Raw genomic sequence first — 72,089 nt, 5'->3', positions numbered from 1 at the left:
TACCTTGTCAGTGCTTTATGAGGAAGGCACTAATGGACTAGAGAGTGTGTTGTTTTACCTGAACACCATCAAACAATGCTCACACGACCAAAATCTATGAGAAGAGGACAAGTCATTCAATTACAAACAAGCCTTCTGATGTACAATATTGGACTGATCCAATATGTCACTGGGCAAGCCTGGACTTGCCTTGCTAGTTAATGAATAGTCATGAGAGGAAAAAAAATGGGAGGTCCTTACATTTGTTGTTAGATGCAGAACTAGTTGAGAGGGCCGAGACAAGACCAGCAGCAGAGGCAGGTCAAAAGAAGCGAATGAACCGTCATACGTCGTTCCTCCATCACGATCCAACCCGGGTTCTAGTGAGCGGTTCACCTGCCCTGTGGATCTGAAAGATGACTAGTGTGGTTCATAGCAGTGACCGCACCTGATCACACCTGACCTTACCGCTCCCCTTCTCCCAGTTCCATCTATGACCACCCGGTCAGGGGAGCGCCATTCTCCTTACGACCGCCCTCCGCTCTCTACAGGACATCTAAAATGTTGTATGTTAGTGACCCCGGGCAGCACTACACCACGGTAAGGTGTCTGTGACTTTTATTTCTGCTATTATGCAGTATATATCTGTTTTAGCGAGGATAACTTAATTTTGGTTGGATTGTGTCATTGGTTTTATTTGGGAATCAGTCACAGTATTGTTCTGTAGTACGGTTACTCAGAACCATAATTTGTGTTGACTGGTTATTCAAGTAGGGTAGGCGGATGAAGATGTAAGGGGGTCAATGATAGGTCGGATACCTCCTGTTCTTTTGCTTTTTGTGTAAATACTATTTAAGATTTATCACAGAGTAACTAACATGATAGATGACTAGTGTCATTTTACTGTAATATTACAAAAGATGTATCTCATGGATTTAACTATACTTCAAATCCAATCAAATTTTATTTGTCACGTGCGCTGAATACAACACCTTACCGTGAAATGCTTACTTACTGACTGGAGTCCATCCATATTGTTGGTATGTTTCTCAACTGTATTGACATTGGTACACTCTTTTGGCTTTATTGGGTAGATGGGGGATATAGAGTTTGCTATAAAGAATTATAGTCACCATTCCAGTTCTGATATCATGGGACTGGTTGTCACAGGCGTTCACAATAACAGTTTTGAAGATAAATATTTCAATGCACACAATTATTTGTTGTGTGAATTCCATGAATCCCGAGTGGCACAGTGGTCTAAGACACTTCATCTCAGTACAAGAGGTGTCACTGCAGTACCTGGATTGAATCCAGGCTGCATCATGATTGGGCATCCCATAGGGCAGCGCACAATTGTCCCAGCGTCATCTGGGTTTGGCCGGAGTAAGCTGTCATTGTAAATAATAATTCATTTTTAACTGACTTGCCTAGTTAAATTCACAACAACAACAAAAAATCTCACATCGGATGTAAGAAGTTGAATTTTGCAACTTTTTTTCACGAACAGAGAATGAATTAATGAGTAAGAAATCATAAACATAATCATTAGGATGGTCAAAGAAAAACGCTGTTCCTGGACCAGCGGTTAGGGGAAACTCCTAACTACCCCAGTATAACAAACACTCTTTACTGGCGCTGGGGTTAAATCACCCTTAGGTGCAGATCTTGGATCAGCTTACCTTCCCCAAATCTTAACCTTATCCTCTTTACTGCCACTTCCCATTTCCTCCCAATAGGGGGCAGACATTCATGACTTCATGATCAGAGTTTAGACCAAATTGGTGATGTAGCAGTTACCAGGCGCTAATCTACTCCTCCCAAATATTCTGCTTAGTCCAGACATGCAACAAAATGCATGATGCCATGAAATGCATTTTTCATTGCATCCTGATTGGTAGGGATGTTTATTGTATTTGTATTGTGTCTTCTCACTGGGCGACGTGTCAATTCAATGTCTATTCCACATTGGTTCATTGTAATTTAATTGAAATGACTTGAAAACAACGTTGATTTAACCAGTGTGTACCCCGTGTGTTATTTCAACGCAGTAAATTGATAAGAAGATAGATGGAACGTTTTTAGATGCTGTGATTAGTTCAGGATGCAAACAGTAGGTCATAGGGAGTGCACTATTCTAAACACACACACACACACACACACACACACACACACACACACACACACACACTGGCGGCTTTTGCTCTGTTTCAACTTGTTATAGATCAAGCTGAGACATTATGACATAGCACACCTGTGTGTGTGTGTGTGTGTGTGTGTGTGTGTGTGTGTGTGTGTGTGTGTGTGTGTGTGTGTGTGTGTGTGTGTGTGTGTGTGTGTGTGTGTGTGTGTGTGTGTGTGTGTGTGTGTGTGTGTTTGTGTATGTGTGGTTACCTCTGTGACTACAGTATGTTCCTCAGATGAACTTGTCTAAAATGTTTTCTAGAGATGACAATAACAGCTGCACTTGTCTCACTATAGTGGAAACTCCCTTTACGAACCAAGGTCTCTCAAATAGATACATGTTGCATAGTATTAACAGTAAAACAAATATTAAGAACACTTTCTATGAACCGTCTTTGTGTACTACAAATTATGAATGCATTTATAGGCATTCATTCATACAGGCTGTTATAGGAAACCACTGGCTTTTACCAATGTTCAGAGCAAGCCTTGAACTATACATCCAGCCCAAGCCTGGTTTAATCAGGAATGGGTCTTTATAGTTGCATGTCAGGTACACTCTTAGGGGGGAAAAAGGGCTCTCTATAACCTAAAAGGGTTCTTCGGCTGTCCCCAAAGGAAAATAAAAAAAAATGGTTCCTGATTAATAATGTTAGTTCATCCCTTTGGGTTCCATGTAGAACCCTTTCCACAGACGGAACCCAAAAGGGTTCTACCTGAAACCAAAAAGGGTTCTCCTATGGAGACAGCCGAAGAACCCTATTGGAACCCTTGTTTTCTGAGAGTGTAGTGTCTGGTGTAAGTTCCTCAAATGGTGCATGGGTCATGATCCAGTGGTGAACGCCTAGGTTCTGGCTAGAAATAGGCCTACTGTTTGGTTTTTCCTGTACGGGGGGAATCAAAATGACTTTCGATGAGTCATCATTGTTTTAAACACTTAGGGAACCACAACCCGCTGCTTGACAACAACAAACCCCAGTCAAAATGTGTGAATTCACCTCAGTATTGATATGACATGGGCCGCCTGCCCCACAGACAATCCTATGCACTGTCCTTATATGGGCGCACCACTATCTCCCCTCCTGTGACCTTTGAGCCCGACTCCTATACTTTTTTAGTGTTTTCCTCATTCCCCTCTGTCTCTCTTTCTCTCTGGGACAAATGTCAGACAGACTATGTTTATCCTAACTGTGCGGGTCTTCACTATGCATTCTCCAGCGTGTGCATACTTGCGCTGATGTTGTCGTCTGAGTCCAGGCATGCTGTAATTAGAACACTGGCGCAATTTTTTTGGGTCTCTCTCCCTCTTTCTTTCCCTCTCTCTCAGTTCATCCCCTGTCGTTCTTTCTGTCAGTGGTTTTTTTTTCTAACCTTTGCCATTAAAGGGTCTTTGAGAAGGGGTGCTGCTGTGTTTGGGAGAGAGTTGTGTCCATCGATGCACACCCCTCTACCGATCCTACAGGCTATGCTTCCTTTTTCTTCTTGCTTAATTTTGCTCTGAAACTTCTGACTTAGGAGTTTGTGTTGTGAAAGTGAATACAGCCGGTTGGAAGGATGTACTACGTGAAGAAGAAGGTAACTCTTGGTGTTTGATTTTTTGTCTGTGTGTTCAACCTTGTCTTGTATACCTGTGTTTTGCCCAGTTCATTGCAGTAGTAGTGTTTTGATTGTCCAGGGGTCGTGAAGGGAGATCAGGTGGGGAAAGATGTTTTTTTATTTTTGATGTATTTCTCCACAGTATTCCACACTCCATTGCAAAATGATATTGCTTATATTGATGACTGATAATTATCAGTCGTGTGCTAATCTTCAATCAAGTACAGTAGTTACTGCACGAGTTGGTGACTTTGTATAGACTTTATTATGGCCAGAGGCTTTCCCTCTCTGATTATTGATGATTTTGAGGTTGTCTGTAAATTGAGTATTAGAAGATTGTTTTCTTCAAGCTTTTCCCTCCATGTGCAGGTAGTTTGGCTCCTGATCTGAAGTTTCTCACCACAGAGTTACACATTTCCCCATGGAGATGGCACTGGCAGGCAATTAGGCAGATCACAGATTACATTGATGTTTTACAACCTCACCCAGCCCCCCCGGGGGGGATACAGGGTGGGGGTCTACACACACACACGTTTGTTTTACTATCCTTGTGGGGACCAAACAAAAAATTCCAATTCAAAATCCTATTTCTCTAACTTCTAACCCTGTACCTAACCCCTAAGCCTAAAATAGCCTTTTTCCTTGTGGGGACTGGCGAAAGGTCCCCACTTGTTTGAATTTTCCTTGTTTTACACACACCTCAACAATTCCTATCCCTCCCTACCCCTCCAAAAACCCTTCCTTTGAGTGTTGTAACCTGAACCTCCCCGATGAGCCCAAAAATCCCTGTATGTCTCTCCAGGTTGGGCCTTACCTTTTCCTTAACAATTTCCTCCTCCCTCCCTCCTCCTTTCCCTCCCTCCCTCCTTCCCTCTGTGCAGTCCCAGTACAACCTGTTGAGCAGCAGCATGGAGGCGAACCTGGGGAGCCAGCGAGCGGCGTCCACCAGCCCCTACAGCTCGGGGGAGAACACGTCTGCAGTGCCGACGCCGTCCCCCTACTCGCAGCCCAACAGCACATTTGACGGCCTGTCGCCGGCGCCAGCTATCCCGTCAAACACAGACTACCCTGGACCCCACTGCTTCGAGGTCACCTTCCAGCAGTCCAGTACTGCCAAGTCCGCCACCTGGACGGTGAGTTTCAGATCATGTCGACGTACACACACGGCAGACATACATGCACACGCAAACGTTACAAGCTAATGGGATGGCGAGGGGTTGTTTTATCTCTGTCTGACTGTCTCTTTCTCTCTCTTTATTCTGCTCTCCCTAGTTTTTCATTTTATTGTCTGTTTCGGTGTCTCGGTCTTTCCTAGACTAAAAAGGTCATGTAAAAGTCACAAACTAAAAGGTGCTGGCTACGGTGCTACTTTCCCTGAGAACGGACTGACATTACTGCATTAGATCAGTGAAGTTCTCTTGATGAGATGGGTTGTTGGCTGCAACCGAGGATATATTTATGTCTATTGACTGCAACCACTGTGACAGAAGACTGAGTTGCGGGAATCTGTGTGTTTGACAAAGAATAGACACTGACCAAACTATTCTAGTATCAGTATAAGACAATGATCTGTTTTTCAAGTGATTGAGTTAGTTCTGTTGTTACTTTCTTCATCCCAGAACTGATCTGTTATTGATACCATACCACAAGCATGACTAAAAGGTTCATTACATACGACTCAATCCAAAAGGCTTCCATTTAGGTGCATGCAACACGTGTCAAACAAAGTGGGCGTGCAGAGGGGAAGAGATTGTTGTAGGGGGGGACAATTACTTTGTAGCGCCTGACAAATACAGCTCTGACCAACAATGAATGGTTGTACATGTTTAATGATTTTCAATATACTGTAGTAACTGATTAAGAATGTTAGTTCGTCTCTTTAGTTTAAAAGTCAATCCTGGTTTGTTTGTTTTTACCTCTTTTGTGCTATCTGTTGCAAGATAGGATTCCCGTTAAAGAAAGTCACTTTCTCCATTAATATTAATGGAATACCTGGGAATCCTGGGAACATATCAATATTCACATTTGTTTCACCTGAAGAATTATAATGACATTTATGCATTTGGCATACACCCAATCCAAACTAAATCGACAGTCTAGGAATGTATCTAAAGACACTTGAAACGGGAGCTGCTGCGATGTGATTTGTCTGAGCTGAAAAAGAGTTGCCTCCCGAAAGGTGTCGCCCCGGATTGTTACAGAGTTGACCTCTGTTTGAAACGTGAACCTGTGTTTCCTTGCCTGTGGGGGCTTTTTGGCTGTGTCTGTCAAGCGTACTCAAGCGTGGGGGACTTTATTCAGGGCTCGATGGCAGTAAGGATCTGTAAAAGGATCCCCCGGCCACTGAGGCGCTGCCTTCTGACCCACCACCATGTTACGTCTTTCTTCAGCCCTTCTCTTGGCTGTCACCCGCGTCGCTCCGGGGCTCCACTCTGTCCCCACACATAGGCTTCCTCTCCAATGTGTCTGTCAACTGTTCTTTGACACAAGCTTTTCCCCTTACCTGTCTCATGGCGACTGAGGACACACTCGGAAAACACCAGCTCCGTTGTTGTAACTAGACAATTTACAGGGGCCAACGTTTTTTTTTTTACATCAGGATAATCTATGGGCCCTTCCTTTGACAGATTTTAGGAGAGGAGCCTACTGTGATTGCAGAATTGATGTTAGTGTTTGGTTTCTTATATTCTATAGTTTGTATGATTGATAGTTGGAATCCATCACCTTATGTTGAATGAGAACGGATGAACTGTTGTTACAAATCCGAAACACTTCTACCTGAGGACTTGAGGTCGGGCGATATTCAAGTAGAGACAGAAAACGACTTGACTGAGCAGCACACACACAGGGTGATACACACTGAGTAAAACACTACTTACAGGCCCACTGCTTTATTTGAAAAATCACAAAATGGTTGCCCCTCCACTTGATTTGCTATTAAGCTGAGCGATGGGGCTGGAGAAATGTAAACCAACTACTCTCAAACTCCTATTCTTCAAGAATCAATGCGTTTATATAATTAAAGGGGCAATCTGCAGTTCAAACAATAACAAATAGTTTACCCACCACTGTTTTGGTACAGCTGAAGGACTGCTGTGTAACCATTCTCAAATTCATAGACAGATCTATGGATGCAAGGACTGACCATCCGTGATATCAAAATTATAGTTCTAACCATGTTTTGAGGCTATACAGTGTTTGTTCACAATTATATTGTCTACAAACAATGGAGTAAAACAAGCTTATATTTGGGGTTCTGACAGTTGAAGTAAGTTCGTGACGCATTGGTAAGTTATATTCTTCAAGAATCAATGGGTATACATTTCATTATTTCAAAGTACAAAAATTGATTTACAAATCACAGATTGTCCCTTTGATATACATACAAAAAAAAAATGACCGTAAATATCACAGAGTGGGCCTTTAAGGCAGCACAGGGAGAGTCCTTACACCCTGCACTAAACTGCCTTGCCTTGCATGTCTGCCTGACGGAACAATTAAAGCAGTATTGTTACCTGAACGCAGTAGTTAGACAGAGTGGGAGAACAATGTTAAGTATCTCGGTGTGAAAATATACCCTGTTATCACATTAATTCATCATTTTGTATAGCAAATGCTTAGGGGAAAGAAGATGACCTCGCAGAAAAAGTGGATTTGTAAAAGTCTGGGATGATTGTTATAATTGGTCCCCTATTATAAAATATGGAATTAGAATATGAATGGTATCCAACTGAAATATGAATGTTACAAAAAAGTTGTTCTCAATTTGTTCTAGACAGACAAATGAAGAATAGATGTTTGGATTCACGTAAATATACAGTGCCTTCAAAAAACCAGTCACAGCCCTTGAACTTTTCCACATTTCTATTTGTTACATCCTGAATTTTAAATTAATAAAACATTTCGATGTTTTTGTCACTGGCTTACACACATACCCCATAATGTCAAAGTGGAATAATATTTTTCTAAAATGTTCTAAATTAATAAAAAGCGAAAATCTGAAATGTCTCAAGTCAATAAGTAACTCCTTTGTTATGGCAAGCCTCAATACGTTCAGGAGTAAAAATGTGCTTAACAAATCACATAATAGGTTGTCTCGACCGTCTGCAATAATAGTGTTTAACATTATTTTTGAATGACTAACTCATCTCTGTACCCCACATACAATTATCTGTAAGTTCCCTCAGTCGAGCAGTACATTTAAACACAGATTCAACCACAAAGACCAGGGAGGCTTTCCAATGCCTCGCAAAGAAGGGCTCCTATTGGTGGACGGGTAAAACAGCAGACATTGAATATCCCTTTGAGCATGGTGAAGTTATTAATTACACTTTGGATGGTGTATCAATACACCCAGTCACTACAAAGATACAGAGGTCCTTCCCAACTCAGTTGCCGGAGAGGAAGGAAACCACTCAGGGTTTTCACCATGAGGCCAATGGTGACTTTAAAACATTAACAGGTGTTAATCATTTATCATTCACTCTGTCATTAGGTTAATTAAAAACTGAGGATGGATCAACAACATTGTAGTTGCTCCACAATACTAACCTAAATGACAGAGTGAAAATAAGGAAGCCTGTACAGAATAAAAAATATTACAAAAACATGCATCCTGTTAGCAACAAGACACTAAAGTAATATTGCAAAATATTATTTGGGGCAAATCCAATACAACACATTACTGAGTACAACTCTCAATATTTTCAAGTCTAGTGGTGGCAAAATCATGTTATCGGTATTCTAGTAATCATTAAGGACTGTGTAATATTTCAGGATAAAAAAATAAAGGAATGGAGCTTTCCACCAGACACTGGGAGATTAATTCACTTTTCAGCAGGACAATAACCTAAAACTCATGGCCAAATCAACACTGGAGTTGCTTACCAAGAAGACAATGAAAGTTCCTGAGTGGCCAAGTTACAGTTTCGACTTAAATCTACTTGAAAATCTATGGCAAGACCTGAAAATGGTTGTCTAGCAATGATCAACAACCAATTTGACAGAGCTTGAAGAATTCTGAAAAGAGTAATGGGCAGATGTTGCACAATCCAGATGTGGGAAGCTCTTAGAGACTTACCCAGAAAGACTCACAGCTGTAATCGCTGCCAAAGGTGCTTCTACAAAGTATTGACTCAGAGTTGTGTATACTTATGTAAATTAGATATTTATGGATTCAGGATTATATCTCTATACTAAGCACCAAGGTCAGTTTAGCATTTTCTCTCCTCTAATGGTTATGGTTTGTTTTTGGGAGACAGTAAACTGATCCTAGATCTGTGCCCACAGGCAACTCCTACCCAAAGCACTAAACAAAAGGAGCATTTGTACTCGAGTAGGACAACAAATCAAAGAAACCCCCAAGACAGGACATAACAATGTTTGTCAAGTCCATTCGTGGACCATTTGCATCGCAAATGCTTTTTTGGGCTACTAGTAACATGTCAAGCGTGAGTTTCTGAAAAGAAAATAGCTTACCGTCAAGCCGATAGGAATGAAAGAGTTGCTTCTAATGCAGGGGGATTCCCAAAATGGCAGGAGAGTGTGTAACACCTTTAATCCTGCATCGGCCCGTGCTTGAACATGAATCGGCTTGGGGATCAGTGTCTGTGGGGAGTTGAGACACTGTGTGGTGGACTTGAAAGGGTTAAGGTAGGAGAAGAGGCTGGGTGGTTGCAGGCTTGTGGGGGCCCAGGCTATGGGGAATGGCATAGGGGCATATTGACTTCACCTCCTAGTTTTGGCCGTCACCTCTCAGCTACTGTAGGAGGCACTGGGCTTTGGAGAGATTAACTCCTTAAATACTATGGCTGCTGTTCAGACAGACTTGGTTTGTGTTAGCAAGCAGCTCGTTATGTGTTAAAAAATTTATTAAAAAGGTGACTTTGCCACTCCAATGAGTTGCCCTTGCCAATAGGACCTTTTCAATGACACTTAACTTTAAAATGTTCTCTTTTACCTGGAATGATGAGGATTTGGAGTGCTGTTGTGTCTGTGTGGAGAGTCTGTACGGTCTTATGTATTGTAGGCTATGGTTACCATGTTGTTGCCATTTACAGCCCAGCAACAATCTGTCCTTGGGAATGAACATTGAATTGAATACACTAACTACTTGACTGACAGCAGTCATCAGTTTTAGACTGCAGTATTGGCTATTTGAGGGAGTTGACACCTGCTTTGGTTACTGTAGGTGGAATAGAATAGAAGGCACAACACAACACAAAGAATACCTTGTGTTTCATAAAAACCCCCATCATGATTATTCACACTGAACGAATCTACCCAAGATTACTTTAAGCCACTCTATTTACAAGTGATCTCATAGCTGCTGTTATGGGTGTCTTGGGTGTCTGTCTGGTAAACAACACATTATTCTGTATTAGGGATAATTGCTCCCAAGCATGCACCATCCATCCTTCAAATGAGCCCTTTCCCTCCAAAACTTCAAACATTCCTGTAGCTCTCAGAGCAAGAAGTGTCATGATGGGATGAAAATGACATCTAACGCCGCAGCCCTTTTCCAATAACGACCCATCGACGCTCCCGATGCTCCGACAACGCTCCGACAATGCTCCGCCACTCGGCTGGGTGTGGATTGGGATGAGGAAGGGACAGGCCGGAGCATGCTCTGCATCCCAGCGTGTCAGGAGTTGCTCTTCCCAGCTATTAGCCTCTCACAGTCAGGACGCAGGCCCGAACATGCCCATAGAGTCAGACACCGACCGCACATCCTTTCGCTAAGTCTACCCCATCCACACCACTGCCTGTCTGCATGTGTGTGTTGCCACAGCTTGGTAACACGCACACACACTTGATAATGAGGATATTCGAACACACATTCACACACGTAAACACACATAGAATTGGAATCAATTAGCCACCTTTTCTGGTGTTACATCCTCACACTCCTTACTCGCACACATTTCCATAGACACTCTGCATCAGGCTTTGGAGCAGGTAGCTCCTGTTTTGATATGTATCAATCAAAACAGTAATCTGTACATGAAGCATATCAATAGGTAAAGGTGTTGTCACTTTTTGTGCATTATATCAAACTCTTTACATTAATACATGATACAACATTATACTGGACAAAAATATAAACGCAACATGCAACAATCTTGAGTTACAGTTCTTATAAGGAAGTCAGTCATCATTGGAGGCAGTTTATGGTAGAGAAATGAACATTACAGCTCTGGTTGACATTCCTGCAGTCAGCATGCCAATTGCACACTCCCTCAAAACTTCAGACATCTGTGGCATTGTGTTGTGTGACAAAACTGCACATTTTAAAGTGGCCTTTTATTGTCCCAAGCACAAGGTGCACCTGTGTATTGATCATGCTGTTTAATCAACTTCTTGATATGCCACACCTATCAGGTGGATGGATTATATTGGCAAAGTAGAATGCTCACTAACAGGGATGTAAAGAAATTTTAAGTGAAATAAGCTTTTTGTGCGTAGGGAAATTGTATGAGATTTTTAAATTCAGCTCATGAAACAAGGGATCAGCAGTAGATGTTATGTTCATATATTTCTGTTTGTGTATATCAAGTGTACAGAGTTTATCATATAGATTTCAAGCATGGATTAAATCTTGTAGTGGAGATGCTAGGCTATCTGCTGACAAGTCATTACCCTTACACACCTTTCTCAGCCAACTTTAGCCACAACTAGCTAACAATCAATGAAAGTAAATGGGGCGTGTGTGCAATTGTCAAAATTTCCTGGACAAATCAACTCCATATTTAGTTACTTAATTAAAGGTGATTTGGCTGTAAAAAACAACAACATGTAAACATTCCCTATTCACTTCCATTGATTTTTAGCTACCGGTAGCTAAAGTTAGCTGAGGTTTGTGGCTGTGAAAACCAAACCATCGATTACAGTTTCTCCTGGCACATGGACTACTTTCAGGGTGAGGAACCATCTAACATCAATTTGTGAAATCTTGAACAGATTGTGCTCAAAAAGGCAACTTTTACCTGGAGCTGTGGAGCCATGAGCAACATCAATACACTTCCAGTAATATTGATAACTAGTAGATAAACAACACATCTTTTTTAGACTGCAGATATGCATTTCGATTGTTCTGTACTTGTATAGGTAGGCCTGCAGTTATTCTTAGTGAACAATATTCTCAATTAATTTGATCCACATTTGGAGATGTTTGCAAGTGCAACAGTAGCTCATTATTCCCAAAGCAACAACCACTTCAAAAGAGACCAGCTGTTCAGTTTATATATATATATATATGTTACCCCCTGTCTGCGTTATCAGAAAGCACAGCATTGATTTTCACTGCTACGCAAACGATACACAACTCCACAGATAAATTATTAGACTGTATTAGTGATTTAAATACTTGGAAGACTCACAACTTCCTCCAGCTAATTGTTGGAGCCAAAGCACAGAGAGAGTATCTAGCCGCACATTTTAATTCATGGACAATAAAGATAAAACACCAGGTAAAAAACCTAGGTGTTATTTTAGATTCTGAACAAAATGTTAAAATCACACATTAGGAATGTGACCAAAATAGCTTTTTACCACCTGAGGAACATTGCCAAGGTGTGTCCGTCTCTCTCTCAGGCTGATACAGAGAGACTCATCCATGCTTTTATTACAAGCAGGCTTGACTACTTTAATTTTATGCTCTCCCGTCTGGTCTACCCAAAAAAGCTATTGGTCAAGTGCAACACATACAGAATGCTGCAGCACGGGTACTGACCAAGACCAGACGGAGAACACACAATACACCTGTTTTAAGCTCTATGCGTGTGAGTTATATAATTAATTTGTTTTTTAAATATAGGTTTTTAAATCAATCCATGATTGTGCACCCCAATACATGTCAGACATGCTTTAAAGTTATGTACCCAGTAGGTCCCTCAGGTCCTCTGGCACTGGCCTTTTAACCATCCCAAAGCCTAGGACCAAGAGGCATGGAGAGACCGCCTTTAGTTACTATGGCCCCAGCCTCTGAAATAGCCTGCCAGAGAATCTGCGGGGACCGAAACTGTGGGCATATTTAAAAGAGATCTTAAAACACATCTTTTTAACTTTGCTTTTCCTTAGGGTGCTTTTTAGTTGTTCAGTTTGTGTCATTTAGTTTTTTATGTTATGTTTATAGTGTAGTAAATATTTCAGCTTATATTTTCATCTTTTATTAGTTTTTTCCTGTAAAGCACATTGTATTTTCATCTTTTATTTGTTTTTTCCTGTAAAGCACATTGTATTTTCATCTTTTATTTGTTTTTTCCTGTAAAGCACATTGTATTTTCATCTTTTATTTGTTTTTTCCTGTAAAGCACATTGTATTTTCATCTTTTATTTGTTTTTTCCTGTAAAGCACATTGCGTCACATTCCATTTATTAAATGTGCTAAATAAAGCTTGATTTGATGGTCAGTGACTTCTGACAGGATTTCTTTGGGTGGATTTTGGTGAAACAAAAGATGATTATATACTTCATCTCCCAAATGCTCCCAAACAGCAATTAAAGCTCAAATCACCTTGGGGGAATTCACATAGAACGCTATAGAATTTCCACTTCTTATCCAAGAGACTCATTTATTTCGTAGAGAGGGAAAGTGTTGTTGATGCTCATCTATGATTAATGGGATGTGGGATATAGTCGAGGAGGACTGCAGTGTGTTAACATATTTGGACAGTTAACTGACTTTGCGATCGGCAAGCCAGAGCATGTCCACAGGGATGACAGTATGGCAATTATCACTCGTTCCCCACAAGCTTGTCTGGACCTGCACATATGGTCCACTGGACTGGCTGACTGTATAGAGTTCTGTCTGTCTTCTTCTTCTTCCTCTTCACTCATCCATCTCCTAGCATGCACATCCTCCTCTCCCTCTTAATCCCCCCTCAACCTCTTCTTCTTCTTCCTCCAATACACTTCTCCATCTCCTAGACCAATTTTAGCACCGCTTTCTCTTCTCTGCTTTTCTCATTCTATCCCTCTCTTGCACTTTATCTTCCTCTCTCACTCAACACCTTTCTTAACTCATTCCTCCATCCACTTATCCATTCACCGATCCATCCATCCATCTGCCCATCCATCCCAGCATTGGGCTTACTCGTGACTCGGCTTTTCTCGTCTGTGGAACGCCCTTGTCTGTGGAACGCGCTCTCCAGTCGATGTGATATGGGAGTTCCGTACCTTTCAATAAAACAATGATGAATAAGGAGAATAAGTGAAGGGAGATGTGTCAGTGGACAAGTCCAGACGTCTCGCTCTCTCAGCTGCATACAGAGACAGAGAGTGATTTATTGCTCTGCCATGCTCTGAGCTGTGACTGAACCATGTGCCCAGCACATGTAACTCATATGATGCTTATTGATTCATATGGGCTTCATTCTGTTTCAGTGTGGTTCCAATGACTCAGTATTGTAGATAACCTTGGTGCTGGTGGCAACAACCGGGTTGTGGGTTTGATTCCTGCACGGGCCACAAGCATTAGCTAGAGTAGAACGTATCGATTTGTGTGGGTCAAACCGGAACTTGAGACATCCATGCACAGAATATTTGCATGTACCATGCACATCAAGCGGAAATTTGTGGTAACATTTGAAGTACAGTACACTTATCTCAGGCTAAGATTCCATCCTTGTTAAGTGTCACTAATCATCAATATCTGTTAGAATCAGATTTGGGAATGCTGGTTAGCAAGGGTCGTTTTGCGGATTCAGAGAACAGTAACCTTTCGACTGCATCTGAGGGATCTGTTAATGCTACTCAGCTCAATCACTGGGGGAAAAAATCCCTGAATCTGTGAAAACGTTGTCGTGGTTTTGCAGCTTCAAATGATTTATTCAAAGTATGGCTGATCTGTCTGAACTTGCAGGCTAAGGATGGGAAGAGGTGATTTTGTGCCCAAATATTTTGCTTCCGCTTTACGCATACGTCTCAAGTCTATGCTATGGCCGGGGGCGGGCGAGGAGAAGGGATTGGAGTGAGGTGGGTTGAGTGGTGCAAGGTTGCAGGAGGCTTAGTAACGGTATCTCAATATGGAATTCAGAGATTTGTCCTTCTCTGCCCCACCCCCAAAGCTGTCTGTTGGATTCGCCATGGGGGATTTTTGACATTGAACAGCACAGAACAAAAGATGATAGTCTACAAAGATGACGTATTTCCCCCACAGTTTATGATGATGGTGTGTAATTAAAATGGAAAAGTCCACTATTGTCAATCATTTTCACCATGGCCTAAGAATAGAACAAAATGATCAGTGATTAATTCCACTGACTTGAGTATGAACAGCATGTTAATGCTATTGTAGCATCAATGACTAAAGCGTATGGCTCTCTGCATTGAAAACAGTACATGTTTATTTCTACACCAGGGCTTTTGGGAAAAATGTTACATCTGCATTTAGAGTCATTGTAGCAAATCCACAAAAACGGTCTTTCCTGGAAGGTTTGATATCCTCAGGTGGATTTTGGGGTTTTCTTGATAGTGTTGGGGCATGTTAAAGCTTGTCCGCTAAGAAACGCCTCCCATTCCCATAAGTTTGGATGCATTTGAACCTCCTTTTTAGTAGGATGACTGCCAGCATCGGTAATGGCAGACGTGCCTGTCAAAGAGTACAAAGGGCTCTTTTCACTTGCACTTATGTACTTCAGTTAGATATCCAAACATTTGCACTGAATAACTGTTTCAAGTCCTGCTGAATGCAGACTCGCAGTATACATCACTGCCTGGCTATGATAGCATCTTAGCTGAGTATCTCCAATGTAGTTGGTGCTTTCCTCAGTAGACTTGCTTCAATTGAGCAAGCTTGTGATATTGAATATCCGTTTGGAGTTTGAATAGGGCTACAGTTATGATTTGATTGTATTATGTTTGCAGTCCCTACTGAACTCATACTAACTCTTCCATTTAACTTTTTCACACACACGGCTTTTTGAACTGACATGCTTCCCTCCAGGAATTATTACTCACTTTGCTACAACACCTGCAAGTCCAGCCTGGTAGATGGTAATCATGTTCCTTCCAGCAACCGAATAGTCCTTTTATTTATGACATGATGGAGCCAATTTTATAGCCTTCAAAAAGCCTTAATGTATTTTGCCTCTAGAACAAATTGAGTTATTTGAAACATGTCCTACTAATCTGACATGATAACCGTGTTCATAACCTTCCATCTCATACCCTAGTAATACCATCACTCAGCACTTTGGTTTGAGAGTACATTTTTTTAGACATCACATCTCATCACCAATAAATACACTTAACAAGAATAGAAATGCAACAATTTCAATGATTTTACTGAGTTATTGTCACTGAGGATTTGTAGAGGTCTTGATTATGGACCAGGTTGCAGCTGGTGGGGATCTGCTCTGACTCCAGCACACCTGTCTCCGGCCCACACAATCACAGAGAGAGTGAGAGAGAGAGACAGAGAGAGCACTGGGGGAGTGGCGGCAGGTCAAGGAGGCACCGGAGGAGCACTAGAGGGCGTGGCAGGAGCAGATGTGACACATAAGGAAATCAGTCAACTGAATTAAATTCATTAGGCCCTAATCTATGGATTTCACATGACTCGTAATTCCGAGGTAGGGGCGTGGATCAGAAAACCAGTCAGTATCTGGTGTGACCACCATTTTCCTCATGCCGCGTGACATATCTCCTTCGCATAGAGTTGATCAGACTGTCGATTGTGGACTGTGGAATGTTGTCCCTCTCCTCTTCGATCGCTGTGTGAAGTTGCTGGTATTGGTGGGAACTGGAATACGCTGTCGTACACATTGATCCAGAGCATCCCAAACATGCTCAATTGGTGATGTGTCTGGTTAGCATGCAGGACATGGAAGAACTGGTCCATTTCCAGCTTCCAGGAATTGTGTAGAGATCCTTGCAACATGGAGAAGTGCATTATCATGCTGAAACATGCTAAGACATAAAGGCTCATTCCTGCTCATAAATTATAACTTTTTAAAAAAGCATTATACCTGAAGGATTTTAGTAAAGTGTTCCCAAAAAATATTAACAAAGTGGATGAGATTTTTGATGAGTAACAAAACAAATGACACCACAACGGTGACTAGTCAAAAATAACATCCCCCTTATGTTTTGCCCCCCCTCAGTACTCCCCACTGCTGAAGAAGCTCTACTGTCAGATCGCCAAGACCTGTCCAATCCAGATCAAGCTGTCCTCGGCCCCGCCCCACGCCAGTGTCATCCGTGCCATGCCTGTCTACAAGAAAGCGGAGCATGTCACCGAGGTAGTCAAACGCTGCCCCAACCACGAGCTGGGACGGGACTTCAATGACAGTAAGCAACCACGCCACCTTGATAGGCATATCAGTTCGTGTCATCAACCCGTATCCCACAACAGATTTGACTCACAACAGTGCTAGTATGATGTGGTTGTTGGACTACCTTAAATGCACTTATGGTATACCGCCCTCATAAGAGTGTCTGCTATATGACAGAAATATACAACAATTCTACTGAAATGCCATTTCAATAGGACCTCTGGTCCAAAGAGACTGCTTCGGTGTAGTTTTGGTTTAGTATAAAAATTTAAGAAAGTTTAAATGGATGGAGAGATTGATTAGCTGATTGATTGACCTGTAACACCCCCCCTCCCCCTCCTCTCCATCCCCCAGGCCAAGCGGCCCCAGCCAGCCACCTGATCAGGGTGGAGGGAAACAACCTGTCCCAGTATGTGGACGACCCCGTCACATGCAGGCAGAGTGTCATGTTGCCCTACGAGAACCCACAGGTGAGTGGCTCCCCTCAGCTAGGAACGCCCACACTCACACAATACAGTAGAATATTTGTAGCCCACCCTGGTGCTGGACTCTGGAGTGCCGGAGCCACTACTGAATTTTGTCCCAACCAGGCAACACAACCAGTTCTACCAATCACCTCACCAACAGTGATTGCTTAAATTCATCACACCTGGTCTGCCAGGTCTTAAAACACAAATGTTCCATTAAAAACATAATGTGTCTGTATAACATTCCAGGGCCAAGTTTGCCTACCCCAGCAATAGAACATGGTGGTTGGTTAACATTTAAAATCACCTAGAAAACAGTCTTTGTACTAATTAGTTATTTAGATGTAGTATACCTATTTACAACTTTATATTTTAGTTGCCCATGATTTTGATTGATATGTTCAAAATAGGTCCCATGCCTGACTTTTGCTATGTAACATATGGCAACACTGCCATCTAGAGGTAATAAAATATACAGCTTATATTTTGTCCGTTACCATTCAGTCTGATGCTTTAGGGCCTGTTTCACACAAGCGAAGCCCTGGCCTGATAAAGGTTGTGTCTTTCAGTCTATTATCTTTGCTTTATTTTAAATGGGTATCTTCAGTGTGTCATCATGGGGGGTTATGATGTGGTGCTTTGGCTATCACTGTCTGGTGATTGGCAAGCTGGCTAACGATTGACTGGCCAGTAAAGGTCTCTCTCTCTGATAGGTGGGGACAGAGTTCACCACCATCCTCTACAACTTCATGTGCAACAGCAGCTGTGTGGGAGGAATGAACAGGAGACCCATCCTCATCATCATCACCCTAGAGACACGCGAGTAAGTCCATGATATTGTGTGTGTGTGTGTGTGTGTGTGTGTGTGTGTGTGTGTGTGTGTGTGTGCGCTCATGCCTGTGTGCATGTGTGTGTCAACAATTCACAGCTGATTGAACTGCCTTTTTGCACCGGTCTCACAATAAACATGCTGTAAGCATTCATAGTCAATGGCTCCTGATGAGCCTATATAAATCCATAAAAATCAAGAATACATTTCAAGTGCATTACTAAACACACGGCTCATATAAAAAGTGTAATAAAAAACATGAGCTGGTCGCACACCCGGAGAACATTATTTTATGTAGAGGTGCCGACTAACGGTGAATAAACTATAAGCCATAAAAATAAAGAGAGTCGCACACGCTATATATAAACTCCCAGTAATTTATTGGGTCACCCTGAAGAAGGCACAGTGATGCCGAAACGTGGGTGATTTACCCAATAAATTACTGGGAGTTTATATATAGAGTGTGTGACTCTTTATTTTTAAAGCACAAAATATTTTGATAACACTTTAAAAAGGGCATATAATTATAATATATTATTTATTACCTGTTGTAAGCATATGAGGCCTTTCAACGCCTTGTAAATTAACGTATGATATATTATGCCTTTCTTTGTTGCAATTAGTGGTCAGGTGCTGGGACGAAGGTCGTTTGAAGGGCGGATATGCGCCTGTCCGGGGCGAGATCGCAAGGCAGATGAAGACCACTTCAGGGAGCAGCAGACCATGAGCGACAACATGTCCAAGAACGACAACAACGCCAACAAGCGCAGTGAGTCGCCCTTCTCTCTCGCTCTCTACACCATTACAAAATGTTCGGTCATTTTGCTTGGGGTGAGTCTGAAATGGCACATTATTCCCTATATCGCACATCACTTTTGACCAGGGCCCACACATACATACAGTGACACAGATCACAATGCAAACATATACACCAGTATATGCAATAGTTTGTGCATATTGATATTAGGAATGTCTTTGTAAAAATCCTATTGCTAGTTTTCATGATATTAAATCATTGTTTGTACTCCCAACATTTAGCTTTCAAACAGACCCCTCCAAACATTCCTAGTCCAGGCATGAAGAGACGGCGGCATGGTGAAGAGGAGATTTACTATATGCCTGTAAGATATATTTATTTATTTATAAACTGGGTGGTTCGAGCCCTGAATGCTGATTGGATGACAGCCGTGGTATATCAGACCGTATACTGCTGTAACTACGTTGAAAACCAGTTTATAATAGCAATAAGGCACCTCAGGGCTTTGTGGTATATGGCCAATATACCACAGCTAAGGGATGTATCCAGGCGCTCCACGTTGCGTCGTGCATAAGAACAGACCTTAGCCGTGGTATATTGTGCATTTACCACACCCCCTCGATAGATATACATCTAATTACTATTTTCTACATCGTACAATAATAGTGAAGACATCAAAACTGTGAAATAACACATATGGAATCATGTAGTAACTAAAAGAATGTTAAACAAATCGAAATAAAAAATGTATTTCGATTCTTCAAAGTCGCCACCCATACCTTGATGACAGCTTTGCACACTATTGACATTCTCTCAACCAGCTTCACAAGGAATGCTATTCCAACAGTCTTGAAGGAGTTCCCACATATGCTGAGCACTTGTTGGCTGCTTTTCCTTCACTCTGCAGTCCAACTCATCCCAAACCATCTCAATTGGGTTGAGGTCGGGTGATTGTGGAGGCCAGGTCATCTGATGCAGCACTCCATCACTCTCCTTCTTGGTCAAATAGCCCTTACACAGCCTGGAGGAGTGTTGGGTCATTGTCCTGTAGAAAAACTAATGATAGTCCCACTAAGCGCAAACCAGATGGGATGGTGTATCGCTGCAGAATGCTGTGGTAGCCATGCTGGTTAAGTGTGCCTTGAGTTCTAATTAAATCAGACAGCCAAAAGCAAAGCACCCCCACAACATCACAACTCCTCCTCCATGCTTCATGTTGGGAATCACATGTGTAGATCATCCGTTTACCTACTCTACGTCTCACAAAGACACGGCGGTTGGAAACAAAAATCTCAAATTTGGACTAATCAGACCAAAAGGACAGATTTCCACCGGTCTAATGTCCATTGCTCATGTTTCTTGGCCCAAGCAAATTCTCTTCTTCTTCTTCTTAATGATGACCTTTAGTTGTGGTTTCTTTGCAGCAATTCAACCATTCACGCAGTCTCCTCTGAACAGTTGATGTTGAGATGTGTCTGTTACTTGAACTCTGAAGAAATTATTTGGGCTGCAATCCAAGGTGCAGTTAACTAATGAACTTATCCTCTGCAGCAGAGGTAACTCTGGGTCTTCCTTTCCTGTGGCGGTCCTCATGAGAGCCAGTTTCATCATAGCGCTTGATAGTTTTTGCGACTGCACTTGAAGAAACTTTCAAAGTTCTTGAAATGTTCCGTATTGACTGACCTTCATGTCTGAGTAATGATGGACTGTCATTTATCTTTGTTTATTTGAGCTGTTCTTGCCATAATATGGACTTAGCCCTATTTGGTAAAAGACCATCTTCTGTATACCCCCCTACTCTACCTCGTCACAGCACAACTGATTGGCTCAAACACATTAAGAAGGAAAGAAATTCCACAAATGAACTTTTAAGAAGGCACACTTGTTAATTGAAATGCATTCCATGTGACTACCTTATGGAGCTGGTTGAGAGAATGTCAAGTGTGTGCAAAGCTGGCATCAAGCAACAGGTGTCTATTTGAAGAATCTCAAATATATATGTTGATTTGTTTAACACTTTTTTTGGTTACTACACTATTCCATATGTGTTATTTCATAGTTTTGATGTCTTCACTATTATTCTACAATGTAGAGAATAGTAAAAAGAAAAACCCTTGAATGAGTAGGTGTTCTAAAACTTTTGACCGGTAGTATGATATAACTATTATATATACTGTATCATATAACTACTGTATATATATTATATGTGTGTGTGCAGGTGCGCGGCAGAGAGAACTTTGACCTGCTGATGAAGATCAAGGACAGTCTAGAGCTGGTGGAGTTCGTACCACAGCAGCTGGTGGACTCCTACAGACAACAACAGCAACAGCTGCTTCAGAGACAGTAAGTCGACCACACACCAGCTCAAATATGCATACATGCAAATGCACAAACACACACACACATAAATACACATGCACACACAAACACATTCTCTCTCTCACACACATACACATTCACTCACTCACACACACAGACAAGCACACAGACACAGGTGCGCGCACACACTTAAACCCAAAGACACTCATTCCGTCCATCCATACACCTGTGTTGTCTAACACACATACAAATATTACCCTCTTACACACGTCCGTCATCTCCCCCTCTCCAATTCCCAGGAGCCACGTAGCATCACCGTCCTCCTATGGATCTCCCCTGTCCAACATGAACAAGCTGCACGGGGGCCATGGGAGCCACCAGTCTCAGCAAAACCCCCTCCCCAACATGGGGCACGTGGGTGAGTGTTTGTCAGGGGAATTGGGGGGAATGGGTGTGTGTGTGTATTATCACACCTAATGGGTGCCATTAGATAGAGCAGCAGTCAGGATATCTTATTTCCTTTCAGAATGTTATCTTGCGAGATCAGGATGGTGGAACGAGGCTAGTCATTAGAAGCTACTATGGCAAACCTCTGAAAAACCTCTGAATGACATCATTCTGAGAGCATTGTCCTATTGATTGCTCCTATTGATTTGTTCCTGTCCCCTCTCCCACAGGTCCCAACATGCTCAACAGTCACCACATGCAGACCAACAGTGACATGAACGGGGGACATGGGGGCGGCCAGTCCATGTTGTCCACGTCGCACTGCACCCCTCCCCCTCCGTATAACCCTGACCCCAGCCTAGTCAGGTACCTCCCCCTCCAATGACACTGTCTTCCTCTCCCACTGACACAAGCCAACAGTCAGAGCCATCTATGATAAATAGATTATGGGGCCTTTTCAGTTTGAGATCTCTGCAGTCGCCATCTTGGCACCAAAAGTTCCTTATATTCTGGTAAAATGGGAATGGTGCTGTCATGACATGTTTGCCAACATGGAGGGTAGTTTCTCTCATCTTCCTTGGTTTCTCTGCCTATAATATGTCCCAGAGCAGCTTCTCTCACAGAGAACACAGCCATTTTGTGTACCTACTTCAGCCATTTACATTGAACTGTATAAGACTGTAGAGAAATTAAAAGAAACTGGACAAAAATTCCACCAAGCTTTAATGAATCGTTATTCCATTACTTTGGTCTGATAGTAAGACGTTTCTGGGGTTTTGTTGCAATGTTAAGTTAATGCTCTGCTGGTCGGATTTGGAGGAATAGGTTGCTATTTCACTTTACTACAGTTTGGGGAGTTGTATTAGCAATACAGTATGTTTACCCATCAGAGAATTCCAATATTATGTTTTTCAAATCTAAATGAACAACATGTCCATCTTAGCATCTTATTTCCATTAATTCCCTCTAATCATATGAAGAATACAAGGGAAATCGGTATTGGAACATGAGAAACATAGTTTCCTAATCTATTAGTGCCTAGCATTGCATTCAAACTAAGACGTTGTTTTGTCATAATGTTAGGGCTTCCATTTTGCACCGTTTGTACCCAGACAAAAAGCAGCATTAGAATGAACATGGTTATTATCGTATACTGTTTTGTACATTTTGTTTTGTTTAAAGTGTTTGTAGACGAGAATTTTATATCCATGTATTTATAATAAACGTTTTAATTCAACCAAATTGGCTTTTATGAATCTTTAATACAACTGCATGAATTTGATTTGACGGAAATTAATAACCATAGTCATTGAGAAATTGTTCCATTTGTAATTGATCGTAATATTCTTTGTTCCTTATTGGACATGAAACCATCATTTTAGTTTTACGATAGGTACAGATGTAGGATCTTAAATTGAAGCCAGTTTTGCTACAGCAGGAAAATAATCCTGCTGCAACCAAAAATGTGAATTATGTGGATTATAATTCATGGACATTTCTGTAGGGGTTGATATATTTTTCAGAAGGGAAAATCAAGTCTGAACTTTCTAAATGAAAATTACCAACTTAGAAGGCCTTTTTAAACCTCAAATACACTACACGTTAAAAATGTCCTGCATTGCAAGAAGGTTCTCCTGCAACAGGGTGATCAAATTAAGATCCTACATCTGTACAGACAAACACATTTCTGGCATAGTTAACCGTTTAATAAAGTTACAGTTAACTCTGGTAGTGGATTTTAATCACATGAAGTAGACCGAAGTAGACATTGTCTCCCTACATAAATTTGGCTGCGGTGGAGTGGACACTAACTCTGGTCTTAAATCTAAGTGGTACTGCTTCTCTCTCCACACAGCTTTCTAACCAGTCTGGGCTGCCAGAACTGCATCGACTACTTCACATTGCAGGGCCTGCAGAGTCTCTACCAACTCCAGACTCTGTCCATGGAGGTAAAATACCCATTCACTCTCTCTGCAATTTACGCAGTGTAAATCATTCCAGTCCTAGGGGGGGGGGGGTTAGGTTTGGTTGGATCACTGTGGCCTGAGGTCTATTAAGTATCTCTCATTTTCTTTCTCTTTCTACTATTCACTCTCCTCCTTTCCCTCTCTCTTCTCCTTCCTTTCTATCTCCCATTCTGTCACTCCTTTCCCTCTCTCTTCTCCTTCCTTTCTATCTCCCATTCTGTCACTCCTTTCCCTCTCTCTTCTCCTTCCTTTCTATCTCCCATTCTGTCACTCCTTTCCCTCTCTCTTCTCCTTCCTTTCTATCTCCCATTCTGTCACTCCTTTCCCTCTCTCTTCTCCTTCCTTTCTATCTCCCATTCTGTCACTCCTTTCCTTCACTCTCTCGGTCTCTCTCTCTAGGACCTGAGTGCTCTAAAGATCCCAGAGCAGTTCCGCCTGGCCATCTGGCGGGGCCTGCAGGACATGAAGCAGGGCGGCGGGGTGGGACCACCTCCTTCCTCCCACCATCAAGACCACTATGGCCAGCAGCTCCTCCGCTCCAGCAGCAACATGGCAGCCGCCGCCATGGCCATCGTCCCCGGCGGCGAGCTGCAGCGCCAGCGTGTCATGGAGGCCGTACACTTCCGTGTGCGCCACACCATTACCATCCCATCCAACCGCCCGGGAGGTGGGCCGCAGGCAGTCGCTGCCGCCGCTGATGAGTGGGCCGACTTTGGCTTTGACATGCCCGACTGCAAAGTGTCACGCAGCAACAAGAACTCCATCAAGGAGGAGTTCATGGAAAGTGACGTCCACTGAGAGAAAGAGGGAGAGAGGGAGAGAGAGCGATACAGGGGGAGGGGGGAGAGCGAGATGGAGAGAACGGGACTCTATGTTCACAGAGAGAGAGAGGGATAGAGAGGATGCGAGGAAGAGGAGAAGCGAGTGAGATGACTCTTCTATTCTGATGTCCATCAGGGGCCTGGTTTAGTGTCGTTAGATTTTTTTATATTGCTTTACAGATTGGTTGGCTTTGGACAACCAGTATGTAGCACTATTTCTCTATTGTTTTTTTGTAAGTCAGTACAGCTAAGTCAGTACAGCTTACTAATAAGTCCGTTGACTTCGTCATAATTAAGTCAGTACATTTGAGCCTGAAACTGAAATGCTCACGATGTCATCGTATGGCTAGATTCCATTGAACAAGCCATCACATACCTGTACTCAATTAGATCAATAAAATGTTATTTTGGTGTAAATATGTACATGATGTTCTGTAAAATGTATTAGATTTGTGGTCAAATGAAAAAAGGTTAACATGTGTATTTAGATTCCTTAAGGTATAACTGTTCAGACAGACAGATGTATAGAGTTTCCATTTAAATCAAAGTACATACAAGAGTGTATCAGCGTGGTCATGATCTTCGTACCGTGTTAATTCCCCATCACTCCTGTGCTAAAGCATCATAGTTCCAGAACAGAAGCACGCCGTTGTCTTACATTTCAACCCCAAACCCTTTGTTTAGTTCGGTGGAGTACATGTACCCCCTGAGTCTTGTGTCTATAGTAGCAGATGTATTGGAATGATTTTCTCCTGTGTCACGTTGGATAACTACCCTGGTTGTTGATACGATTGTATGGATTGACGAAGCCACCCTGTACAGTCAATTGGCCAGGCTAAATAGATGCAAGTGATGTCTCGGTTGCCTGAAACAAAGAGGGAAAGCTAACCATCAGTATTAGATAGAGCCATGCAGTTGTAGAAAAGTCACGCTCAGGTACTGTATCTAGTGGGCAATGCTACTGGCAGATAATCACAGACGACCCCCTTTTTATGCCTAGTTCATAAGGTAGGCCTTTAAGTCAGATTGATTGAGTTCATTTGAGAATAATCAAGGCAGTGAGTGTATAAGGACAATCAGATAACTGACAATCAGCTTCCCAAATCGCAGACTGTGGCTTTAATCACTTTACAAAATGTGTATTAAAATGAAATGGGTTGTTTTTATAGAATTCTTTATTAGTAGTAACACACTCCCAATATGCTATAAAATCAATTCATTTATATGCAATTCCTGAATTTAGACCCATGATTCCAACCCTGCTATACACCACCACATGAACAATTAATTCAGTTGATGTGTTTCACTATATTTCTTTTACAGCAATATCTTGTGTGGAATTGTATTTCAAACTGCAAAGCAAGTTATTTGTATTGTGTATATATATATACATATATATATATCTCCCTTGAAGATACATAATCACAACATTTGATCTAGACAGTTTTTACATACTAAGCCATGCCACCACTGTATGTGTTCTTGAATTCTCCACTGCATGGCACTTGCTTCGATATTGATTCAAACAGACATGTTTAGTAGTTCACGTTGACACCACACTTAACCATGATGCACCTGTACTTGATGGGTTAGCGTAAAATAGGGTGGCACAAAAAGGAGAATGACTCCAGTTTCAAAATGTTGTGTGGTGTCTTATTTTGACCGCAGCCACTCCTCTCAAGTGTATAGTACATGGGCAAAAGTACTGTGATCATTTTGCTATAATAAAAAAAGGGGTTGTGAATAATGCCATTTCCAATACTCTGTGCAAAAACAGTCCTTGAGTCCACAGGAAGGGATGCATACCTTCCATTAACACCCAACAGTTAAGCAGAATAAAGCGCTTTACTGCTTTGAAAAGAATAGAGGATAGAAATCATTTCATGTTCAGTGTGTTTATAATCAGTATTAGGCCAACGTCATAACTTGTAAATGGTAGATTGTCACTTTGTTTTGATATTTCTGGAGAGGTACTGTCTCAAGTGTTTCTTTTTTTTATAACAATGTGTAACAATGTACCAATATCGCTGTTTATATTGATTTCAATTTCTTATTTGAGGTTGTACGTGTACAGTGTTTTTTCTTGTAAATCATGAATATTAAAAAGTGTGCTTTACAGAAACGTATAGGTGTGGAGCAACTTTCTTTCCTAAATGTAGAAAAACATGGGTTTGCCTAATAAGGTCTATCTACATGTGGATTCTCAATTCTAAAGATCATTGGATATACACTGCCTTCGGAATGTAGTCACACCCCTTGACTTTTTCCACATTTTGTTGTGTTACAGCCTGAATTTAAAATGGATTAAATTGAAATGTGTCACTGATCTAGACAAAATACCCCATAAATTCAAAGTGGAATTCATTTTTTTTATTTTTTTTTTTACAAATGAATAAAATGAAAAGCTAAAGTGTCTTGAGTCAATAAGTATTCAACCCTTTGTTATAAATAAGTTCAGGAGTAAAAATGTGCAAAACAAGTCACATAATAAGTTACATGGACTCACTCTGTGTGCAATAATAGTGTTTCAAATGATTTTTGAATCATCTCTGTACCCCACATACAATTATCTGTAAGTTCCCTCAGTCGAGCAGTGAATTTCAAACACAGATTCAACCACAAAGACCAGGGAGGTTTTCCAATGCTTCGCAAAGAAGGACACCTATTGGTAGATGGGCAACAAAAAAGCAGACATTGAATATCCCTTTGTGCATGGTGAAGTTATTAATTACACTTTGGATCACATATCAATACACCTACTCACTAAAAAGATACAGACATCCTTCCTAACTACCATCCTCCATAACTCAGTTGCCCGGAGAGGAAGGAAACCGCTCAGGGATTTCACCATGAGGCCAATGGTGACTTCAAACAGTTACAGAGTTGAATGGCTGTGATTGGAGGATGGATCAACCTATTTTGCTACCTGACAACTTTACGGTTTTTACTTTTTAATTACCGTTTATATTTTTGTTTTTTTCTCCCTCAACTTTTTCACTCCGGACGCTTTATCTGGACACGATTCGTCAGGACCTCCAACAGCCGAAGCTAAGTAGTAACATTAACATGATGCCTTCTAATTGCAGTCGCTGTACTCGCCTTACGGCGAGGATAGCTGTGCTGCAAGCCCAGCTTCAGACGCAATCGTTAGGCAAGGGTAATTTCAGTGTAGGAAAGGATGAAACAGCATCTGTGCCACCAGTAAGTACAGATAGTAGTATAAATCCCCTGGCACAGTCCCCGCAGCCGGACAACTTTCTCACAGTTTCTGGAAGGAAATGCTGAAGGAACGCTCAACCGGTGTCGCTCATTCAGCCGACAGAAACTTTCAACCGGTTTTCCGCATTAAGCAGCGAGTCGGAGTCAGAGGCCGAGTCTTCTCTGGTCTCTACTCCTCTCGTTACGGGGTCTGAGACGCCGAAGCTTCCCACCATTAGCTCTGACAAATTGAAAACTCTAGTCATTGGCGACTCCATTACCCGCAGTATTAGACTTAAAACGAATCATCCAGCATCATCATACACTGTTTACCGGGGGGCAGGGCTACCGACGTTAAGGCTAATCTGAAGATGGTGCTGGCTAAAGCTAAAACTGGCGAGTGTAGAGAGTATAGAGATATTGTTATCCACGTCGGCACCAACGATGTTAGGATGAAACAGTCAGAGATAAAAAAAAGCGCAACATAGCTTCTGCGTGTAAATCAGCTAGAAAGATGTGTCGGCATCGAGTAATTGTCTCTGGCCCCCTCCCAGTTAGGGGGAGTGATGAGCTCTACAGCAGTCTCTCACAACTCAATCGCTGGTTGAAAACTGTTTTCTGCCCCTCCCAAAAGATAGAATTTGTAGATAATTGGCCCTCTTTCTGGGACTCACCCACAAACAGGACCAAGCCTGACCTGCTGAGGAGTGACGGACTCCATCCTAGCTGGAGGGGTGCTCTCATCTTATCTACCAACATAGACAGGGCTCTAACTCCTCTAGCTCCACAATGAAATAGGGTGCAGGCCAGGCAGCAGGCTGTTAGCCAGCCTGCCAGCATAGCGGAGTCTGCCACTAGCACAGTCAGTGTAGTCAGCTCAGCTATCACCATTGAGACCGTGTCTGTGCCTCGACCTGGGTTGGGCAAAACTAAACATGGCGGTGTTCGCCTTAGCAATCTCACTAGGATAAAGACCACCTCCATTCCTGTCAGTATTGAAAGAGATCATGATACCTCACATCTCAAAATAGGGCTACTTAATGTTCGATCCCTTACTTCAAAGGCAATTATAGTCAATGAACTAATCACTGATCATAATCTTGATGTGATTGGCCTGACTGAAACATGGCTTAAGCCTGATGAATTTACTGTGTTAAATGAGGCCTCACCACCTGGCTACACTAGTGACCATATCCCCCTTGCATCCCGCAAAGGCGGAGGTGTTGCTAACATTTACGATAGGAAATTTCAATTTACAAAAAAAAAGACGTTTTCGTCTTTTGAGCTTCTAGTCATGAAATCTATGCAGCCTACTCAATCACTTTTTATAGCTACTGTTTACAGGCCTCCTGGGCCATATACAGCGTTCCTCACTGAGTTCCCTGAATTACTATCGGACCTTGTAGTCATAGCAGATAATATTCTAATCTTTGGTGACTTTAATATTCACATGGAAAAGTCCACAGACCCACTCCAAAAGGCTTTCGGAGCCATCATCGACTCAGTGGGTTTTGTCCAACATGTCTCTGGACCCACTCACTGTCACAGTCATACGCTGGACCTAGTTTTGTCCCATGGAATAAATGTTGTGGATCTTAATGTTTTTCCTCATAATCCTGGACTATCGGACCACCATTTTATTACATTTGCAATTGCAACAAATAATCTGCCCAGACCCCAACCAAGGAACATCAAAAGTCGTGCTATAAATTCACAGACTACACAAAGATTCCTTGATGTCCTTCCAGATTCCCTCTGTCTACCCAAGGACGCCAGAGGACAAAAATCAGTTAACCACCTAACTGAGGAACTCAATTTAACCTTGCGCAATACCCTAGATGCAGTTGCACCCCTAAAAACTAAAAACATTTCTCATAAGAAACTAGCTCCCTGGTACACAGAAAATACCCGAGCTCTGAAGCAAGCTTCCAGAAAATTGGAACGGAAATGGCGCCATACCAAACTGGAAGTCTTCCGACTAGCTTGGAAAGACAGTACCGTGCAGTACCGAAGAGCCCTTACTGCTGCTCGATCATCCTATTTTTCTAACTTAATTGAGGAAAATAAGAACAATCCGAAATTCCTTTTTGATACTGTCGCAAAGCTAACTAAAAAGCAGCATTCCCCAAGAGAGGATGACTTTCACTTTAGCAGTGATAAATTCATGAACTTCTTTGAGGAAAAGATTATGATTATTAGAAAGCAAATTACAGACTCCTCTTTAAATCTGCGTATTCCTTCAAAGCTCAGTTGTCCTGAGTCTGCACAACTCTCCCAGGACCTAGGATCAAGAGAAACGCTCAAGTGTTTTAGTAATATATCTCTTGACACAATGATGAAAATAATCATGGCCTCTAAACCTTCAAGCTGCATACTGGACCCTATTCCAACTAAACTACTGAAAGAGCTGCTTCCTGTGCTTGGCCCTCCTATGTTGAACATAATAAACGGCTCTCTATCCACCGGATGTGTACCAAACTCACTAAAAGTGGCAGTAATAAAGCCTCTCTTGAAAAAGCCAAACCTTGATCCAGAAAATATAAAAAACTTACTGCCTTCCTGAAGACAAACAATGTATACGAAATGCTTCATTCTGGTTTTAGACCCCATCATAGCACTGAGACGGCACTTGTGAAGGTGGTAAATGACATTTTAATGGCATCGGACCGAGGCTCTGCATCTGTCCTCGTGCTCCTAGACCTTAGTGCTGCTTTTGATACCATCGATCACCACATTCTTTTGGAGAGATTGGAAACCCAAATTGGTCTACACGGACAAGTTCTGGCCTGGTTTAGATCTTATCTGTCGGAAAGATATCAGTTTGTCTCTGTGAATGGTTTGTCTTCTGACAAATCAACTGTACATTTCGGTGTTCCTCAAGGTTCCGTTTTAGGACCACTATTGTTTTCACTATATATTTTACCTCTTGGGGAAGTTATTCGAAAACATAATGTTAACTTTCACTGCTATGCGGATGACACACAGCTGTACATTTCAATGAAACATGGTGAAGCCCCAAAATTGCCCATGCTAGAAGCATGTGTTTCAGACATAAGGAAGTGGATGGCTGCAAACTTTCTACTTTTAAACTCAGACAAAACAGAGATGCTTGTTCTAGGTCCCAAGAAACAAAGAGATCTTCTGTTGAATCTGACAATCTTAATGGTTGTACAGTCATCTCAAATAAAACTGTGAAGGACCTCGGCGTTACTCTGGACCCTGATCTCTCTTTTGAAGAACATATCAAGACCATTTCAAGGACAGCTTTTTTCCATCTACGTAACATTGCAAAAATCTGAAACTTTCTGTCCAAAAATGATGCAGAAAAATTAATCCATGCTTTTGTCACTTCTAGGTTAGACTACTGCAATGCTCTACTTTCCGGCTACCCGGATAAAGCACTAAATAAACTTCAGTTGGTGCTAAATACGGCTGCTAGAATCCTGACTAGAACCAAAAAATGTGATCATATTACTCCAGTGCTAGCCTCTCTACACTGGCTTCCTGTCAAAGCAAGGGCTGATTTCAAGGTTTTACTGCTAACCTACAAAGCATTACATGGGCTTGCTCCTACCTATCTCTCTGATTTGGTCCTGCCGTACATACCTACACGTACGCTACGGTCACAAGACGCAGGCTTCCTAATTGTCCCTAGAATTTCTAAGCAAACAGCTGGAGGCAGGGCTTTCTCCTATAGAGCTCCATTTTTATGGAACGGTCTGCCCACCCATGTCAGAGACGCAAACTCGGTCTCAACCTTTAAGTCTTTACTGAAGACTCATCTCTTCAGTGGGTCATATGATTGAGTGTAGTCTGGCCCAGGAGTGGGAAGGTGAACGGAAAGGCTCTGGAGCAACGAACCGCCCTTGCTGTCTCTGCCTGGCCGGTTACCCTCTTTCCACTGGGATTCTCTGCCTCTAACCCTATTACAGGGGCTGAGTCACTGGCTTACTGGGGCTCTCTCATGCCGTCCCTGGAAGGGGTGCGTCACCTGAGTGGGTTGATTCACTGATGTGGTCATCCTGTCTGGGTTGGCGCACCCCCTTGGGTTGTGCCATGGCGGAGATCTTTGTGGGCTATACTCGGCCCTGTCTCAGGATGGTAAGTTGGTGGTTGAAGATATCCCTCTAGTGGTGTGGGGGCTGTGCTTTGGCAAAGTTGGTGGGGTTATATCCTTCCTGTTTGGCCCTGTCCGAGGGTGTCCTCGGATGGGTCCACAGTGTCTCCTGACCCCTCCTGTCTCCAGCCTCCAGTATTTATGCTGCAGTAATTTATGTGTCTGGGGGCTAGGGTCAGTTTGTTATATCTGGAGTACTTCTCCTGTCCTATTCGGTGTCCTGTGTGAATCTAAGTGTGCGTTCTCTAATTCTCTCCTTCTCTCTTTCTTTCTCTCTCTCGGAGGACCTGAGCCCTAGGACCATGCCCCAGGATTACCTGACATGATGACTCCTTGCTGTCCCCAGTCCACCTGGCCGTGCTGCTGCTCCAGTTTCAACTGTTCTGACTTCTTATTATTCGAACATGCTGGTCATTTATGAACATTTGAACATCTTAGCCATGTTCTGTTATAATCTCCACCCGGCACAGCCAGAAGAGGACTGGCCCCCCCACATATGCTCTCTCTAATTTTCTCTTTTTTTCTCTCTCATGGAGGATGTGAGCCCTAGGACCATGCCCCAGGACTACCTGACATGATGACTCCTTGCTGTCCCCAGTCCATCTGACCGTGCTGCTGCTCCAGTTTCAACTGTTCTGCCTTATTATTATTATACGACCATGCTGGTCATTTATGAACATTTGAACATCTTGGCCATGTTCTGTTATAATCTCCACCCGGCACAGCCAGAAGAGGACTGGCCACCCCACATAGCCTGGTTCCTCTCTAGGTTTCTTCCTAGGTTTTGGCCTTTCTAGGGAGTTTTTCCTAGCCACCGTGCTTATACACCTGCATTGCTTGCTGTTTGGGGTTTTAGGCTGGGTTTCTGTACAGCACTTTGAGATATCAGCTGATGTACGAAGGGCTATATAAATACATTTGATTTGATCAACAACATTGTAGTTACTCCACAATACTAACCCAAATGACAGAGTGAAAATAAAGAAGCCTGTACACAATACAACATATTTCAATATTTCATATTTCAATTTCAATGCATCCTGTTTGCAATAAATAGAAACGGAATAGAGCTAAGCATCTGAGAAAATCCTAGAGGGAAACCTGATTCAGTCTGCTTTCCAACAGACAATGTGAGCCAAATTTACCTTTTAGCAAGACAATAACCTAAAACACAAGGCCAAATATACACCGGAGTTGCTTACCAAGACGAATGTTGCACAATCCAGGTGTAAAAAGATCTTACAATTTACCCAGGAAGACTCACAGCTGTAATCGCTGGCAACAGTGATTCTAACATGTATTTCCGCGACCGGCCGCGACCGGGAGGTCCATGGGGCGACGCACAATTGGTCTAGCGTCGTCCGGGTTAGGGAGGGTTTGGCCGGTAGGGATATCCTTGTCTCGTCGCACACTAGCAACTCCTGTGGCGGGCCGGGCGCAGAGCACGCTGATCAGGTCGCCAGGTGTACGGTGTTTCCTCCGACACATTGGTGCGGCTGGCTTCCGGGTTGGATGTGCGCTGTGTTAAGAAGCAGTGCGGCTTGGTTGGGTTGTGTTTCGGAGGAACCATGGCTTTCGACCTTCGTCTCTCCCGAGCCTGTACGGGAGTTGTAGCGATGAGACAAGATAGTAGCTACTAACAATTGGATACCACGAAATTGGGGTAAAAATTCAAAAATAAATAAAGAGTTTTATTTTTCAGTACTTTTTATTATTTTTGTTCCACTTTGACATTACATGGTATTTTGTGTAGATCGTTGACAAAAAATAACAAAATTATCCCGCTTTGTAACACAACAAAATGTGGAGAATGTCAAGGGGTGTGAATACTTTATGAAGGCACTGTATGTCATATGTGCGACATACATCACTAGACTGAAATAGGGGCCGATACTCCTTTTGAGTGCCGGTACCGTTTTAATATTTAGGTGCTAACTTTGAGCTAATATTCTAGAACATTTGAGGTGCCGGTACTCAGTTCTGGTGAGCTCATGCCAAAGTTAAGCACTGCTGACATATCATATATCTTTGTTGTTTATATAGTAGTCTAGTGTGTTTATCAAAATAACCAGTACTGTCATGTTGAAGTATACTGTGTGTACATTGACCATCTACTGAGAGTCACCACAAGGGTAGCCTAGACACCAGAGTCAATTACCAGTGCGCAAAACTGGTTCAATCTAAATTGATTCCACATCATTTCAACCCCCAAAAATCAATGTGATGACGTTGAATCAACATGGAAAACTGATTGGATGTGCAAAAAGTAATCAACATAAGGGCATTTTGTTTTTTTACCCAACTTTTAACTTAAATCCAGTGACACGGTGACATTTTTGGTTGATTTCACGTTGAATTCGGGTTAGTTGACAACTCAACCAAATATAAATCAAAACTATAAATTTAACTGATGTCTGTGCCCAGTGAGTTGCATGTGGCAGTAGCGGTGTAAATAATAGATTTTTCAGGTCAAATGTGTACACACATGTTCATGTTAAATTTACCTAAATTCACACGAGGATGGGAGAACAACATTAAGAATCCTTCCCCAAAAATGCTTAAAGGGATAGTTTACAAAATTACACATTGGTTTCCTAACATTGTAAGCAGTCTATGGAGAAGGTATGACAGCAATCCATGCTTTGGTTTAGTTTCCCTGGCACTGTTTCCACATGCTAACGTTTTAGCATTTCTGGCACAAATCTCATTCAACTCATGGGACCGATATTAGCATTTTTCGTGCATCATCAAAAGTATCTCAAATTGATTGTGAAGCGCCACAAAGTCACTTTTATAGCCAGAGGTGGGACCAAGTCATTGTTTTACAAGTAAGTCTCAAGTCTTAGCACTCAAATCCAAAAAGTCCCAAGTCAAGACAGGCAAGAGTGAGTCAAGTCTCAAGTCCTAAACTTGCTCTTCATCAAATTTAATAGCATTTCATATTTTTAACAAGAGTAATAGTTAGTATATTACATAGCTATCGAGGATCGCAATCGGGCAATGTAGGCTTGTACACAATCGCCCAACCGTAACACGTGTGGTTACAGTAGCCTAACATATGTCAATGGCTTTAAGAACAGCAGTAACATCAGGCAGGATATAGTCTACCAACTGCCTAGCCAGTTGTAGCTCAATCTTGGGTGCAATGACCACATTCCCGCACTGACTGACTGTGTGGTGGGCCATTGATTTTAACGTCGACTATATTAGCCACGACTTACTATTCTTTGAGCAGCTTCAAATGTCGAACAAAGTTGGAAGTTGTTGCGCCTCTGTCTGTCATTTTCTTCCCACATGTTTTGCAAGTTGCAATCCGTTTTTTGATGATACAGCGTAGTCTTTTAAATCCGAAAATAATAATTTTGGGTATCATCTTTCCAAGCAAGGGCTCCATCTGAATTCACTCGCCAAAGTTCCTCTGCACTGCCACGCGCAATTTTTTCTCAGCTGGCACAATTTGATTGGCTGCTGTCCAATTCAAACTGTAATCCGTTAAATTAAATGAACACTTTTTTAAATAGCCTAATCTTTTATATTTGCGCTTGGGGACGGTATCAAGTCAGTTCGAGTCAAAAGGCTCAAGTCCAAGTTAAATCACGAGTCATTGGTGTTAAAGTCAAAGTCGAGTTGCAAGTCATCATTTGTGTGACTCGAGTCCAAGTCATGTGACTCGAGTCCACACCTCTGCTTATAGTTTATTTGAACATGATTCACAAAAAATGCAAATATCAGTCCTTCAATGACTAGCCTACATTGGGACATGGCCCTCGACCTACTGTAAAGAAGTTCATCTTCAAACTTGTCAAAAGTATATACATGGCCTTCAGAAAGTATTCATACCCCTTGACTTATTCCACATTTTGTTGTGTTACAGCCTGATTTAAAAAATGATTAAATAGTTTTTTTTTCTGACTCATCTACATATTAAACGCCATAATAACAGTGACATTTTTGGAAATGTATTGAAAATTAAATTCAGAAATATCTCTTTCACATAAATATTCACACCCCTGAGTCAATACTTTGTAGAAGCACCTTTGGCAGTGATTACAGCTGTGAGTCTTTCTGGGTAAGTCTCTAAGAGCTTTCCAGACATGGATTGTGCAACATTTGGCCAATTATTTTGGTTGTTGACCATTGCTAGACAACCATTTTCAAGTCTTGCCATAGATTTTCAAGTAGATTTATGTCAAAACTGTAACTCCGCCACAGGAATATTCACTGTCACCTTGGTACGCAACTCCCGTGTAGATTTGGGTCCAGTGATGTTCAGTTTATATATGTTACCCCTTGGCAGCGTTATCAGAAAGCACAGTATTTATTTTCACTGCTACGAAGACGATACACCACTTTACATTTCTGTGTCACCAGAGGATTTTAGCTTCACGGATAAATTATTAGACTGTATTAATGATTTAAATAATTTGATGGCTCACAACTTCCTCCAGTTAAATCAAGACAAGACCGAGGTACTTATTGTTGTAGCCAAAGCACAGAGAGAGAATCTGGCCACACATTTTAATTCAATAAAGATTTAAAAAACTAGGTGTTATTTTAGATTCTGAAATCAATTTAGAATCACACAATAGGAATGTGACCAAAATAGCAAATAGATCGAATAAACCTCCAGTTCCTTCCATTCTGCTAGCAAATGTGCAATCTTTGGAAAATAAAATAGAAGACCTACGCGGATGATTAAACTACTAACGGGACATTCATAACTGCAATATCTTACGCTTCACGGAGTCGTGGCTGAACGACGACATAATCAACATACAGCTGGCTGGTTATACGCTGTATTGGCAGGACAGAATGGGCAACCAGAGGGGGAAAAAACTCTGGACCACCTTTACTCCACACACATAGACGCATACAAAGCTCTCCCTCAACCTTCATTTGGCAAATCTGACCATAATTATATCCTCCTGATTCCTGCTTACAAGCTAAAATTAAAGCAGGAAGCACCAGTGACTCTATCAATAAAAAAGTGGTCAGATGAAACAGATGCTAACCTACAGGACTGTTTTGCTAGCACAGACTGGAATATGTTCCGGGATTCCTCCGATGGCTTTGAAGAGTACAACACATCAGTCATTGGCTTCATCAATAAGTGCATCGATGACGTCGTCCCCACAGTGACTGTTCATACATACCCCAACCAGAGGCCATGGTTACAGGCAACATCCACAATGAGCTAAAGGCTAGAGCTGCCGCTTTCAAGGAGTGGAACACTAACCCGGAAGGTTATAAGAAATCCTGCTATGCCCTCTGACGAATCATCAAACAGGCAAAGCATCAATACAGGACTAAGATCGAATCATACTACACCGGCTCTGACGCTCGTTGGATGTGGCAGGGCTTGCAAACCATTACAGACTACAAAGGGAAGCACAGCCGAGAGCTACCCAGTGACACGAGTCTACCAAACGAGCTAAACTACTTCTATGCTTGCTTTGAGGCAAATAGCACTGAAACATGCATGAGAGCGCCAGCTGTTCCGGAAGACTGTGTGATCACGCTCTCCGCAGCCTATGTGAGTAAGACCTTTAAACAGGTCAACATTCACAAGGCCGCAGGGCCAGATGGATTATCAGGACGTGTACAGCGAGCATGCGAGGACCAACTGGCAAGTGTCTTCACTGACATTTTCAACCTCTCCCTGTCTGAGTCTGTAATACCAACATGTTTTCAGCAGACCACCATAGACCCTGTGCCCAAGAACACCAAGGTAACCTGCCTAAATGACTACCGACCCATAGCACTCACGTCTGTAGCCATTAAGTGCTTTGAAATGCTGGTCATGGCTCGACAAAACCTATTCCCCCTCAGGAGACTGAAAAGATTTGACATGGGTCCTCAGATCCTCAAAAGGTTCTACAGCTGCACCACTAAGAGCATCCTGACTGGTTGCATCACTGGTATGGAAACTGCTCGGCCTCTGACCGCAAGGCACTACAGAGTGTAGTGCGTATGGCCCTGTACATGACTGGAGCCAAGCTTCCTGCCATCCAGGACCTCTACATTAGGCAGAGGAAGGCCCTAAACGTCTCCAGCCACCCTAGTCATAGACCGTTCTCTCTGCTACTGCACGGCAAGCAGTACCGGAGCGTCAAGTCTTGATCCAAGAGGCTTCTAAACAGCTTCTACCTCCAAGCCATAAGACTCCCAAACATCTAATCAAATGGCTACCCAGACTCTTTGCACTGCGCCCCCCTTCAACACTGCTGCTGTTCTCTGTTGTTATCATCCATGAATAGTCACTTTAATAACACCACCTACATGTACATATTACCTCAACTAACCGGTACCCGGTACCCACCCCCGTATAGTCTCGCTATTGTTATATTTTACTGCTACTGTTTAATTACTTGTTTCTTTTTTAAACTACATTTTTGGTTAGGGGCTCGTAAGTAAGCATTTCACTGTAAGGTCTACACCTGATGTATTCGGCGCTTTCCTCTCAGGCAACTGAGTTAGGAAGGATGCCTGTATCTTTGTAGTGACTGGGTGTATTGATACACCATCCAAAGTGTAATAATAACTTCACCATACTCAAAGGGATACTCAATGTCTGTTTTTTTTTTTACACATCTACCAATAGGTGCCCTTCTTTATGAGGCATTGGAAAACTTCTCTGGTCTTTGTGGTTGAATCTGTTTTTGAAATTCACTGCTCGACTGAAGGATCTTACATATAATTGTATGTGTGGAGTACATAGATGAGGTTGTCATTCAAAAATAATGTTAAACACTATTATTGCACACACAGAGAGTCCATGGAATTTATGTGTCTTGTTAAGTAAAGTTTTTCTCCTGAATTTATTTAGGCTTGCCGTAACAAAAGGTTTGACTCAATACATTTCAGTTTTTAATTTTTAATTAATGTTTAAACATTTCAAAAATCATAATTCCACTTTGACATTATGGGGTATGTGTGTAAGCAGGTGACACAATATCTCGAATTAATCTATATTAAATTCAAGATGTAACACAACAAAATGTGGAAAAAGTCAAGGGGTGTGAATACTTTCTGAAGGCTTAATAAGTAGGCTATTTAATTTGGAGCATTATCTTAGGCTACAGACATAAAATAGTACGTGAGTTGAAAGTAAATGTGTAACTGGAAAAAAAGTGAAATTATTATTGTGTCATATATAATTGTAGTTAATATTTTGCCATTGTCTTTTCAATTGTCTTTTCATTGTTTAATTTGCCGGAGGCCTGGCAAAATTCCCCTAAAACCCCAGTGTAACTACCATAGAAATATAATCCATTGATCCATAGATTCTATTTCTATAGAATCTATCACATTGGTCCAGCGTTTTCGAAGCTCTTCTAATCTTGCCTGCCGTACTTTCGAGCGAGTCCTCGCGGAAGTACTGACGTGTTCATACGTCATTAGCCGGCCCAGCACGAGAGGTAGTTAGGTAGTGACACAGCGGCAGAATCAGGTAAGAAAAACCTGTCTTGCAGTATTTTGTCTATCAGTAGGACTGTGAACATATGTTCTCGAGTTTAAGTGGAATCTAGGGGACCAATACCGAAATAATATTTCAATTGAATGAATCTCTAAATATGGTAACGAGAGGCTATATGCCTATGCTAGCTAGCGAGAAAGAGCTCGGTTTCTAACCGGAAGTGAGTTGTCAAACTCACGAAATTACAGCTGGTGGTTGTAGTTCAATTTCCAACTGATTTGTAGCCTTCAAAACGACAAGATTGACACTAAGGACTACACTTTCCATCTTTCTGATAGCAGGGGTTAACAAGTAACTGTTTGATTCCCGCTGCACCTTATGGGAAGTAGAGTGAAAACATAAGTGTTTTACCACACACTGCTAATGAAAGATGGTTGCTTAAACTACACAAACCAGAAATGGGTTGTTTAGGGAAGAACATCACTAATTCGCTAGATATTTTTTTGTAAAGCTAGCTAATTTGCTAGCAACACTCACCCTGCTTGCAAAACAGAAACATAACATTGAATACGAAAATAATAGCTAATAGTAACTAACCAGAACAATGACCTGATATTTTAGCTAGGTATTCAAAATTGCGTTATGAATAATCACACTTCATTGCTAAACATTTAACGTTACTGTAGCTAGCTTTCCAATCCCACACTATAAATGGGTTGTTGGCTAGCTGGCTGGCTAGCTATCTACTGCATTTGCTGGTTGACTAGCTCGCTTGCTATTAGCTAGCCTACCATTACACGATTCAGCGTTGGAGAGCAAATCATAGCTAACATTATCCATAATGGAAGAGACCGTCTGTCTCCGATCTGTCAGCTATTTATCAAGTATATGGTCGTATCAGCCAACGTTAACTTAGTCTCACAATAATTGGATAGCCGTTTGATAGCCAATCAACAACACATGCCATTTGACATGAACTGAAAAATGAAACTCTTCTATCGATTTTGGGTGGGAAGTGTTGGAATAGTGGTAGCTAGCTAGGTCAATTAGCCTAGTGTTTCCCAACCCTGGTCCTCGAGTACCCCAAACAGTACACCGTTTTGTTGTAGCCCTTGACAAAAACCCAACGTTCAACTCATTGAGGGCTTGATGATTAGTTGAATCAGGTATCACTGGTTAAAATAAACAGTTTATGTTGGGTACTCGAGGACCAGGGTTGGGAAACACTGAATTAGCCTACAGTATGTTGATGTAGCCCAACCGACCGCGGACACTATTACTACGTTTGTCTTCTGCGTCCAGCTGGTTATACAATGTCTGTCGCCCAGTGACCGGCTCGTACTTAAACATCCTTAATTCAGGCTGCAAAGGCATCAGTTTCCTCCTTAACTCGGTAAAAAAAAAACAGGGCCATATGTGTACCGTTTTAATAAAACACAATTTTCCACCACCATGCTAGAGTGGCAGGGATTGACGTTAAACTTCACAATGGAGAAATCGCTCCGCCATTTCCTGGTTACTAAAATTCTAATAGTTCACCTAATTTCAGTTTGTGACAACAAGCATGTATAGTGTAGAGAATCATTGTACCATCTAAACCGCTGTGAAATATATTTCCATAACCAAAATTATTGTATTTACAGCTGTTTGAAACTAGTGTACAAAACTGAAAGTAAAAGACACAACTAAACTTAAGAACGGGAAGCATAAAAATAGTGTACATAAGACAGATCTATGGCTTCTTAGACTTGCTTTCAATCAGTGACAGATCTGTAACTTGGTTATGTTGAGCATGCTCAACTTGCCCGACTGCCATACATTTTTTTTATCATCTTCCCAATGTGGAAACCTCAGAGCAGGTTCAACTTGTGCGACTGCTCAGTTCACTTGCCCTAGATGGGCATAAACTGCTTCTAGAAATAGAAATCCCCAATCACCACACATTTTGAGGAAAATGAAAACATGCCAGTTTGTCACTTTCATGAGGTTGGAGTGATGGACACTGGTTTTTCATTGCACTCTAGATCAGAAGGTTGCGTGTTCGAAGCCAGTCATGGACACTGTTTTTTGGGGGGAGGTGAACCCTATCCTATCCTATCCCAAACCATTTGGAATGGGTACCGAAATGTAATCTTTTAACCCTATCCCAAACATGTTAACTTAAAATTTGACATTTGAAGAAATTAAACGATATATAGCAGCAGGAACAACAAACACTTACATTTTGGAGCAACTTCAATGTTTGACTTTTGGAGAACGTCTTCGCTAGATTGGCGTGGTTATGTGATATACTTGTCAGTAGCGTCTCAAGTCAACTTCTGAGCGAGCTTGACTGTCCAGTTGGCTACATTAGTTTTTGTTATCCATAAAGAAATGTATTCTTAAAATAACAATGCTTGGTAGTTGTTCTGTGTTCGGCTGTGGTAATTTCAAGAATCCAAAATTGAAAGGGGTTTCCATCATTTGGAAAGATGCAAGCAGTGGTTGGCGCCTATTCAAAACTCGAAATACTATCGTAAAATTACTACATTATGTTAATCACATTACTTTTATATTAGAATCTAAGCCTATACTAGTGCTCACACTGTCTGTTTTTCTTAGAGGCAACAGAACAGAGTTCTTCAAACTCTCATGTGTCTGTGTGGGGAGAGAGAGAGAAGCCTCTAAGATTTAACATTGACAGTAGATTTACGATGGCTTGGTGATAAGACAACATTCCATGATTAGTGTCTGTGGGTCTCCCTGGCACCGACAGACAGGCACAATCTCCAGTTTATTTAAGGACCTTATGTCTGCTGCATTAGTATTTCTGTATAAGCAAGCAGTAAATTAACTAGAGACAGATATTTGGTGCCATGTAAATCTTGAATTATTTTGCATGAGCGCAAAATGTACCTTTTGTATAAATTCTCTCATCTGTGAATTGTCATGAATATCCAGGAGGATGGACTTTGCTATAAAATGCTGTGGCTTAGTCCTGCTGGTTCCCCTACGTGTGGGTCGTTGACAAGCTACATTACTGCAGTAATTAAATAATAAAGTTGGATTGTTTTGAAGAAATCTAAAAGTCTCTCCTTTTGATTAGAATAATTCTACGACAATACGATGTAAAACCACCGCAGGACAATTACCGGAAGGTCTGTGTATGTAGTAGAGGTCGACCGATTACTCGGAATGGTCGATTAATTAGGGCCGATTTCAAGACTTCATAACAATCAGAAATATTTTTGAACACCGATTTTGGCCGATTTAAAATGTGTATATATATATATATATATATATATATATATATATATATATATTTGTTTTTACACCTTTATTTAATCTTTATTAACTAGGCAATTCAGTTAAGAACATATTCTTATTTTCAATGACAGCCTAGGAACGGTGGGTTAACTGCCTTGTTCAGGGACAGAACGACAGATTTTTACCTTCTCAGCTCGGGGATTCAATCTTGCAACCTTACAGTTAACTAGTCCAACGCTCTAACCACCTGCCTCTCATTGCATTCCACGAGGAGCATGCCTGTAACGCTAATGCAGTAAACCAAGGTAAGTTGCTAGCTAGCATTAAACGTATCTTATAAAAAGCAATCAATCAATCATAATCACTAGTTAACTACACATGGTTGATATTACTAGTTTATCTAGCGTGTCCTGCGTTGCATATAATCGATGCGGTGCGTATTCGCGAAAAAGGACTGTCGTTGCTCCAATGTGTACCTAACCATAAACATCAATGCCTTTCTTAAAATCAATACACAGAAGTATATATCTTTAAACCTGCATATTTAGCTAAAAGAAAGCCAGGTTAGCAGGCAATATTAACCAGGTGAAATTGTGTCACTTCTCTTGCGTTCATTGCACGCAGAGTCAGTGTATATGCAACAGTTTGGGCTGCCTAATTTGCCAGAATTGTACGTAATTATGACATAACATTGAAGGTTGTGCAATGTAACAGGAATATTTAGACTTATGGATGCCACACCTTAGATAAAATACGTAACGGTTCCGTATTTCACTGAAAGAATAAACGTCTTGTTTTCGAGATGATAGTTTCCGGATTCTACCATATTAATGACCTAAGGCTCGTATTTCTGTGTGTTATTATGTTATAACTAAGTCTATGATTTGATAGAGCAGTCTGACTGAGCAGTGGTAGGCACCAGCAGGCTCGTAAACATTCATTCAAACAGCACTTTCGTGCGGTTGACAGCAGCTCTTCGCAATGCTTCAAGCATTGCGCTGTTTATGACTTCAAGTTTATCAACTCCCGAGATTAGGCTGGTGTAAACGATGTGAAATGGCTAGCTAGTTAGCGGGGTGCGCGCTAATAGTGTTTCAAATGTCAGGTAGGAGCGAGGAGAGGGACGGAAGCTATACTGTTACACTGGCAATACTAAAGTGCCTATAAGATACAATACAAATTGTATAGAGAGAAATAGTCCTATAATTCCTATAATAACTACAACCTAAAACTTCTTACCTGGGATTATTGAAGACTCGTGTTAAAAGGAACCACCAGCTTTCATATGTTCTCATGTTCTGAGCAAGGAACTAAAACGTTAGCTTTATTACATGGCACATATTGCACTTTTACTTCTCCAACACTTTGTTTTTGCATTATTTAAACCAAAATGAACTTGTTTCATTATTTATTTGAGGCTAAATTGATTTTATTGATGTATTATATTAAGTTAAAATAAGTGGTCATTCAGTATTGTTGTAATTGTCATTATTACAAATAAATAAATACAAATTGGCCGATTTTTAATTGGTATCGGCTTTTTTTGGTCCGCCAATAATCTGTATCGGCGTTGAAAAATCATAATCGGTCGACCTCTAGTATGTAGCAAGCATTTCACACCAGAGGACAACGAGAGGGTTAGGCAGGCCAAATTGATGGGTGGTGATTTATCAGGACAACGTATTTTGTCCAACTCTAAATTCAACACAGGCATACCCCTGCCATTCCAAAGAACATTGCCCAAGCAACAAAGCCAGCAAAACAGGATGTCATTAAGAAGCACAAGACACGGTTCTCAAATTAAAACATCATTGCCCATGTTATTGTAAATTAAATGTGTATATTATTCTCTATAAACAAATCAATCCAAACAAGATTTAATGGCTGTACTAGGCATATCCGCTGTGTTAATATGAGCTGTATTATTGAACATATATATATAATATGAGCAATAACGATTTAGGGTTGGGCGATATTACAATAGTATCGTCTACCAAGGATGATTGACAGTCATCGTCTAGTGACGACATCGTGATGTGACAGACGATACCTAACCTATTCCAACGTGACTGGCCTCAAGCAGTAAATAGTAGAGTGGAGTCAGGCAGTGCACAGCAGGACAGCGCATGGGTGTCATTCCGAGTCAATTTTTTATATTCCGATTTGCTATAGCCCATTCCAATTAATGTTATATTTACAGAATGCAAGAGCACAATGTAGACGTGGCTAAGTTTCACCAAAGCAGTGCTAAATGTCCGGTCAATTTAATTATTTAAAAAATATATATCTTTCTCCAATAGTGGATGATTTCTCCCACCGTGCTATTTCATGATCAAACAATGAATTTATTTAATGGAGTTCTAGGCTATCTCAAAGTTTTACGTTGTTTTTGAATAACCTACAAATATGGTAGGCCAAAGTTAATCTTGAGAAAGCAAGAACAAACAATAGCAAGATGGGAAAAGTCTCATGAGAAATTTGAACAAACCTTACAGTTAAGCAAAGCATTATATGACAGAAATGCTTAATGCATATGAGGCCAGACAAAAATATTGCCCAACCCTGATACTGATATCTCCACCAACTTCTGGTAAATCAATAGTGTATACACAAAACAAAGGGAGTTTATAGTACAACTAAAGCAAATACGTAGCTAAGTGATTCCTTATTGGGGCTACTCATTTTACTCAAGATGTATTGATCTGATAGTGATACAACCAATCAAATAAAGACAAAGAATTCATGCCGTTTCCAGATTTTATTGCACGCTATTACAATTCCTCCAGCACATCATCAACCTCGACGAAGCCTCTTTACTTCCCATCAGGAGATCACGAATCCTCCCAACCACACAGGCAGGCAAAACCAGTCTGTTGTTTTTCCGTTGTACCCATTCCAGGAAGAAAGAAAAAAAACGGTAGGCATGTGATATTTTCTGAAAGAAAAAAATGAATAATCAGATTTGTTGTTAGGGTAGACTGTACTCCAACATTTGTAAACAGCACTGGTAAATGTAGCCAATACGATGGTAAAGTGATCTAACGTTAATTATAAACTGGGTGGTTCGAGCCCTGAATGCTGATTGGCTGACAGCCGTGGTATCAGACCGTATACCACGGGTATGACAAAATGTTTATTTTTACTGTTCCAATTAGGTTGGTAACCAGTTTATAATAGCAATAAGGCACCTCGGGGGTTTGTGATATATGGCCAATAGGGGTGTATCCAGGTGCGTTGCGTCGTGCATAAGAACAGCCTTTAGCCGTGATATATTGGGTGGGCCATATTGCCCCCCCCATGCCTTATTGCTTAGTCTACTATGACGATGACAATAGAAACAAGATGTCGGGAGATTACCATGGCAAGCTACAGGAGACTCATTCATATAGCTGTTATAGATATTATGGTGAGAGCACATTCAGCAGCCAAATATAAAACAATTCAAATCAGTGTTGCAATGGTTGTACTTTGACAGCCTCGTTTCTAATGTGCTAGCTCTGGATGTATAAACAAACCAGGTAGAACTCGATCTAGTAACGATAGCCAAACTAATGCTACACAACCGCAATGCACACATCAGCACTAATGTTATGAAATTATGCAGATATAAAAACAATAGCTGGCGCAAAACACTTGCTCTGTTATCTGTCCTCTTGGCCCCGCTGGTTCAGGCTTTCTTCTCCAGTTTATTTTCGGGAGTACTGTCTCAAGGCTGTTAAACGTTTTCCGATTCCCAGCATTCGGGAGTGGGACAAGCAGAGATCAGGAAATCAACCTCACTCCCTAAACCTTGTTGTAGTTTTGAAAATACACGATTGCCCCCAAATGCATCAGTAAGGATAAAATCTGGTAACTAACGGTACCTAGCTTTTGATCTACAGAACACATTTGGAAGTAGTTTTCACATTCCTGCATGTTTGTAACGTGATCTGGACAATACTTTTTAGGCCAAAAATGGCCGGAACGTTCCTTTTAAGGAGGAAACCGATGCCGTTGCTGCCTGAATGAAGGACATTTTTTATGTATGAGACAGTCACTGGGGGACACGAGTGTATAGCCGGCTGGGCACATTCAAGTCGGACGCAGATGACAAACTACGTAAAAGGAATAAAAATGCAATCTGGTGGCCGGTTGGGCTAATGTTGATGTCGCTTCGTTGTCGCTCTGTGTATTGTTGCCATGTTATTACCGGTAATGTAGAAGAGGACTGCAACTGAATAAATAAACTAGCTAGCTATATATTAAACGACTACTGAAGCCTACATGTAAGGATGATATTGGTGTTCATTAATATTTGAGACATTTCTTTGAGTTATAGGCATAATATCCCCAGTCTCATCTTCCCACACATTATTTACTTGCAGCAAATGGAACAACTAAACTAGCTTTATCAAGCACCGCCAGGCAAGATCTTTCAAACACAAAGTCTGAGTTAGCAGGGCTCTACGCTGACTTTTTAAAATATTTTTTTTACAAGGAGTACGTACGTGTAAATTGAAGAGCACACTTCAAATATTTTTCATTAAGAAGCCTTTTTTTGTAGTAATGGCGCAGGCATGGTGGTGTATCTGCTCTTGTGTATTCTCCATGGCACTCGGGCTGCGGTACAATTAAGTAATCATTGCAACAATTATCATCTGGGCTAATTTATTTTCTAGGAGCTCTGGTGCTCCTAAATAAAATAAAAAATCTAGGTCGCACAGCAAAATATTTAGGTGCATATTCAAGTAAAATGGTCGCACTGTAGAGCCCTGGGTGGTGAAGTCTGTTCAAGGAATACCTGTTAACAACCATTTTCTCTCCTTCCACAGACATAATGTCAGAAGGGGACAGTGTTGGTGAATCGATCCATGGGAAACCATCCACAATCGGCAGCTTCTTCACACGGGTTGGACAGGTACTGCTGCCGGGGCCTTTAGTTGGTCTCGTCAAGAGGAAAGCGAAATAGGCTAAACCAAATAGAACTCTGCACCACTGTATTGATGAAGATAAACATTGGACCCACTGTCACGATGGTGCCACATAGAAAGACTAGAATTTCCACTTCAGATAAGACGATGTTAAAACAGTGCTTTATCTAATGGTTACAGTTGTTCTCCTGGTAATGGTTGTGCGCTGTGTCTCTGGTTGGTGTCTTTTCCAGATCTATCAGTCATGGCTAGACAAGTCAACGCCGTTCTCCATAGGGCGATGGGGAGTCACTCTTTCTCTAACGGCCATCTACATGATCAGAGTGTACATATTACAGGTAGAGCCACACACCACACTCAGGGCTTATCCTGAGCCGCATTCAGGAGAGTGCAACATACCGAACACTCCACATAGAAATGCCATGAGCAAAGCTGACATAATTCCTTCCTCCACATGTCAAAAAGGCACGTCTGTTCTGCACAATATATTTATATCGGAACGTTCCACAACATTGTGCCCTACTGAATACGCACCTGACGTCTTTAAAGGTGGCCTCGGCAATGTGACACTTCATCAGACACAGTGGGACAACTTTCTCCTTACAGGCGTAAACAGTCAAAGTAAAATCTGCCAAGATGTTGGCATGCCTCTGGCAAGAGAGCAAGTTTGGAAGAGCCTATAAATGGCTTGTCAGATTTGAATTCTGTTTGACTATGATAACGTTATTTGAAGACATTTTGGGGGCATCTAACTGTGTGAAGGTGTACTGTTTTCTTTTAGACTAGTATTGCTCCAGATATTTTCACCTCAGTCAGTGATGCATTTGCAAATTGAATTATGGAATATACATTTTTACGCTTATTTAATTTACAGTTTGTAGGTGGGAATGCATGACATTCAAATCAACACTAATATGAGGTTTTCTCTGCTCCCTCCAGGGTTGGTATATTGTAACATATGCTCTGGGAATCTACCATCTTAACCTGTTCATCGCTTTTCTATCACCAAAAGTGGATCCATCAATGCTTGACGAAGGCAAGTTAGAGTTCACTGAACCATGCCTTTGGCTGCGGTCATGTTCAAGATGTTTACTTTTCCTCCATAAAACCATGTCTAGGAGTGCCTTCTAGTGCTCACTCCTCACTAAGACACAATCAAAAATATCTTTGTGCTCAGGCTCCATGGTGCGGCTAGAGAGTGTTTTTAAAAAAGCTTTTACTAGGGGTGCATCTTTGGCTTTCAAGCCAACTCGATATCTCGTCTTAATACACTGGGGTATACAATTAAAAAAAGATACCTTATAGTTTGGGAAGACTCAATACTATACGGTTTAGTTCAATGCAATTACATTTTTATTTGCAGTCTGGATAATTCATCCTTGTTAATGACTAGACAAAGACTATATAAAACATAATTACCAAATTACCCATTATTTCGAAAAACAGCCTATAGCCCAATGGCAAACTACAAAATTAGATCCCAAAATTCAGAAAGAGGTGCATGTTTAGTACAGTTCGGTGTACTTACATGTAGTATTGTGGATAACGATTGGTTGGTTTACCTTGCCCTTGGGAAAGTGAAAGGGGGACACCAAGTCAGTTGTACAACTGAATGCATTAAACTTAAATGTGTCTTCTGCGTTTAACCCTTTGTCACGCCTACTAATTTAAAATGGGGGATGCACTGGTTAAGTGGGGTCTATTTGATGTGTGTTAATTACTGACATTGCTGCAAGGTGCAAATTTTCTTTACTGAAAGGATTTGGACTGAATTGGGGGGAGGCATCATCTCATACCAGTTTTTAGAAGCACTCTGTACACTAGAGAAACAAGTTATTGGAGAGCTCTTTTGCTTCCAGTGTGGTGAGAGTAACAAAGAAAGGGTTCTCTTTGAAAGCTCTTTGGTTGCTATGTAAATACTATTTTAACACCTTTTTAGTGACATTTTGGTATTTAAAACGGAATGCAAAGTTTTTACCCCAGTATTCTCATTGGGATGCCGTTGGGATCAGTTTTCTAAATCTGTAGTCACTGTTCTTGTTTTGAGTCCATTTGATTGGCTCGGAACGTGACCACTGATCCTTGTTGTAACCTTGCTCCTCCTCCACTCACCTATAGATGAGGGCCCGGCGCTCCCCACCAAGCAGAACGAGGAGTTCCGCCCATTCATCAGGAGGTTGCCCGAATTCAAATTCTGGTGAGAGCCCCCAATCACCGTCATCTACCCAGCCTGGCCTTTCACTGAACTGGGTTGAGCCACAGTCTTGTGCATGCATCATTTGTGCTCCCTTGTCCTAACATCCTACCACAGTCTCCTGTTTGAATATTCTTTCATCAATCATTCACCAATGGTTACGATATGTTTTTTGGGGGGGAACATTTGCATGGAAGTTCATTTTGTGGGGTCAGCAACACATCATAATGCACAAAATCAATGCACTATAATACATTACAATAAAGTGAGAACACGCATATTCACGTAGTACACTGTGACATGTACAATACTGTCTGACCATGTATGTGTGTTGTGTCCTATGTCCAGCTATAGCCTGGTTCACAGAAAATAAGCTCCTGCACACTGCCCTTGCAAAGTATCACTCCCTTTATTCTGTTCACCAAGTAGCTCGCTCACCCTCCAATGTGAAGAGGTTCTTGGCTTGTGAAAGTATACTTCCTGAAGGATGCTGCACTAGGATGCTCTATAGACTTTTACTGGAAAGCTTTGTTGTACATACTCTCCTTACTATCAAGGCTATATGTGGATATAGCATACAGTGCCTTCAAAGTATTCAGACCCCTTTTCGTTACGTTACAGCCTCATTCTAAAATGGATTAAATAAAAAGAAATACTCAGCAATCTACACACCCCGTCATGACAAAGCGAAAACAGGTTTAGACATTTTTGCAAATGTATTAAAAATAAAACACCTTATTTACATACAGTGGCAAGAAAAAGTATGTGAAAACTTTGGAATTACCTGGATTTCTGCATAAATTGGTTCAAATTTGATCTGATCATCTAAGTCACAACAATAGACACACAGTGTGCTTAAACTAATAACACACACATTATTGTATTTTTCTTGTCTATATTGAATACATCATTTAAACATTGACAGTGTAGGTTGGGGAAAAAGTTTGTGAACCCCAAAAGCTAATTGGGGTCTGCTAACCTGGAGTCCAATCAATGAGAAAAGATTGGAGATGTTGGTTAGAGCTGTCCTGCCTTATATTTAAAAAAAATTACAAAAAAATTGAGTTTGCTATTCACAGGAAGCATTGCCTAATGTGAACCATGCCTCGATCAAAAGAGCTCTCATAAGACCTAAGATTAAGAACAGTTGACTTACATAAAGCTGGAAAGGGTTACAAAAGTATCTCTAAAAGCCTTGATGTTCACGGTAAGACAAATTGTCTATAAATGAAGAAAGTTAAGCACGGTTGCTAATCTCTCTAGGAGTGGCCGTCCTGCCAATGTACATTTTGCTGGATAATGTAAAGCTATCTGTCTGCCAATTGAAGCTCAATTTGAAGTTAGATGGTGCAACAGGACATCGACCCAAAACACAGAAGTAAATCCAAAACGGAAGTAAATCAACAATAGTATGGCTTCCACAGACGAAAATACGCCTTCTGGAGTGGCCCTGTCAGAGTCCTGACCTCAACCCGATTGAGATGCTGTGGCATGACCTGAAGATAGCAGTTCACACCAGACATCCCAAGAATATTCCTGAACTGAAACAGTTTTGTAAAGAGGAATAGTCAAAAATGTATCCTGATCGTTGTGCAGGTCTGATCTGCAACTACAGAAAACTTTTGGTTGAGGGTATTGCTGCCAAAGGAGGATCAACCAGTTATTAAATCCAAGGGTTCACATACTTTTCTCACCCTGCACTGTGAATGTCTAAATGGTGTGTTCAATAAAGACATGAAAATGTATAATTATTTATTAGTTTAAGCAGACTGTGTTTGTTGTTGTGACTTGGATGAAGATCAGATCTAGACCGGGCGGCCTAGATCTGGCCGTCCGGCCAAACTGAGCAGTCGGGGAGAAGGGCAGGGAGGTGACCAAGAACCCGATGGTCACTGACAGAGCTCTCTCTGTGGAGATGGGAGAAACTCCAAGTGGGCTGTCTTGCCTTTTATGGAGGAGTGGCTTCGTCTGGCCACGCTACCATAAAAGCCTGGTCGTTGGAGTGCAGTAGAAATGGTTGTTCTTGTTGGAGTGAGGCAGATCACAATCATTTCTGCAGCACTCCAGCAATCAGGCCTTTATGGTAGAGTGGCCAGACGGAAGTCACTCCTCAGTAAAAGGCACATGAAAGCCCGCTTGGAGTTTGCCAAAAGGAACTTTAAGACTCTCAAACCATGAGAAACAAGATTCTCTGGTCTGATGAAACCAAGATTTAACTATTTGGAATGAAATGTCAAGCGTCACGTCTGGAGGAAACCTGGCACCATCCCTACGGTGAAACATGGTGGTGGCAGGATCATGCTGTGGGGATGTTTTTCAGTGGCAGTCAGTGGGAGACTAGTCACTATCGAGGCAAAGATGAACGGAGCAAAGTACAGAGAGATCCTTGATGAAAACCTGCTCCATAGTGCTCAGGACCTCGGACTGGGGCGAAGGTTCGCCTTCCAACAGGACAATGTCCTCTAAGCACACAGCCAAGACAACGCAGCAGTGGGTTCAGGACAAGTCTCTGAATGTCCTTGAGCCCGGATTTGAACCCGATTGAACATCTCTGGAGAGACCTGATAATAGCTGTGCAGCAACACTCCCCATCCAACCTGACAGAGCTTGAGAGGATCTGCATAGAAAAATGGGAGAAACTGCTCAAATAGAGGTGTACCAAGCTTGTAGCGTCATGCCCAAGAAGACTCAATGCTGTAATCGCTGCCAAAGGGGCTTCAACAAAGTACTGAGTATGGTCTGAATACTTATGTAAATGTGATATTCCAGTTTATTTTACTTAGCGAATGAAAAAAATACAGTTTTTGCTTTGTCAGTATGGGATATTGTGTGTAGATTGAGGTGGGGGGGAAAAAAACAATTTAATACATTTTAGAATAAGGCTGTAACGTAACAAAATGTGGAAATAGTGAAGGGGTCTGCCTACTGTCTTCAGACCCCTTGACTTGGTGTCACTGACTGATATGTTGTTGCCCATACCTATGATGATCGGAAACAGAAAACTCTGGTGGTTAGCTTTGTGGTATCCTTCTGGGCTCGTATTCACAAAGAGTCTCAGACTACGAGAGCTGATCCAGTTTTGCATTTTAGATCATAATTATATGCATCGACGGGACCTGATCCTAGATCATCTGTGACGCTTTGTGAATATGGGTCCTGTTTTTTTGTTTTTTTGACAACTGTTTATGGCCATGAGTGTGAAATTCCAACTACTACACATCCTTGTTTTATGTCGGTCCCTTTTTTTTGTCTGCAGGCATTCGGCAACAAAAGGCATCGTCATTGCCATGATTTGCACATTCTTCGAAGCCTTCAATGTGCCTGTGTTCTGGCCCATACTCGTAATGTACTTCATCATGCTTTTCTGCATCACCATGAAGAGGCAGATCAAGGTATGGGAAACCCAGTGACACTGCTGCTGACTGCATAATAGTCGTATCGGATGCGTCATAGCTAGATGTACAGTCGCTAGTGAAAGTCTACACCCCTTGCACAGTCATCACATTTTTCTGCCTTGAAATTCAATCTAAAAAGGGAATAAGTTTATTCTTTTTCCTACCGATCTACACAACCAACTCCATTTTTCCTTTTTAAAGTGAAGAAAATTATAGAACATTTTCAATTGATTTATTTACAAAAATTAAACGAAGATGTCTTTATTGCTTTTGTCTTCACACACCCCAACCAACTTTGTACAACTCTTAGGGCAACATTTAACAACTTCTTGTGTATCCCTTTTGCATTCATACCCTTATATGGGTTGAAAGTGGCAGATTTAGGTACTGATAAACAGCTAAATTGGTACGCAGTGGCTGTACAGTAAAAAGCTTTACATGATGTCAGAGCTCAGGGTCTGCGCTACACAGCTCTGTATGGGTTTTGACTGACAGATGTTCTGAATTTGAGCACCTCGTGCGACAAGACGTTGCCCCCATCCCTTCCACTAATTGGGCAACTTTTGCTAATGTTTTTATGGAAATTCTGTAAATGAAGAGGGCTATGTATTTTGAAAGATGAGACGTTGAGGATGATAATAAATACCGCTTTTATGTCATACAAGCAAGCTAAACACCTGTGAGTCCAAATGTGCACTTCACATTTCCATAGCATAAAACTCATGTCATATACAGTGCCAACGTTTATGATCACTATGTTGGATGTACAGTTACAAGATGACGTGGCGTCATACCTTGGGTTGTTTTGGACAGAATGAGCCCATGTTTGTCTATTGTGTCTAACTTGCCGTGCACACGCACCTGAATGCACTCATGACTCCTTTCTACACGCACCAAAATGACAATCTGTTTCTCTGAATTGAATTGTGAGCGGCTAACACTGTGGTATCGTATTTTGTAACTTAGCTAGTCATGTTGGCAATAGAGCAAGCTTTCAAATGATGCACATCTGACCCAGATTGCTATTTACTGTATAATGGCAGTTTTTGGATTACGTGAACTGTAATTGTGTGATATTGGGGATCCAGGGTTGTGTTCCAATCAAAACATCTACAAGTGTGCTTGCTTTAGTTCTTCAATGACACAGCTTGGAGAGCTCAAAAAGCACCTTATAGTTGAAGACTCTTCTTTGAAACATAAAAGTGCATTGAAATTACTTAGGAACTTTGGAGAGGGCTCTCGGGCGAATAGGCCCCCAGACAGCTTCTACCCCCACAGCCATAAGACTGCTAAATAGACAATTAATGGGACCCAAACTATCTGTACTTACTCTGTCTTGCACTGACCCTACGCACACTTACTAGACTGTATATACACACTCACTCACACAAACTACATTGATACTCCCACAGAAAACCTAGGTATTCCTCTTCTCCAGATGGGATTGTGCATTGTGATGGCGATTGCATCGTCTGTGACTCTAATGGGTCGGTAAGCAAATTGAAGTGGGTCTAGGGTGTCAGGTAAGGTAGAGGTGATATGATCCTTGACTAGTCTCAAAGCACTTCATGATGACAGAAGTGAGTGCTACGGGGCGATTAGTCGTTTAGTTCACTTACCTTTTGCTTTCTTGGGTACAGGAACAATGTTGGACATGTTGAAGCATGTGGGGACAACAGACTGTGATATGGAGAGATTGAATATGTCCGTAAACACTCCAGCCAGCTGGTCTGCGCATGCTCTGAGGACGCGGCTAGGGATGCCGTCTTGGCCGACAGCCTTACGTGGGTTAACACGCTTAAATGTGTTTCTCATGTCAGCCACAGAGAAGGAGAGCCCACCGTCCTTGGTAGCGGGCTGCATTGGCACTGTGTTATCCTCAAAGCGGGCGAAGAAGGTGTTTTAGCTTGTCCGGAAGCAAGACGTCAGTGTCCGGGACGTGGCTGGTTTTCCCTTTGTAATCTGTGATTGACCGTAGACCCTGCCACATACTTCTCGTGTCTGAGCCTTTGAATTGTGACTCCACTTTGTCTATACTGACCTTTTGCCTGTTTGATTGCCTTACGGAGGGAATAACTACACTATTGGTATTCGGCTATATTCCCAGTCATCTTGACATGGTTAAATGCGATGGTTCGCGCTTTCAGTTTTACGCGAATGCTGCCATCTATGCACGTTTTCTGGTTAGGGTAGGTTTTAATAGGCACAGTGGGTACAATATCTGCTATACACTTCCTGATAAACTCAGTCACCATATCCGTGTATTCGTCTGTTCTCAGAGGCTACCTGGAACATTTCCCAGTCTGCGTGATCAAAACAATCTTGAAGCGTGGATTCCAATTGGTCCGACCAGCGTTGAATAGTCCTTAGCATGGGTGCTCCCTGTTTTGAGTTTCTGCCTTTCGGAAGTGATGAGCAAAATGGATTCATGATCACATTTTCCAAAGGGAGGGCGGGGGAGGGCCTTGTAGGCATCCCGGAAGTTGGAGTAGCAGTGGTCCAAGTGTGTTGTTTTTTTAAAATCAGCGCTACAGTCAATGTGTTGATAGAACTTCGGTAATATTTTCCTAAAATTTGCTTTGTTAAAATCCCCAGCTACAATAAATGAACTGAGAACCCAGCTGGCTCAACGGACTCAGACAGTATATCCCAAGAGAGCCATGTTTCCATGGAACTGAGTATGTTACAATCCCTGATGTCTCTCTGGAAGGAAATGCTCGCCCTTAGCTCATCAACTTTATCCAGAGATTGAACATTAGCGAGTAATATACTCGGAAGTGGTGGGTGGTGTGCGCACCTCCTGAGTCAGACTAAAAGTCCACTAGAAGCTAGAAGCACGGCAGCCCTGTCCGTCAGCGCCATATACAATCCATGTCTCATTTGTCTCAAGGCTTGAAACATCCTTCTTTAACCTCTCATTCTCTTCATCTATACTGATTTGGATATAACAAGTGACATCAATAAGGGTTCATAGCTTTCACCTGGTCATGGAAAGAGCAGGTGTTCCTAATGTTTTGTACAGTCAGTTGCCCTACGAATTGTGAAAAGTTGGTAAAATCTTATTCAACATGATTCACAGCTGTAATGGCTGCAAAATATGTATTCCACCAAGTCTTCACTCTGGGGTGTGAAGACCTACACAATCAAGACATCTTCTATTTTTTTTTATTAATTTGGAATATTTTTCTTTCACTTTCAGAATATGTAGGTTGTGTACATGTGTAGGATTTTTTTTTTATGTAATACATTTTCATTTTTAAAGCAGTAAAATGTGAACTGTGCTGTGACTTTCTTTGAATTACAATGTGGCTAACTCTTGTCTTTTCTCCTACTTCCAGCATATGGTCAAGTATAGATACCTACCCTTCACGCACGGGAAGAGGACTTACAGAGGCAAGGAAGACACAGGGAAACCTTTTGCTAGTTAAAATACCCCCCCCCCCTCACCCCCCTTCCCCCATTTTGAAAATGAAAAGTTGTGGAAAAAGAGTATATGGTGGGTAACAGGGGTCAATGATTGTCTGTGAGGGGATTGAGAAGAAAAAAAAGAGAAATGGGAAAAGAGTTTTGATCCAAAATGGTGACAGTGATGGATGTTATTAGTGCTGAGGATTGCTGTAGTCACAAGAAAACTCTGCCTTTGGTTATTATGGGGATATGAGTCGGTGAGCCATCTTGCAGCCGCGGGATAACATTGTCTTAAGTCAGTGGATGAAACGCAGTGTCGCCCTTTGCCTTGTAACCCCATGGGGTAAGTATAAACTCTGCTAGAGGGGGCGGCACTGGATGAATTTCAGTAGAAATTTCAGTTGTGGATTCTTAACGACTATCCCTTTTCAACTGCTGTGCACTGCTCTGTCTCCAAGCAAAGTAACTACTTTTGATTGAAGACTTGGTACCTACTCGTTTATAATGTGTAATTATGGGAAGTCCTTAGGTTTAGATTGAAATAACGATAAGATGTAACATTTTGAAATTGAAGTAAATATGAAATATTTAAATTGATGAATGATGTGTCTCTGAGATCAAGTGTATTTTTGTGCCGGCTTGAACCCCCCCACCCCCCCCAACCTAAATTTGTCCACTGTATTTTAATGCAGTTACTTTTCAATGACTGGTTATGCTTCACTTGAACAAGGATTCACTAACTACATACAATACCTATCATACTGTAACTATTCAGAACCATAATCCAACCATCTCTTTATGGCAAAAGCAGTGATTTATGTATAGGAGGTTGGCTAGATAACAAGTCAGCTAAGAGTGCAAATCACTGCATGGCCAAGACTGAGTTAGTGTACTCTCCAGAGAATAAACCATCATGGAGGATTATGAAATGTTTCATGTCATGTTTTTTTTAAGACATTATGTACAGTGAGGTTTAAGAATGCCTCGTTCAAGTTAAGTGTGGCTGATTTTTATTAAAATGTGTTCTTGTTTTGCCCTATGTAGCCATATAATCCCTTTTTGTGTTTAGTCCATCTGCTTTCCCATCATGTCAAAAGACGCTTTGCTTGTACAGTTGAAGATAAATATAATACTGTGTCATTCAGCACTCCTGGAAACTAAATGATAGAGATTACTTTATGGAGGTGGCATCTAGCTATGGACGAGCCAATCAAGTTAAACCTCCCGATTTTTGTAATGCGCCCCCCTGTGAATATAATTTTAAATAGTTCATTTTTCGAGTTTAGATTTCTTAAAGTAACTGTCCAGTGTTCCCAGATTTCTATGAAATATGACCTATAATTAATTACAATAGGGGTGAAATAGTTTTCCTTCCAAAAAATGGTTATTAAATATGTAAAACAGTACATTTTCTGTGTTGAAATGGTGTGGGCATATCCCAACAGAATGGTGTGGGCGTATCCCAACAGAATGGTGTGGGCGTATCCCAACAGAATGGTGTGGACATATACTGGTCATAAAAAATGTGAATTCAAGTAGACTGCTGATTGGCCAGCTCCTCCTCAGGAGGATGACAACATCCTCCATGAGGAAATGGCTAGTATTTTTTTTTATAGGTGTGTATGACACAAGTTTGAGGTGTGGTTTTGGAAGTGTACGAGTATAGAATGAGACGTCAACGTTATTTGTGTATGAGTTAACAGAAAAGTTAGATTTTCTCTGGACAGTTACTTTAAAATGTACTTTATAGTATCATTATAGAATAATAATGAAATACCTTCTACACTGAGGCCAACTGTTTAGAAACTGGGGTCCATTCCATGCAAATATAGCAATCTTGATAAACTCATATTCTGTATTTTACTTTAGACATATGTGGTAATCTACTAATCATTCCAAACAAAAATATTTTCTCTCTCTCTTCTTTTGCAGAGGAAACATAAGAAAATTGAGATTGAGAGCTTTTAATGTATCAAATGGATGAAGGGGGTTGTGAACACTTTTTTTCTTTTTGGCCCCCACCCCTCACATTTTTGGGCATTTTTATCAGTATGCCGGTCGGGTATCTTATGAAAAGTGTGCAGTAGTATTTTTGGTAACCAGAGAGACATTTTGGAAAACCTTTGATCAGCCCTGTAAAGAAGGATCAGACTTTTTTCCCCCTGTCAAAGTACATCATGTTTCCAAGAGTTGTCTTGTGGATTTATATATATGGCAAAGATAACATTTGTTTAGAGATTATTTTGAACATGTTATTTTTTCTTCGAACATTATAGGCTACTATTTCCAAGTGTTCAATTTATCATATGCCATTAAAAAAAAATGAATGAAAACAAAACCTGGTAAAATTGGATTCTAGATTTATAAACACTTTCTCAAGAAAGAGATTGCATGTTCTTGTTTTTTCTTGTGCTGCAATTATAAACAAAACTTGATTTTAATAACTTTAAGTGTATTTTTTTCCACTCCAATTGCTATTAAAGAAACTGTGTCCCTTCTAATGAGGTGGCTGTTTCTGCTTCATGTTTTGGGACCGCTGACATTTTGTCAACGTTCATCCATATCTGCTTTTTAGAAATAACTATTACATTGCTACATGTGTATTACTGTATGAGGTATATTGTGTATCTATTCACTGACCCATCTTGTGTTTGGAAAACAAGTCCATTAATCATTGCGCAAATGTTACATTTGCAGAAAGGATGGAGCTAGTAATGGTACATTTGACCCACCTGGGTAGGGTTGGACAGTGAAATCAATCAATGCTCTCGGTGCCAACTCCTTTACCACACCATTCATCCTTTAAACCAGTACCAGCAATTCAATGCACATTTCTATTTCACTTCGGGTCATGGATTTCCTGTTCAGTGCTGCACATTTGCTTCCAGTCTGACTGTGAGGAACTCCTGCCTGATGTAATGGTGCATATAAATCATTGCATGTAAAGCATCCCTATGCAAAGTGGGGGAGCCATCTTCACCAGTACCTGAGCATTTGGTGTAGACACAGCCCCTCTTGTCTTCTCAGACTGACTACATGTGAAGGCAATGATGAAACATCTCCTGGCCTTGCTGGTAATGCTGGGGTCTTTTCAGCATGCCTTACCTGAATCATATTCTTGCTCAGCCTCTGAGTTTAAACTAGATGGAGAATACATACTGGGAGGCCTTTTCGACATTCATCATCGCAACAGCTCAGTTGTTTACAACCGACCGGTGATTGTGGATTGCTCTCGGTGAGTGCTGTAGCACACCATTCAACATACCTTTCAACCATCAGGGAAATCGTATCTCTGGTCCTGGAGAGCCACTGGGCGTGCAGTTTTTCTTCCAGCCCAATATTAACACAACCAATTTAATTAAGCAATGTTCGTACTGAAGACCAAGTTGATTGTCAACTTGTTCTAGTTTTGGGTTGAAATAAAGCCTGCATACCCAGTACCTCTCCAGAAACTGAGTTGGAGACACCTGTGTTCAATCACAACACTTCCATGTAAGTAACGTGAAATGTTATAGTACTGTAAATGTATTATACCAAATATTTAACCTCACTTAAAGGAGCAATCTGCAGTTTAAACAATAACAAAGCGGGCACCCCACCTCTGTTTTGGTAAATAGCTGAGGGATGGGTCTGGAGAAATGTAACCACTCAAATGTACAGTATATACTATGGAGGCGTGGACTGACCCTCCATGAGATCAAAATTATAGTTTCAAACGTTTTTTGAGACTATACAGTGTTTATCTACAATTACATTGTTTATTAACTTTGGGGTAAAAAAATGTGTATGTTGGGTTCTGATGGGGTACGACGTAGTGATGAGCATTCCAAGTCTTTTCAGTAAACCGGCACATTTGGATTCGTTCAGCTAAGAGAGACATTAATTTGGCTCCCAAACAGCTCTTTGCTCATTAGCGCTTAAAAATGTACCTAAAACAATGTAAAAATTGCTAACCTCTTATATAAAGCCTACAAACCTGCCTGCAGGGTTGGGTAGGTTACTTTCTTTAAATGTAATCTGTTACCGTTACTAGTTACCTGTACAAAATTGTAATCAGTAATGTAACTTTCCTTTACTTTTTGGATTACTTTCCCCTTGAGGCATTAGAAGACAAAAAGGATCCAGCAAACGCATTTGATGTGTCATAATAGTGGTCTCCGACTTGTGGTCAGACTCGCTCAGGTGGAACAAAGTTAAACTTGCATATTTTTAAAATTCTGAATGGAATATCATTGAGGAAACAGAAAGGTGTCCATGTATTTTTTCCCACAAACATCCTTTCTGAATTGAAAAGTAATCCAAGAAGTAATCCTAGTTGTTCAAGGTATCCGTAATCTGATTACAATATTTTTGCTGGTGACGTAACTGGTTTGTTTTTTTGTAATCAGATTACATGCAATTGATTACATGTAATCAGTTACTCCTAACCCCTCTTTGGCTGCCATTATGTGAGATCGTGAAATGAGTTTTCTTTTACCTGAACAAATTATTGTGGCCTGCAACAAAAAAAAGATTTAAAAAATGAACGCACTGCAAAAATGTGTGGTGGACCAGAAAATGTCTCTCCCCTCACTATCTAATGTTCCTGCAGTGAGGAATTACAATCTTCAGAGAATGTTTTTATAACTTATCTACAGATAATCGTTATCTGGAGATCAGAAAGCGGTAGTAGAATGCAAATCAGGGAAACAAATTAACGGCTTTTTTTACAGATGTGATTCAGTTCCCGACGTTCACCCAAAAGAGCCATTCAAAAAGATCAGTTAGTTTGTGACAACCCATCACTATACGATTGTTGAGCTAAGCTCATGAAGTCATTTATAAGAATATAAGAATGAATGTGTATATATCATTAATTTAAAAGTAAAACTTTGGATGCACCAATCGCAGATTGACACTTTAAAGGGAATGTTGAGTTTTTTACAACTTCATGTTAGATGGTTAAACACCTTGAAAGTAGTCTATTGGTCAGGATAAACTGTAATCCATGGTATGGTTTTCTTTAAACAGCTACTACAAACGTCAGCTAACTTTAACTACTGCCAGCTAAAAATCAATGACTGGGGCATGTGGCAAGTGACTGGGGCATGTGGCAAGTGACTGGGGCATGTGGCACATGATAAAAGAAGGGCCAAATCACATTTTAAAGTAATCTTAAACCAAATACTTGAGTTGATTACATTCTTGCCCTATGTGCCTCATGCCCCAATCACTCCCACTGTTTTTAACTGTTGGCTAAAGTTAGCTAAAGTTTGTAATGGCTGTTGTGATGCAAAACTCGTCATACCGGCTGTATTTATACCTTCTTGAAAAGCAATAGCTCAGATACACATGAAAACATGCAATGACCCTGGGAATTGATAGAACATCACTCAGACATGCACAAAACAATATATAACGTTAAAAATGGGTGAATCTTTCCTTTAAATTGTAAAATACTAAACTTCCCCTTTAACAAAGTTGACAAATTAGGTGAAACAAACCGCAGTATGTGAAGTGATTAAACACTTCAAATTGTATATGCCAGTAGTCACACCAGGAAAAATCGACTAATTTGCTGTGTGTACACACTGTTCCTCTTTCCACAGACAGTCGTTTACCTTGTCAAGTTATCGGATGTTTCAGGTGATGAGGTTCGCTGTACAAGAGATCAATAACTCCAGCCTCATCCTGCCCAATGTATCGCTCGGTTATGAGATATTCGACCACTGCTCAGACAAATTCAACTTTCAGGCAATCTTAAATATGATCTCCAGAAATGGATCAATTCAAGTTCTGAGGTGCGTCAACGAGTATCTGTCCAAAGTCATAGCTGTGGCCGGTCCATTTAGAAGCATGGAGTCTATGACTGTTGCTCCCATGTTTGCGATGAATCTAATTCCCATGGTAATACATACTTACTTTAGGTCATTTTGATCACTTAAAAAAAAAAAGTGTATTAAGGATGGCGTACACCCAGAGAGCTACTGGGTGTGCAGGTATTTATTCCAGCCCTTCTCTAACATCAGGAGCTTGATTAACTGAATCAGGCGTGTTAAGGGCATGGCTGGAATAAAATTCTGCACTCCTAGTAGCTCTCTACGAGGAGGGTTGGGTAGGTCACCACCCTATTGGGTTATTCTTGTCTATGTATGTCTAAAATGGACATCTTTTTCTTCACAGGTAAATTATGGGTCCTCCAGTTCTGTTTTAAGCGACAAGTGGAAATATCCTTCATTCCTGCGAACCACAGCTAGTAACAAAGACTTAATACATCTGATCATTCTGATTATACAGCACTTTAATTGGAACTGGGTTGCATTTGTCAGCAGCGGCGATGAGAACAGCCAAAATGGCCTCCAGCTGTTCAAAAGCCAGCTGAAAGACACGAAGATCTGCTTGGCTTATGCAAAAGAGCTCAACGAAATGTCTGATCACTATGAAATACTTCAACAGTTAGAGGGTCTTAGCATAGAGGTCATTATAGTTTTTGCCGGGCAGAGCAGCGCTGTTACGTTCATTAAATCAGCAATCAAGCACAACATACACAACAAAGTGTGGATTGCAGGCGACAGTTGGTCCTTGAACAAGAACCTCCCCAGATTGAGTGGAATCAAGGCGATTGGCACCATCATTGGAATAACAGAGACAGTGATGCCATTACCTGGGTTTAAGGATTTTGTCTATTTGTCCCAAACACAAAGGAATAATAGGCCTTCAACCTGTGAACAAACACCATCCAGACAAACATGCAATCAAGCTTGTGACCTCTGTAGTGATGTGAGCCCAGAAGAGATCATCGGTGAAAACCCATCATATTCTTTCGCAACTTACTCTGCCATTTATGCTATGGCCCACGCGTTACATAATTTGTTACTATGTGACATTAAGGGATGCAGTGACAATGTAACTGTGTATCCATTTATGGTAAGCATTTGAAACTTTGCATATACACTACATGGCCAAAGGTATGTGGACACCTGCTAAGTCGAACATTCCAAAATCATTGGCATTAATATGGAGTTGGTCCCCTCTTTGCTGCTATAACAACCTCCAGTCTTCTGGGAAGGCTTTCCACTAGATGTTGGAACATTGCTGCGGCCACTTCCTTACATTCAGCCACAAGGGCATTAGTGATGTTGGGCACTGGTGTTGGGTGATTATGCCTGGCTCGCAGTCGGCGCTCCAATTCATCCCAAAGGTGTTTGATGAGGTCAGGGCTCTGTGCAGGCCAGTCAAGTCCCTCCACACGATCTCGTTACAAACCATTTCTGTATGGACCTCGCTTTTTGCACAGGGGAATTATGCTGAAACAGGAAAGGGCCTTCCCCAAACTGTTGCCACAACGTTGGAAGTACAAATTGTCTAGAATGTCATTGTTTGCTGTAGAGTTAAGATTTCCTTTCATTGGTTCTAAAGGGCCTAGCCCGAACCATAAAAAACAGACCCAGACCATTATTCCTCCTCCACCAAACTTTGCAGTTGGCACGATACATTAGGGCAGATAGCGTTCTCCTTGCATCCACCAAACCCAGATTTGTCCGTCGGACTGACAGATTTTGAAGTGTGATTCATTACTCCAGAGAACACATTCCACTGCTCCAGAGTCCAGTGACGGTGAGCTTTAAACCACTCCAGCCGATGCTTGGCATTGCGTTTGGTGAGCTCCCGAAGGACAGTTCTAATGCTGACATTACTTCCAGAGGCAGTTTGGGACTCGGTAGTAAGTGTTGCAACCGAGGACAGACGAGCTATGCGCTTCAGCACTCGGTGGTCCCGTTCTGTGAGCTTGTGTGGCCTACCACTTCGCGGCTGAGCTGTTGTTGCTCCTAGACGTTTCTGCATCACAATAATAGCACTTTACAGTTGACTGGGGCAGGTCTATCAGTGCAGAAAGTGTTACGAACTGACTTGTTGGAAAGGAGGCATCTTGTGATGGTGCCACGTTGTAAGTCACTGAGCTCTTCAGTACGGGCCATTCTACTGCCAATGTTTGTCTATGGCGATTGCATGGCTGTGTGCTCGATTTTATACATGGGGAGTGGCTGAAATATCTGAATCCACTCATTTGAAAGGGTGTCCACATACTTTTGTTTGAAGAGAAATGGCGTTACAATATTGAAGAATACATCAATTGAAAGGATGCATCTAGGCTACACTTGTGATAAATGAGGTGATGGGGAGGCTGGAGTGTGTCTTTAAAGGTAGATTCAGCAATACGACATCATCAAACACAGTAGGGCAATTTCCCGCTTACAGACAACAGCATCAATAGAAGCAACATTTGAACCTGCCAGGACAGCAATTACCTGTTTGCTCTAATTTGTGGCCTCACTTCGGGCATGCCCATATTTCCACATTTGGAAAAGCCAATTGTGCCAGATTTTGCTGACGTCAGTAATCAAAATTCGTACCCCAACGTGTCTGATGTTGTCATTGCTAAGTCTACCTTTAAATGTCCACACAAAGGTGTGAACCTTTGAAAGTGTGAATCAATAGTGAATCATCCCTATAACATTGTTATAGTGTTTACACACCACAAATGCTCTTGCAACACTACATTCTTGTCTGATTTCAGCTTCTCCGAGAATTAAAGAGGTCCAATTTCACAATATTGAACCGGCATATTGAGTTTGACAGCAATGGAGACCCGACATCTACTTCTTATGCTATTGTTTTCTGGAACCAGAGTGGCCAGGCCGAGAAAGTTGGCTCTTATGAAACTGATCCAACACTTGACGTTCCCTTCTCTATCAACAACACTCAAATTCACTGGTATGCTGACCAAGTAAGTCATTTCTTCTGGTTTTAATAAATCATAAATCATTAATGAATCATATTTTTCTATTTTACATGTATGACAAAGTCCATTTAATCGCAACCTTTGGTCTTCCTCAAGGTGCCCGTCGCACGCTGTTCCCCTGAATGTTCAGAAGGATTTGCAAAGAAGATAGATGGACTCCATCAATGTTGTTTCCAGTGTAACGTCTGCCCTGGTATGACTTATGTCAACTACACAGGTAAGAGGTCCAGGGATAAAGAGAGAAATCCTATTCGATTATGGTGTCCATTGACACTCGTGGGGGTTAAAGTAAGAAGAAAAGGAATGTGACATTATTTATGTAGATTTTTGTTTCAGCTTGTTTTTGGTGTTTTGCTTCCTACTAGAAAACACACTTCACACCTGGTCCAAATGTTACCATAGACCTACTAATTCTGTCCTCATGAGCTCTTCCACTGGAGATGATATAATGCATGCATGGTGCCTGGCTCATCATTGACTATCGTCTTCTTGCCAAACAGACGACCCATACAGCTGCATCGACTGTAGGAAGACAGAGTGGTCCAAACCAGGAAGCACCTTTTGCACACAGCGTTCAGTGGAGTATATACTTTTCACAGACCCTATCGCCATCACACTCATGTTTTCCACAGGCGTCCTGTTAGCGCTAACACTAGCCATTGTCATTCTTTTTGCACTGAACTATGACAAGCCGGTTGTTAAGTCTGCCGGTGGGCCAATGTGTTTCCTTCTTCTGGGCTGCTTGAGTGCAAGCAGTATCAGTGTGTTCTTTTTCTTTGGGAAACCAACAGTGACCAATTGTGTGTTGAGGTATTTTCTATTTTTGTTGTTCTACACTGTCTGTTTAGGCTGTTTCGCTGTGCGCTCCTTTCAAATAGTGTGCATTTTCAAAATGGCCACCAAGTTCCCTAAGATTCACAGCTGGTGGGTGAAGCACAATGGACAGTGGTGGCTCATAGCCATAGTCTTTGTTCTTCAGCTGTTGTTGCTTACAACAGTGTTCACTGCCAGCCCTCCCACACCAGTCAGTGACATGACATCATACAGAGATCAAATAATACTGAAGTGTGCCATGAGAAGAACAGTGATCATGTTCTTGTTATTGACTATAGTCTTGGCAAGTCTTTGCTTTATTTTCTCATACATGGGGAAAGACCTGCCCAAAAACTACAATGAGTCCAAAGCAAACACCTTGTACCTGCTTTTCCTTATACTTACATGGATCACTTTCTGTACAGCAAGCATATTATACCATGGTAAATATTTACAGTTATTCAATGCAATGTCAGTGCTTTCCAGTTCATACAGCATCCTCTTCTGCTACTTTCTCCCGAAGTGCTACATCATTATCTTTCAGCCGCAGAAAAATACACAACAGCATTTCCAAGGGATCATCCAACGTTATACTCAAAACATCAGTAGTAAGTAGTTGAAAATAGTTCATTTCAACTGTTTTACTGAATCAAGGAAATTATTTTCTTGATAGAATTGTTTACTAGTATTGATTAATCTTACCCCTTGACTTTTTCAACATTTTGTTGTCTTACAGCCTGAATCTATAAAGGTTTAAATTGAGATTTTGGGTCGCTGGCCTACACACAATACCCCATAATGTCAAATTGGAATTATGTTTGTAAAAATGTTTACTAATTAATAAAAAAATGAAACGCTGAAATGTCTTGAATCAATAAGTATTCAAGCCCTTTGTTATGACAAGTCTAAATAATTTCAGGAGTAAAAAGTTGTTTAACTTGTCACGTAATAAGTTGCATGGAATTTAACATGATTTTTGCATGACTACTTCATCTCTGTACACTTTGGATGGTACATCAATCATGGAGGCTGCTGAGGGGAGGACAGCTCATAATAGCTGGAACGGAGTAAATGGAATGGCATTTAACACATGGAAACCATGTGATTGATGTATTTGATAACATTCCACCTATTAAGGTGCCACGAACCTCCTGTGGTATCAATACATTCAGTCACTACAAAGATACAGGCGTCCTTCCTAACTCAGTTGCCGGAGAGGAAGGAAACTGCTGAGGGATTTCACCGTGAAGCCAGTGGTGACTATAAAATAGTTACAGGGTTTAATGGCTGTGATAGGAGAAAACTGAGGATGGATCAACAACATTGTAGTTTCTCCACAATACTAACCTAATTGACAAAGTGAAAGAAAGAAGCCGGTACACAATACAAAATATTCCAAAACATGCATCCTGTTTGCAACAAGGCACTAAAGTAAAACTGCAAAAAATGTGGCAAAGAAATTAACTTTATGTCCTGAATGTAATTTTTTTATTTCACCTTTATTTAACCAGGTAGGCTAGTTGAGAACAAGTTCTCATTTGCAACTGCGACCTGGCCAAGATAAAGCATAGCAGTGTGAGCAGACAACAAAGAGTTACACATGGAGTAAACAATTAACAAGTCAATAACACAGTAGAAAACAAAGGGGGAGTCTATATACAATGTGTGCAAAAGGCATGAGGAGGTAGGCAAATAATTACAATTTTGCAGATTAACACTGGAGTGAAGAATGATCAGATGGTCATGTACAGGTAGAGATATTGGTGTGCAAGAGAGCAGAAAAGTAAATAAATAAAAACAGTATGGGGATGAGGTAGGTGAAAAAGGGTGGGCTATTTACCAATAGACTATGTACAGCTGCAGCGATCGGTTAGCTGCTCAGATAGCTGATGTTTGAAGTTGGTGAGGGAGATAAAAGTCTCCAACTTCAGCGATTTTTGCAATTCGTTCCAGTCACAGGCAGCAGAGTACTGGGAACGAAAGGCGGCCAAATGAGGTGTTGGCTTTAGGGATGATCAGTGAGATACACCTGCTGGAGCACGTGCTACGGATGGGTGTTGCCATCGTGACCAGTGAGCTGAGATAAGGCGGAGCTTTACCTAGCATGGACTTGTAGATGACCTGGAGCCAGTGGGTCTGGCGACGAATATGTAGCGAGGGCCAGCCGACTAGAGCATACAAGTCGCAGTGGTGGGTGGTATAAGGTGCTTTAGTGACAAAACGGATGGCACTGTGATAGACTGCATCCAGTTTGCTGAGTAGAGTGTTGGAAGCCATTTTGTAGATGACATCGCCGAAGTCGAGGATCGGTAGGATAGTCAGTTTTACTAGGGTAAGCTTGGCGGCGTGAGTGAAGGAGGCTTTGTTGCGGAATAGAAAGCCGACTCTTGATTTGATTTTCGATTGGAGATGTTTGATATGAGTCTGGAAGGAGAGTTTGCAGTCTAGCCAGACACCTAGGTACTTATAGACGTCCACATATTCTAGGTCGGAACCATCCAGGGTGGTGATGCTAGTCGGGCATGCGGGTGCAGGCAGCGACCGGTTGAAAAGCATGCATTTGGTTTTACTAGCGTTTAAGAGCAGTTGGAGGCCACGGAAGGAGTGTTGTATGGCATTGAAGCTTGTTTGGAGGTTAGATAGCACAGTGTCCAAAGACGGGCCGAAAGTATATAGAATGGTGTCGTCTGCGTAGAGGTGGATCAGGGAATCGCCCGCAGCAAGAGCAACATCATTGATATACACAGAGAAAAGAGTCGGCCCGAGAATTGAACCCTGTGGCACCCCCATAGAGACTGCCAGAGGACCGGACAGCATGCCCTCCGATTTGACACACTGAACTCTGTCTGCAAAGTAATTGGTGAACCAGGCAAGGCAGTCATCCGAAAAAACGAGGCTCCTGAGTCTGCCGATAAGAATATGGTGATTGACAGAGTCGAAAGCCTTGGCAAGGTCGATGAAGACGGCTGCACAGTACTGTCTTTTATCGATGGCGGTTATGATATCGTTTAGTACCTTGAGTGTGGCTGAGGTGCACCCATGACCGGCTCGGAAACCAGATTGCACAGCGGAGAAGGTACGGTGGGATTCAAGATGGTCAGTGACCTGTTTGTTGACTTGGCTTTCGAAGACCTTAGATAGGCAGGGCAGGATGGATATAGGTCTGTAACAGTTTGGGTCCAGGGTGTCTCCCCCTTTGAAGAGGGGGATGACTGCGGCAGCTTTCCAATCCTTGGGGATCTCAGACGATATGAAAGAGAGGTTGAACAGGCTGGTAATAGGGGTTGCGACAATGGTGGCAGATAGTTTCAGAAATAGAGGGTCCAGATTGTCAAGCCCAGCTGATTTGTACGGGTCCAGGTTTTGCAGCTCTTTCAGAACATCTGCTATCTGGATTTGGGTGAAGGAGAACCTGGAGAGGCTTGGGCGAGGAGCTGCGGGGGGGGGCGGAGCTGTTGGCCGAGGTTGAAGTAGCCAGGCAGAAGGCATGGCCAGCCGTTGAGAAATGCTTGTTGAAGTTTTCGATAATCATGGATTTATCAGTGGTGACCGTGTTACCTAGCCTCAGTGCAGTGGGCAGCTGGGAGGAGGTGCTCTTGTTCTCCATGGACTTCACAGTGTCCCAGAACTTTTTGGAGTTGGAGCTACAGGATGCAAACTTCTGCCTGAAGAAGCTGGCCTTAGCTTTCCTGACTGACTGCGTGTATTGGTTCCGGACTTCCCTGAACAGTTGCATATCACGGGGACTATTCGATGCTATTGCAGTCCGCCACAGGATGTTTTTGTGCTGGTCGAGGGCAGTCAGGTCTGGGGTGAACCAAGGGCTGTATCTGTTCTTAGTTCTGCATTTTTTGAACGGAGCATGCTTATCTAAAACGGTGAGGAAGTGTTATGTTTGGAGCAAATCCAACACAACACATCACTGAGTACCACTCTTCATATTTTCAAGTATGTTGGTGGCTGCATCATGTTATGGGTATGGTTGTCATCGGCAATAACTAGGGAGTTATTTTAGTATGAAAAGAAACAGAATAAAGCTAAGCACAGGCGAAATCCTAGAGGGAAACATGGTCTGCTTTCCAACAGACACTGGGAGACAAATTCTCCTTTCAGCAGGACAACCTAAAACACAAGGCCAAATATACACCGGAGTTGCTTATCAAGATGACGTTGAATGTTTCTGAATGGCCTAGTTACAGTTTCGACTTAAATAGGCTTGAAAATGTATGGCAAGTCTTGAAAAGGGCTGTCTAGCTAGAATCAACAACCAACTTGACAGAGCTTGAAGAATTTTAAAAGAATAATGTACAAATATTGTACAATCCAGGTGTGCAAAGCTCTTAGAGACTTACCCAGAAAGCCTCACAGCTGTAATCGCTACCAAAGGTGATTCTAACATGCATTGACTCAGGGCTGTGACCTCTTTATGTAAATTAGATATTTTTGTATTTAATTTCGATTACATTAGCAAAAACTTCTATAAACACGTTTTCACTTTGTCATTATGTGGTATTGTGTGTAGATGGGTGAATTTTATTTTATTTTAATCAATTTAGAATTCAGGCTGTAACAAAACAAAATGTGGAATAAGTCAAAGGGCATGAATCATTTCTGAAGGCACTCTGTATTTATGCTGGTATGATTTATATCTATAATACCTTTTATGTAAGTATTTGGATTAAGTAGGCTCACATATTGCATAAATTTAGAACCGATTGTCACGTTCTGACCTTAGTTGCTTTGTTTTTGTCTTTGTTTTAGTATGGTCAGGGCATGAGTTGGGGTGGGCAGTCTATGTTTGTTTTTCTATGTTGGTTTTTGAGTTCGGCCTAGTATGGTTCTCAATCAGAGGCAGCTGTCAATTGTTGTCCCTGATTGAGAATCATACATAGGTAGCCTGGGTTTCAGTTTTGGGTTGTGGGTGTTTGTCTTCCGTGTCAGTATTTGTCGCCACACGGGACTGTTTCGTTCCTTCACGTTTATTATTTTGTTCCAGTGTTCAGTTGTGTTTTTTTGAATGAATCAATATGGACACTTACCACGCTGCGTTTTGGTTCTCCGATCCTTCTCGCTTCTCCTCCTCAGAAGAGGAGGACGAGGTTCGTTGCACAGATGTCATGAGTCTTAGGCATATCAAAGCAATTTGTCATTATGCTGCAAAAGTTTGAAGTAAATGTACTCCTTATGTTCTCCTTGTGTGCCTTTTATCCTATTTTATCCTGGAAAAATATCAGAATTTGGCTTCCTGTTTTAACGCAGCCAATCACACTTTTGATGTGTAAAGTTTATACATTATTTTACCAGAGGGTGGTGCCAGTAGACCTTGACACTAAATAAAATGTATGGGCCTGTGCTCTTCTGTATCCTCCAGTCACTCCCAAAGACATCTGGCAGCAGTCTTCTGACCCTAGCTCCTTTCATGGGTAAAATGTGTATTTTTTAGGTGATGAAACTATTCTAAAAGGTGGTTGCTTTTCCATTATCATATTTGATTAATTTTTTATGAACATTAGATTTGCAAAACAAAGTCTATTTGTGGCTAAACTTCTAGAATTATTGTTTTAGATCACTAATAAAATACTAACGCACTAAGTTAAAATTACAATTGGCTCATTCATCCCCCCCCTGTAAGTATTCCCCAGGTCGTTGCTGTAAATGAGAATGTGTTCTCAGTCAACTTACCTGGTAAAATAATATTTTAATGTTTTTTTTATAAATGTTTATTTGCACATTATTGAAATTGGTCAATTACACTACATTACCAAAAGTATGTGGACACCTGCTTGTCCAACATCTCCTTCCAAAATCATAGGCATTAATATGGAGTTGGTCCCCCCCTTTGCTGCTATAATAGCCTCCACTCTTCTGGGAAGGCTTTCCACTAAATGTTGGAACACTGCTGCGGAGACTTGCTTACATTCAGCCACAAGCATTAGTGAGGTTGGGCACTGATGTCGGGAGATTAGGCC

At 41.5% G+C, this 72,089-nt stretch overlaps 3 protein-coding genes across 8 annotated transcripts in view; all 3 read left to right on the top strand.

The window, feature by feature from the left end:
• The window catches only part of tp73 (tumor protein p73), a 46,521-nt gene extending 19,532 nt beyond the window's left edge, over positions 1–26,989 (top strand). For 2 of the 3 annotated variants that reach the window (XM_020506182.2, XM_031794069.1), the window contains exons 4-14: positions 4,641–4,892; positions 16,863–17,049; positions 17,388–17,503; positions 18,214–18,323; positions 18,953–19,098; positions 19,368–19,450; positions 21,305–21,429; positions 21,705–21,823; positions 22,083–22,218; positions 23,708–23,801; positions 24,219–26,989. In XM_020506182.2, the coding sequence (XP_020361771.1) occupies positions 4,641–4,892; positions 16,863–17,049; positions 17,388–17,503; positions 18,214–18,323; positions 18,953–19,098; positions 19,368–19,450; positions 21,305–21,429; positions 21,705–21,823; positions 22,083–22,218; positions 23,708–23,801; positions 24,219–24,617 (1,767 nt within the window). In that variant the 3' untranslated portion in view covers positions 24,618–26,989. Of the gene's footprint in view, positions 1–3,301; positions 3,739–4,640; positions 4,893–16,862; positions 17,050–17,387; positions 17,504–18,213; positions 18,324–18,952; positions 19,099–19,367; positions 19,451–21,304; positions 21,430–21,704; positions 21,824–22,082; positions 22,219–23,707; positions 23,802–24,218 lie in introns of those variants that run through there. The other variant, XM_020506183.2, reaches the window with a different exon arrangement.
• A 12,286-nt stretch (positions 26,990–39,275) lies between these two features.
• Positions 39,276–58,969, top strand: rer1 (retention in endoplasmic reticulum sorting receptor 1). Of its 4 annotated transcripts, none has more exons than XM_020506181.2 (8): positions 39,276–39,405; positions 47,430–47,515; positions 47,762–47,866; positions 48,468–48,564; positions 49,647–49,725; positions 52,979–53,114; positions 56,456–56,510; positions 58,458–58,969. In XM_020506181.2, the coding sequence occupies exons 2-8, from the start codon at positions 47,435–47,437 to the stop codon at positions 58,466–58,468; spliced, it is 564 nt and encodes a 187-aa protein (XP_020361770.1). In that variant the 5' UTR covers positions 39,276–39,405; positions 47,430–47,434; the 3' UTR covers positions 58,469–58,969. The 4 variants fall into 4 exon arrangements, with proteins under 4 accessions (XP_020361770.1, XP_020361768.1, XP_031649928.1 ...); XM_031794068.1 differs by lacking the exon at positions 39,276–39,405 and adding an exon at positions 44,750–45,535; XM_020506179.2 differs by having other exon boundaries at positions 56,456–58,966.
• Positions 58,970–59,620: 651 nt separating this feature from the next.
• On the top strand, positions 59,621–66,736 carry LOC109906986 (taste receptor type 1 member 1-like). Its single transcript, XM_020504795.2, has 6 exons — positions 59,621–59,760; positions 62,114–62,411; positions 62,688–63,431; positions 65,083–65,292; positions 65,404–65,524; positions 65,808–66,736. Exons 2-6 carry the CDS (start codon positions 62,142–62,144, stop codon positions 66,734–66,736), a joined length of 2,274 nt encoding a protein of 757 aa, XP_020360384.2. The 5' UTR covers positions 59,621–59,760; positions 62,114–62,141.
• The last annotated feature ends 5,353 nt before the right edge of the window (positions 66,737–72,089 follow it).

This window comes from Oncorhynchus kisutch, linkage group LG17 (genome assembly GCF_002021735.2).
Source record: "Oncorhynchus kisutch isolate 150728-3 linkage group LG17, Okis_V2, whole genome shotgun sequence".
In the NCBI taxonomy this organism is placed as follows: Eukaryota; Metazoa; Chordata; class Actinopteri; order Salmoniformes; family Salmonidae; genus Oncorhynchus; species Oncorhynchus kisutch.
The sequence above is the reverse complement of the archived record's forward strand: the minus strand, read 5'-3'. Positions and strand labels throughout refer to the sequence as shown.

Coding starts and splice junctions, on each gene's coding strand:
- rer1 (XM_031794068.1), top strand. CDS start 45,361: ATGCCGTTTCCAGATTTTATTGCACGCTATTACAATTCCTCCAGCACA. Junction 45,536..47,429: donor AGGAAGAAAGAAAAAAAACG/GTAGGCATGTGA, acceptor CTCCTTCCACAG/ACATAATGTCAGAAGGGGAC. Junction 48,565..49,646: donor TCCATCAATGCTTGACGAAG/GCAAGTTAGAGT, acceptor ACTCACCTATAG/ATGAGGGCCCGGCGCTCCCC.
- LOC109906986 (XM_020504795.2), top strand. CDS start 62,142: ATGTTTCAGGTGATGAGGTTCGCTGTACAAGAGATCAATAACTCCAGC. Junction 63,432..65,082: donor TAACTGTGTATCCATTTATG/GTAAGCATTTGA, acceptor GTCTGATTTCAG/CTTCTCCGAGAATTAAAGAG. Junction 65,293..65,403: donor TTCACTGGTATGCTGACCAA/GTAAGTCATTTC, acceptor GTCTTCCTCAAG/GTGCCCGTCGCACGCTGTTC.